Genomic DNA, 72,089 nt, shown 5'->3' with positions numbered 1-72,089 from the left:
ATCTGAATCTGGGGGTTAGAACTATACATTAGCGGCTGACCGTGTTGTTGGTAAATGGGAACCGTGCCCATAGTGCTGCATTGAGTGTTATATGGAGCACTATATGTGGAACTTGTTGAATTTATGCATTATGGCACCATAGGAGTGGAACCTGGGATTTGCTGGGTTCCACTTATAGAGGGTGTTATGTGAGTTGTCGTACCTGGGACAAATGGGATAGCGGGATTCCACATTACCAATGTTGTGATGACCGTCGACTGGGGAAGTGGTAGAGGACCAATAGTGTCACTAAAATTCCGCAACCCGTGAGGCGTCGACTAGATAGATGGGAAAGTTCCACCTACTGAAGAAGGAAGTACAGGTACCACAGGAACCATGATAGGGTCTGACAGATTTGTGAGTGGAGTGTTAAAGTGAGGAAGGAATCCTTCCATGAAGAAATCCTCTAGCAAACTAGAATCATCGGTCATCCACACAGATATTGTGTGAGATTTATGAGATTGATTCCTCGAAGATGAGGAATATGAGTCAGTGGAACTTGGCGGATCTTCCACAATGAGTGGAGGAAGTCCTAACAATCGTTTGGAGTGATGACGAGGGCCAGATGTAGCCATAATGACCGTTAATTTTTATTAAATAAATTTTAATGTGATATTCTTTAAAGTGTCAAAAATGATAGCACTCAGGTACCTAAAAATAAAAAATACACTAAATATATCAATCAACAAACAGAGGGAAATTACCTTGTCTGATAAGCACTAATTACTGGAGATGAAACCCAATCTCTCAATGAATAACAGAGAAGGTTGGCCAAATGTATAGTTACAGTTACTCTATAGCTTCGCCTGAACCTCATATTGAGGGGCTAAGTACTCTCGTGAAGACGAGCACCCTCCCAAAAACTGAAGATAGAGTAGATCCGTCCATGTTAGGTACTAGGACAGCCCGTCCCAGTCACCTTGTGTAAGTACCTAGAAGTTTTGGCCACTAAAGATACCTCAAATCACAGACATTACTAGGGGGGACATAGTCGTAGACAACATGCTGTGTGCGCAGGAAACCTGAGTCCTTGACTTAGTTCTGAAATCCTCAAAGGGACCCCCGATACACAAAATGCCCAAAGGATTTGTAAGAGAAGGCGGGCTACCTTCAAGTACAGTCCTATTTTGTCTCGTATTTCGATCTGTTGTTAGTGGAGTGGTCTTGGTAATGAAGTACAGTCCAAAATGAAGTAGCTTATAACTATTTCGACAGAAGGATGAATACAATTTATCAGTCTTTCTTTCAAAAAAAAATGTATTTTAAGAGAGAAAAACTAAAATTTTTTCCTAAAAATAAATTTTTTAGGACACCAAATTTGTTAACATAATATAGTTGCAGATCTTACTTTAGTCCATGAGAAAATTCCCCCCCACCTTTTGGTCCACATAATCTACTGGAAATCATGGAAATGGGAGACTAACGCTCTGTTTCAGTGTAAACAGAGAGTTAGTTGGGCCACTAATGCTCCCTGTACACAGGCACAGTGCTTTATAAAGCTCTGTTTAGCCTGGAAACCTATGTTAGTGAGCGGAATAACTCAAACAAAGGGCCTTTAGGATTAGTTTCTGAGGAGAATGCAAACTAGTAGGATGTAACAAGATATTTGGTGGATCAGAAAAGGATTTGAAGAATTAGGGAGATCTTAGAAGAAAGAGAAGAACTGAGAGGAGTCCGGGTAAACCGGGAAATAGATGTATAGTCCACGGTGGAGTCACCAATTCTGCTATGGGATAAAATGCACGGTGTATGTAGAATGAAAACTACCCTCAAAGGCCTTCCCGAGACCTTTGACAGATTGTAAGATTATCTACAGAAGCTACCAAGTTATGCACATGTTCATCTATCAAACATAAATTGACAAGGTATGGAAAGAGGATCACCTTTAGTTCCTTCTAGATTTGTTTGGAGATCTCTATGCGGCAAGAAGAACTCCTTCAAGGCCGACTCTAAGACAATTCTTGCACAAAGGACAAGGTAAACCAATCACAGCATACGCTCTTGAAAACTAATGTAAGAATGCACAATAAACATATATTAGTGTATAACTTAACTACTCATCTCGACAAGCATCAGAATGAACAAATCAATGAACAACATTACCAACACTATGGAGTAGGGAACACAACTGCATTTCTGTATTTATAATGGAAGAGTGATTACAACCATCTATTGTATTAGCCTTCCCTTGCCCCTTCTTCCTCTCTCTCTCTCTCTCTTTCAGCTCACTTCTTCAAGTATATGATAATTCACAACAACTTAATGGGATATCCTTTCAAATGCTCTGACCCTTTTCACAATGGCCCTCTCGTTGCTTATGTAGCAATCGAATTAGGGCTGCCAAGATCCTCCTAGAGTTCATTAGGGAAAAAGGCATGAACTTGCCCTGTTTTCAATCTTTTTCCGATTTGCCTTCATTCTCAGATTGGAATTTCCCCAAGTATTTCAATTTTTGGAGTTTCCTTACTTTTATTGAGCAAATTTAGGGATAAATATCTAGATATTTGTGAGTAGATACGTTGGCTTGATCCACTGAACTTCCCTTAGTTTCACTAACGCTCCCCCTAGTCTAACAATTTGAGTTAGCAGGGTGACTAATGCTCCTCTATGCTTGGTAACAAGCTTTATAAAGCAGGTTAGCAGTGTGTAGAGAGCGTTAGTGTGGAATCAGGCCTACAATTGTGGTCTTTGCTTCACTCATCCCGTCTTTCACCTCTGAGTTGATGAGAAGGTCATTTTGTCCTATAACAATGGAACAGGTTGCCACATAATTAACCCATGGCGGGGTTGATACCATTGGTACAAAATGACCATTTAGGGAAGATGGTTGACTAGGAGCTATATTTGGACCGGGAAATGAAAGTTGGTCAACGGTGACAATTTTGCCTTCATGGGGGAAGCACATCACTCGAAAGAGTGTGGAAATAATAGCTCCCATGCCATAAACATAGTCACGCCCAAGAAATAAATTGTAATCTAATGGGCCTGGGACTACCATCACGTTCAGATAAATGGTTTTCCCTCCCAAAGTAATAGGTAACTGAGTAAGGATCCTTGACGGTCGACTGGTTCCTCTGTTAAAACCCAAAAAATTCTATGTAACTGCCACAAGCAATGGTGAACCAAGTGCTTTCCAACTAGTGGAGGAAAGGATGCTCACTGATGCACCTTCATCTATAATAGTGCCAGATACAATCACATTACAAACTTGTAGTATGATCTGGAAAGGCACATAAGAAGGACGGCGAGATCCTGCCAGTCGATTCCAGTCAAAGGAAGTGACTAGACTACTTGGAGGGGGTCTCATAGAAACGGGAGAGTTAACCCCTTGAGTTATGAGAACTAGAGGATTTTCCTCCTGTCTTGATGGAACAGGTGGATTGCCCCTAATCTCATTTGAATATGAAGAAACAAAAAGAACTTGAGTGGTATAATGTTCACTCTCTTCGGGAAAGATACGATTTACTGAAGGTGAAATTGGGTCAATTGTTGCCTCAACTTGTTGATTTGGGTTGGGTATAGACTCATAGGATTCACTTTTAGAGAGAGTGAGCTTGACTGACGATTGATTTTGATCAGTCAATTCATCAACTAGTGAAGGATTAAGGGATAGTTTCTTGTAACCATATGGAAGTCGTTGCAGTGAAGCAAGACAGTTATCTAACACTCTTTTGGCTTCATCCAGATAGGTACAAAGGTGAATGGGGTGATTCCCTTCACACAACCTACATAGAAACTTGACTTTTCCCTTCTTTCCATGAAATTTATTATCACTAGTTGATGGTATGTCACCAACATGATCTCCAGAGGTTGATGCCACGGGATGGTGTGAATGAGAAGACCATTCTTCCAAGATCCGAGGAATAATAGGACAATTTTGAAGAAGATAGTCTCCCGCACAGATTTTGCTTGGATATCAAACTTTGTGTGGCTTAACAGATGATGGTTTCTCATCAGCAGTTTCATTCAGAGAAATGGTTGCTTGGTTGCCCCCCTGTTGAATTTGCTTCTTCTTCTTCTTCTTCCCTTTCTTATTCTTCTTAGACATCTGGTTACTAGTACCAACACTTTCACTAGGGGAAGAGGAAGAAGGGGAGGAAGAAAAAAACAAAGAAGAAGGCAAAGGGTCAAATTTAGGATAAACTAGAGTTTCACTTTGTCCAGTTGGAGGTGTACTGGAGAAATCACGACATTTTGAACCAAGGAGGTTGAAAACAACCATACTGGCAAGCCAATGGTAAATCTCAGAAGGGACAATGTAGCCATATATGGAGCACCAATATTTTCGAAAGAAGGAAAAGGAATAGGATTTACATCAAAAGGAATTCCTTGATCGGTGGACTCCGGATTTGTCGCCATATGTTTCAACCTAATATCAACTAAGGAACAGGGATGTTATTCACGGTCAATTAATTTTAATAGCACTTGGACACAACTTTGATTTTTCAGTTTTAAAGAGTCGATAAAAAGCTAAAGGTGAATCTAGTTGCCTTCGATTTTTAATGAGCCTGAAAGGACAAGTGCTCAGATGGATCTTTTCTTTTAGAGATTCGAAAAGGAATGAAAGTGATTACTCTGGAGAATCTAGACAAAAAGGTTTACTAGACCAATCGCAAAACTGCAATATACACCTTGGTGATAAATTAAAGAGAAATTACCAAGGACTTATGTATGACAGTCAATCTTCCTGAATGTTGTGTTAAGTGCATTGTGATCGATAAGGCATCAAACTCAGTTTCCTATGGATAAAGGATTTAAGCCTATTGTGGTCTCCCAATATATATGCGATGGTACGGGGAGCACAAGTCTATGCTAGCACTTGTCGTATCAAACCAACAAGGGAATCACCCAACCTTCAATGAAAATGATAGCCACTAGGTTTAACGACGCCGGAACACATCTCTAGCCTAGAACTCTAAATGTGTTGCATTATATTCCAAAGTGTTGTTAAGTTCATTGAGGTTCATTTTAAAGTTGATCTCTCTTAAAATTTTACCTTTGAGGGTTCACCGCATGATGTATGTTCACAATTCCTAAAATGCAACTATGATGATAAACAAACTTTTGATTTAGTTTGAACGATGAAAGCCTTAGCTACTAAAGGATAGAGCAATCAGATCTCTGACAAAGAGCAAAGAGCACATATAATGCAATTTCCCTAGCTATTCCTATCAAGCATTCACAAACCTTAATGTGCACAATGCAAAATGCATGTATTTGTTTTTAGCTCCCCTTAATGTGAATGCTTCAAGAAGGAAAACTAAATGCCATAGTGACTCAAAACGTTTCACTCAAAATGACAATTTTCAACAATTTTTCTTCAAAGGGAGAAAGGAAGACTTAAAACGACACTTTAAAACTTGAAGAAATATCTTTTTGACACTTCGAACAAACTAAAATCAAATCAGATGCATAAAAATAGTTTAATCGATAAGCTATGAAGGAGGATTTTGCAACACTTCACTTTTCAACGAAAATGGAAGACTTTACGACACTTTTTCTATCGAAAACGACAAATCGACTATCACTAATTTTGACAAGGGATTGTAAATGAAAAAAAAACACACAAAAAAATTCACCAATCCTACTCTAAATTGAGGCTAATCTAAGTGATGTAAGTTGGCTTCAGTGATGAGGTATTGTTCAAATTTAGCAAGCAACCAAACAAGTCTGAAAACTAGTCAAAAGCCCTCAACTCCTACATGGGAAATTGAGTTTAGTGAATCATCGCACCTAGCCTCTACAAATAGTTAGATGCATCACATTTTTCTCACTTGGGAAGTGAGATGCATATCAAGTCATAGTGGAAGACAGTGCGATGGTCAGGGAGCGCTTCTGAAAATGGTTTTGGCTCAAATTTGCAGTAGTTTTCAATGATTCAAGCTTGGTTTTGATGAACAATGATAAGCAAAGTGTGATGGAATGTCTTATGAGACTATTAAGCTATGAACAAGGGATTTTTGATGCTTTTGCAAATCAAATGCTCAAGATATAAAATAAACCAGAGATTGATTGAAGTAGCATTTATCTACTACGCAATTGTATAACAAGAGTGGTTCAAAAGCTTCCTGGCTAGCTTCAGACTCTATCTATAGTTTATATATTTCAACATAGAACAACAAATAACAACAAACAATCATTTGGTTATTTCTCCAGTGGAGTCACCAATTTGTTTCTGGGAAAATTAGTGTCTTGTCGAACGACTAACACTCTAGTTTTGGTAGCTAACCTAGAAACAACAGTTTAAAGCAATCCAATATCTTTCCTATGAATGACAGATAAGAGAAATATTGTAGAGGACCAACTTGGAACTTTTGTTTGATTCCTCGCTTGATCTCCCTCTCCTTTGGCTGATCCTGTAACTCCTCCCCGTACTTAACAAGCTTGGAGAGTACCTGCACATCTACAACAACAAAGACCTGTTAAAGCATAGTGATCTATCACAACATAAACATTATAGAATCAAAAATGTAATGAACAAATGAAAGCATATACAACTAACACAATCAATTCGGAAAAATCCCGAAGAACTTTATTGATAATAAGGAGAATTACAACCCAGTTGTCTGATCCAGTGTCATCCTCCCAGCTTCAATCCTTCTTCACCTCATGAATTAGCAAGAACACACCAAAAATAATATAATGATCTCTCCTCAATACTGAAACTAGAAGCACTTCCTTACAATTCACAACAATTCAGCCTCCTGATCTCTTGGATGGGAGATCCTTTTACAGATGATTGCAAGAGGGTGAGTCATCAATGGGGATGATGAATGCCATTCCATTTGTTGAAATTAGTTCCATAAGAGAGGGGAATTGGATATGGTTTCCTAGTTCCCTTGGTCATCCTTGGGTGAATTCAGAGAGGCAAGTGGCACAGGAGAAGTTTCTAGAAGATTCCATGAGCAACCAACTAACAAACTATCCCTGAATTTTTTCCATCCTTGCCCATTGCACTTACTAAAGGGCCAAATTGTGATGCATCTCACTTAGACAGTGTACCAGGTGAGATGCATCTCACCCTAACACAAGGCTTTCATATATGGTTCAGTTTAGGCACTTTCTGGATGATTTCTGAGATGGGACTTTTGGGGAATGAGGAATTCAGATGACTAAGTTTCTTTAGGGTATAAAACAACTCTTTTAGGGGTTGATGAACCCTAATATCATCTACATAAGAGTTTGTAGTTGATGTGCCCAAATATGTCTATAACAAAAAGCCAAGGCATTAAAAGAGCAGGTGGACGCGATGTGCCATAAGGAAGCCGTTCTCAAAGCGCACATCCAGCCATGGATTGAGGAAACCTTCACAATCAAAGCATATATCAAAGGAAATCTCGTATAGATTCAGGGGATGAAGGTACAGATGCAGCGCAACACGCCAAAAATAGAGGGTTCAGAAGATAGAATGTAGCAGGTGCAGTAGGCAGCAGCTCAGTGCACTGTTGACATTCAAGCCATTCGGGACCAGTTGGAGGGACTTTGCGCCAAGATCGCCGTGCTGATAGAGTGACTCAAGGGTGAGTCACGATGTTTGTGTTGGGGGCCTTTTCAGCATGGAATCCCCCCACAACATGTTTTGGGGCTCAAAGCCTAGGCTTTGGTCAAATATGTTGTAAGGCTCCGCGAATTGTGGGCGTGAAGCGTGAAATGTATATTGAGTCATAGGGTTGTTCGCTCTAAGTGTTGTAATGTAATGTCATGTCGGCCTACCCATGGTCAGCGGACCATGGGATTGTATAAATAGAGCGAGGCTTTAAGTTGTAAAAATAACAATTGATGGATTGATGTAATGACTTAGTAGCGAATAGAGAAGAAGTCTAGGTGACTTGGGTCATTATAGTAAGAAGAGGCTCTACAGGTGAGTGCACAGAGGCTTAGTAGAGTCCACATCGGAGTGCGTGGACCCCTGCAGCTGAGTGCGTAGGGCAAAGTTGAGTCTGTAACCCAATATGAAGAATAACAAAGAGAATTTTGATTCTAAATATTGTGTATCTATTTCTGTATGATTTTCTATGCATTTATATTGTTTTGTTTATCACGCACACTTATATGCATACTGAACACTGTTAAATATAATTGGGCTCACACAGATAAGTTAAGTAATCATATAATCTCTGTTTAATAGTAAGGAACTTGGGTAATAACACAGAATGCGCCTTGAACAGGACTACGCGAAGGAAATATTGTAGGCTGCGAGGTACTAATAGGTGCACGTAGCAATGTGCACGCAGGGTCAAAACACGGACCACCCAAAAACCATCAAACATCTCTAGGGTGTGGAAACCTAGTTCTAGCACCCTCCCATACTACTTCGGTGAGACGTCAATTTTCACTCTGTGGATTGTTGCCGAAAGGGCCAATAGTACCGAGATTTGTTTAGCTAAATCATCTTTGAACCTAGGTCAGGCCCCTACAAGCCAAAATCTATCATTCCTTGGCACTACCTAACATACCTTGAAACTCCCTCCTTAGTGGACCTGAAACTTGTTGACACTTCATTTCCATGCATTTGAAATTGGTGCTCCCTTATGTTTCCTTAGTACTTCACCCTCACACTCCTTAGCATGCATTTATGACAGACCTTGGCACTTGACACATCTTGGCATGTCTATCATGTCTTGTAACTGTCTATCATGTGTTATTACTTCCTAAAATTCCTCGACACACCTTGGTACTACCTAGCTATCATGCCCTCGTAGATAGCCTTACTTTTTTTGTGACTTGGGAACCTAACCAAGTCATTGGAAAAATAATGCTGTGCCCAACCCAAAGTCTCCCTTTGTCTGAAACTACTTTGTCTAGTCCCTTATTATAACCATAGGATTTCCTCCTACAAGTCCTATTCTGACCTTCTCCTAACACACTTTATCCTTGAGACACCTGGAATTCATTAACACTCCTTGGTACATGCTCTTATTCTTTCATTTCCATGCATTTTGACCTAGTTCTTACTTGTGATGTTTTGTCACTCCCTAACACTCCTCAACATGCATTGACACTATTTGGAATGTGTTAGCATTCCTTTTAATTCCTTGGCATGTCCTGACACTGTTTAATTATCACGCCGTCACAACTTCCCTTACTTTTTTTGGGACTTGGGAACCCAACCAATTCTTGCCTCAACTACAACCACCTAACCAAGTTACGGTTACTACAACTAGACTATGCCTTGTTCACCTAAGAAGTGAATATAACTCATCTTAGGCTGCTCATTTCCAATTTCAACTTATCCCACTTAACAAGTTACAAGTTACCAAGTCAAGGCTCACATGCAACCATGTCCATAAAACAACTAAGCAACATAGTTTACATCTTGACATGCCATAACACCTGGCACGTCTAACAATCCCTTGGAAACATAGTTTACATCTTCTTGATTTTGGAATTATTATTTTGTAAATGTGACCCTTGACTATGCCATGAAAACCCTCCAAAACATTCTTAAATGATGGGAACTCCTCTTCATGTGTGAAGCTCGTGAAATGTGACAAGTCATCCAAGATAACTCCAAATATTTGATTTATGTCTTAGGGAATGTGAAAGATACCCTTAATAGAAAACATGCATAAAAATTTGTAGGAAAGTGCCCCAAATGTGAGATGTTTCCACTTGTGCAATTGTGCTTCCAAATATGTGAACTCAACAACAAAACACACCTTAAAATACATGAATGTGTCTCAACATGTGAAAGAAAAAGTAACCCTTACCATAGTCTTCCTCCGTTGGAAATTTGGGCATTTTGTCACAATGTATCTTCTCTTATTCAGAAAGAGGACATAAACAAGCTTTTAGATGTTTCTAAATGGAGAACTCTTCACTTATGTCCTTCTTCTTTACACCATGTGATACAAACGCCAATTTTCATAATCTTGACTATGATGTTATTATTTTATACATGTGACCCTTGACTATGCTATGAAATCCTCCAAAACATTCTTAAAGGATGGGAGCACCTCTTCATGCATGAAGCTAGTGGAATGTGACGAGTTATCCAAAATTCCTCCAAATATGTGATTCATGCCTTGGAAAATGTTAAAGGTATCCTCAATGGAAAAGCGAATAAAGATTTGTGGCCAAGTTCCCTAAATGTGAGATGTTGCCACTTGTGCAATTGTGCCTCCTTTTGGTGCTCAAACTAGCACCCTAGTTGTGCAAGACTCACAAGGTGTCACTTTGGGTCAACTCAGGGTTGTTGGCACTATCACCTTATCAATGAATCCTCTCATTTTGGATTACTTATTGAATCTTGGGGGTATCCCAAAGCACAAATTTATGAGGTCTTTTATGTGACTAGATCACTAGCACTGAAAACCATATTTACATTGGATGGTTCAACATGTCGATGATCCCTATCCTATTGAACACAAATTTTGTATTCATTATTGCTTTAATTGCAACACCTCCAATAGATATTGATGGTGTTCATGAGCCTCTCTTTGGTTCTCTTTTTTATGGAAACAATATTATCTCCAACATCATTATTCAATGAATGACTACACAACAAGTACCCTATGAGACAATCATTCATGTTGTCGATGTAGTGCCCACACAACACAAAAATTCGATGGTCTATCATAGAAAAACACTCTATCATGGGTTTCATAGATACCCAACCTATGACAACGAGCTGCATTCTATTGCCGAAACCTGTAAGCAATGGAAGAATTATATTCTACCACAGGAAATGGCCATCCACGCCAATTGAAGGCCTTTTCCTACTTTACATATTCCTTGGGAGTTAGTGCCTCTAGATTTTATGTCATGTTTTCCCTCAACCAAGCATGGTAACATATGTGTTTTTGTTATTTTTGATTGCTTCCTTAGGATGGGAATTTTGGCATCTTGTAAGAATATTGTCGCAACAAAATCCACTCATAAGTTCTTCTTCGAGCATATTTTGGTTAATTTTGGGTTTCCAAAGACCATATTTCTTGATAGGTATAGTAGGTTCCTTAGTATTTTTTGGTTTAACCTTTGGTCCATGATGGACATAAATCTTAACCAAACCCATTAATTTCCATCACTAAATTGATAAATAAAAAGCAGTAGTCAATAGATTTATATATTATAGATGTCTTTAGAGTATACAATTGTGAGCATCCACATACACGTGTTGAAATCCTTCCATATTTTCAACATAAATTCGACATAGCTCTTCACATTTCTATTGGCCACAAGCCTTTTCAGATGTAGCTATATTCATGGTATAACACATGAAGGTACCTCCTATACTTGGAACGAGGTAAGTAAAGTATCCAATTTTGATGAACGTATATGAAAAATTAAACTATGAGTTCACGATATTTTGTAGAAAGTTGCCAGATCCAAGCACAAGTAGATATGCAATCCATTGGGTTCCACATAACTCCAAGTACAAGTAGATACACAATCCATTGGGTTCCACATAAGTTTCAGGTTGGTGATGAGGTATGGTTGGACTTGCATAAAGGGAAATTGACAAACTCCTATAAGAAGCTCATACCACTTGGACATGAGCCTTACGTGATAACTAAGGCTATGAGTGATAATTCTTTTGAAGCTAGCTATAGGATGATTCATATTACTTCAAAGGTATATGTTAAGATGATTTATGCTTGATGAGGTACATGTCTAGAAAGAATTCCTTTAAAAAAATAAAAGAGATGATCACACCATTATTGACCTAAGTTATTGTGATATTCTACTTGAATGACATTAGATAACTACACGACAGATTTTAAAAATTGTGATTTTAAAGTTTATTATATTAAAGTATGTCATTGTGACTAAATTTTTTTAATATTACACCGTTCTAATAATATTTCTCTTATTACTTAATTTTTTAAATATGATCACTCTAATATTATTTTTCTTACATGCTCTAGGTTTGAGAGCTTATATGTATGAGAATACCATTGTAGGCCAACCATATCTCTACCTTGCTTGTTTCATAGTCCTCTCTACCTTAGATTTCCATAACCCAAAACTTTCTTTTGTCCATTTGGGGGATGAAATTGCCTTTGCCAATGCGGGGGGAGAGGGAGGGGGACGTGGTTGGCAGCGGGTGGTAAGGGGTGGGCAAGGGGAGGGGGATGTGGGTTGAACCCATGACTCTTGCAATCGGTCTCGATCTTAGACCATACCCATATGAAAGCACAAACGAATATGAAGATGCCTATCTTGACAACAATAGAGGATTTGATTTGAAGCCAACCATCGTGGTAGTTTTAACGATGTTGTTGCAAGAGTTAGGGTGAAAATGTGAAATGAGATGGATTGAAGAAAACTCCACTGTGTCTTTCCAAGGCATTTGGGGATGTAACAAGAGGTATGCATTCAATATGCCTATTTCTTTGTACTTTTCTGCATACTTTTTGGGTGGTTATCTCTCTCTCTCTCTCTCTCTCTCTCTCTCTCTCTCTCTCTCTCTCTCTATATATATATATATATATATATATATATATATATATATATATATATATCGAGAGAGAGAAAGAGAGAGAGAGAGAGATATGGATTTGATGACCTCCTATTATCCATTACAAGTGTTGTTGTATCTATTGAGGACAAAGATCATAAATCTTTTCACTTATTTGCCAGATCCTGTACTTCTTGGAGAAATGCTCCTTAATCATGGTCTTTCCTCCCAAAAATCACATTCAAATGAAAACTATATTTCCTCACATCCCCTATGTTCCTATGTTTTGCACAATTGTTCAATTAGGTTCAAACCAACAAGGGAAACCACAAAAAAAATTGGAATCGATGGGAAACACTGCAACCATTAAAGCCACTAATTGATTCCCACCCTATTGGATCATGTGACTTAAACTGCATGTACATATTAAGTGCTAACATAGGCTCCTAGTTGGGAATGTGGGCCTTTCTCAGGAGCACATGATGACCACATAATCTTATTCCATACATACATCCAAACATAATTCTCCATATTTTATAAATGTAATACCTTCTTCCTTTGTGCATGAAGACCATGCAAAACTTGGATATATTAATATCGGGGTATTCATAGGCTACTACCTCTGTCATTTCTAGTCTAAAAAAGAGTAAAGGCACCTCTTCTTCTTCTAAAGAAGGATGTCTAATACCATTTATATCCCTGTTACTATCCCTATTGTTCAATATTTGATGTAGGTATAGAAGGGGTGTGTTTTATCATTGTAAACATTGTGCCCTTTGAATTTGGTATGATGTTGTAAAATTTTCAGAGTGACAAGTCCTTTTCCCTTTTGGGGACAAAATGACTCATTCATCATGATAGTTTATCATATACTAAGTGTAAAAATTTCTATTCAATTCATATTTTTTTATCAGAATGTTCATATGATTCAAAGTGAGACCAACTCCATGTTTCTCAAATGCTAAAACAAAAGTTGGAGTAAGCTTAGCCAACATAATCCCAAAATCAACCAAGCTTGTGTTCTGAGGATTATCTCTGCCATGCATTTCCATTATTTCCTCTGGAAGTTCATCTTGTTTGACAGGGCCTAGATTTTCATCATCCTTTTTAAAGGCTTCTTCAATTACATGTTTCTAAGTATCTTCATCAATTTGTAAACTCCAAATCAATTCCAAATTTATTTTTAAAATCAAAGTTGGTTTGATTTTTGTTAGCTGAATTTTCATTGAACTAATCTATCAAAATAGGACATGAGGTATAATTGCACATATGTTCCTCATGCTAGACAATGAAAACATCATTTATGAAATCTAGAGTGTAATTTTGTAATTGAGCAGAGAGTTTCTCTTTTGTATAGTTAGTTTGCTCATCAATGTTCTTAATGTATTTGTCATTTTCAAATGCCAAATTTGTATTATCATACAATGAGTTTTGCAGGGAGGCTTCCTTGTCAGAGCACATTTCCTTGTCATAATGACCATGATTTTCATACAGGGGAGAACCTTCAAATGAACCATATATGACTTGAATCCGTTGTTTTCCAATTTCAATTAATGGCTTCAATGCCTTCATCATCAAGGGAGTGAGAGAATGTTACTTGAAAGTTATTACACTACTCATATATCATATTTTCCATTGTATCATAAATTAGGCAGTCATTAACATACATAAAATGGGACTTGTGACTGCTAAATTCAATTTCGAAGATCATTTTCTAAACACCTTGGCCAGAAATACTAGCCATATTAGAGTTTGAGGCACCTTCTTCAAGACTGGGTTCATCAATGCTTATTGCCTTCCATGTTCGTTTAATGAGAATGAGGGGCTTTTTCCATCAAATTAGAATAGACAGAAAGTGTCTCTTTAATTTTAGAAGGTAGATCAAGATAAACTTCATCCAAGAATCCCATAGAATGCTCATCAATAGCAAGAAGAAAGGTCTCTATTTTTATTTCATCACATGCATCCATCATAATCACTAATTTGGTGGTGAGAAAGCCACCCTAAATAGATTGGAGTGAGATCAAACATGTTTCACCATTGGGTTTGTTACCACTCAAACCAACTGGGGACCTAAAGGGGTTCCTAAGAGGGCAACTTCTAGGTCAAGGGTAATGGTGGATGCCTAGTCCACTGTCACAACAACTAAGTCTCCTTGCTCTTTACAGAGTTTCACCGATGGGAGGAGTCCGGGTAGTGCAGGGATCACTTTGTAAAGTAGACATTGATGAATAGGTGAGGAGTGACCCTTAAAACCCTTTCCCAAGGATGGAGTGATGAATCAAACTTTATTTCTGCTTAAGAAAGGGACTTTGTCCATCAAGGGTAAGGGGTGAGGATTGGAGGGTTGGAGGAGAAATGATAGACTTATAAAGGGGTTTTTATATCCCTATAATCCTTGGAAACTTGGATTCCCTAATGGTCTTTGACAAATAGTCTTTATTGAGAAGTTGGACAACACAGGGCCAAGTGGACCCAACCCAGGTTCAGAGATGGAATGTAGCAGCCAATGATGTTCCTATCCTGGAAAAGGTGAGGGGAAGGAACCAAACAAGAATATTTACTTTGAAAGGTTGAATTGATCTTATTGAGGTATAGCCTTGCGGATGCCTAGGAACTTTTTTTCATAGAGCTAGGGCTTGGGATTCCCAAAGATTCCATTGTTAGAATTGCCTCAAATTTGGAGGAGAGAGAGGGGACCCACCATCACAGTAGCCTAGAGGAGATCAAAATTTTTCCTTGGGTCAATTCCCTGGAAATTGATGCCTTAGGTGACCTAATGGGGCTAGACTTGGAGAAAGAGGGAAAAATGGTAAAAGAAAGGTTAAAATGATCACCCTTTTTAGGAACAGTGCCTAATTTACTTGGGGATATGGAGTCAAGGATAATGATGTGTAAGAACTTGGTTTCTTGATCAAGGAGTCCCAAAAAGTCAACTTCATCCAATGTTGAGAGAAAGAAAATAAATTGACCTTCAAGCATTTATACTTCAAAGAAAATGATGCAATATTATAGAGATAAATAAATATTTAGAACATTTCATTCATATAACATAGGTCCATACATTAAATTAGTTAGAACATGCCCAATTCCACATTTCAATAATGCAACAACTAGCCCTAATTTTAACAGTATGCATCAACAAGAATAATAAAAATAAAATATACTTATGATGTTATAGAGAGATCCCAAGTCAAGTGATGATATAAATGAATGTATCTAACATCAATATATAGCCTCCTAGGGAGTTCAAATTAGCCCATGGGCCCATAAGGATAAAATAATGTGAAAATAGTAAACCTTATTAGTGACAAGCCCACCAAACTAGCTCACAAGTGTAAAAATAAGCCTCACGAGGGGCCAAATAATAATATGTGAATGTCACAGGGTCCTCCAAAGGCTCAATAATATCCTGAAGTTCCATAATGAGGAATAAATTCCTTGGAATATGATGGACAAGGGGGTGGCCCCTTTTTCTCCAAGTAGTAGATCTCTAGTGCTTGCAGCGGGTCTGAGGGCACATCAATGGCCCCATGGGTATCCATATGAACCAGAGATGCATGTAGATCCTCCACAATAGTCCAAATGGTGGAATGAATGCTTCCATAACATCGTACAAGTGATGGGACACCTGCCAAGAGTGTGGGGCTCTTGTGGGAGCTTGTTAGGCATAGTGTACAAAACATATCACCATAATCCCAAAAGTGGATCGCTAGTAGTCTTTGAACATCCATGAAGATCTATGGAGTGCTATCTACTAGTGTGGAGGCCCATGGCCCTCTATGCACATCCTACATGTGCCAATGTAGACCTCTAGGGGTCAAGATCCCATATAGGGAAACCAAACACAAAAGGAAACCACCTGTAATCCTTCATAAGGTCCAATGCATCCCTTAGGATTCTAGTACAACCAATGATTAAAATAATCGGGTAAAAAAGCTTACACATCATGGATAGAAAAGTGGGTAATTCATAATGGCATGCCCTTTCGTAGTGGGATTTGGCATGTGCTAGTGTCTCCAAGCTCCAAAGGGGGTTAGCCAAGTACCTTATTAAGTGGTTTCAATCTTTAGAGGGGATAGTATGTCCAAGGTACATCCCTCTAATGGAGGTGGCAAGTGACAAATAAGTGAGATGGAATAGGGAATGAGAGGGGTAGCCCTGGGTGACATAGCGGGGTATAGGGGTAACTAGATAAGGGGAAGCCACACTTGGGTATGTAATGTATTGGAGGGAGAATTCGTGTTACATGAGGTGCCTCAACCTTGATTTTTCCACCCTTCTTTATATGCCCTTTCCCTTTTATGAATTTTCTTTAATAACTGCTCGAGGCTCAAAGGACAAGAGTATGATGTGTAAGATATAGTAGTGATTACGCCTTTTAAGGTAGGGTGGTTCATTTCCCTCAAAGGGTTGGGACAATCATGGGTTCCTGAATGATAAATGGGGCTCATCCAATTCCTATGGAACCAAGTTGATGGCCATGGATGGGGTAGGGCTCATGTATTGGCTTTTTCCCACGTGCTAATTATTTTTGTCTTGCCCATATTTTACATTTTGTGGTACAATTTCTTGTGAAATGTGGCCAATTATGATTTTTACTTTTCTTTTATTTGCTTCAACCTCTAGGGCATCATTCTAGGCCTAACCCAAGGTGGGGGAAATGGGATAGGGAGGCTAGCCCTATGTGGACCCAAAATGGGAATGTGGACCCAGGTGGGAGAAATGATGAATGGGGGTATCGTGAGTGGAAAGGGAGTAATATGTGTGGATTGCCTACCCAAAGTCAAGGTTTCCCAAGTAGTACCACCCTATAACCAAATTATCAACAAAGGAGATGCCATGGGACTAAGATTCAAGGGTAGAAACCAAAAGATATCAAGGAGACAAGAGTACAAACTAAGCCTACTCTTTCTACCAAATCCCCCCATCAATCCATACCCAGAAGTATCCATGTTACGTAAACCCAACACTCAATTATCAAATGGAAAGACATACCTTTAGATTTAGGAGGTCCACCTTCAAACATATGAAAAAATACTGGTGTTGGGCACGAGATCCCCCAAGGGACGTTTTGGGGCTTAAAAACCAGATTTTGACTAAATCCGATGTAAAGAATCCATGTTTTGTGGGCGTGGAGCGCGAGCTTGTAAATGAGTCATAGGGTTGTTCACCCTCATCTTTTTAATGTAACGTCGGCTTTAGAGATCTACCCATAGTCCGCAGACCATGGGGTTGTATAAATAGAGCGAGGCTCTAAGTTGTAAATAAGTTAGAGAAGAAAAAGTAATAGATGGAGAATTGAGTCTTATCTAAGTGTAGAGTCGAGTCTTTGGGTCGTAGAGTAGGATAAGGCTTTGAAGCTGTGTGCATAGAGGCGTAGTAGTTTACAGCTAAGTGCACGGACCCCTGCAGCTGAGTGCGTAGGGCGAGTTGAGTCTATAACCATTGGAGAAGTAATAAAAAAAAGTTTCATATCATTTCTGTGTATCTTTTTCCTATTTTGTGCATTGAATGTATTGGGTATAAATTGCATTTCTGCTATTTATAAGATGCGCGAACTTATATGATTATGTTGATTAAGTGAATATAAGATAAGGTATCAGTTTACATGAAGGTAACTAACAATTATAAGAAGATAAGTAAGATCTGTAGTGTTACTTGGGGAAATAGCACAGATTGATGCTTTAGCAGTGCGAAAGTATCTCAGCCCTTAGTTAGGGTTGTCCGGAGGTGATTATAATAGATCACGAAGGCCTCATAGGTCAGGATAGTGTGTGAAGTGACCTGCGCAAAGGCATTCATAGTTGGACTAAACCGACCCCTCAGACTGTAGAAATTCTGACTGTAGATTAACCTGATAATGAAATATAACTAAGGAAAAATAATTTAATCTACTTCTACAATCAATTAGTGGAAGCTTAAAATATTTGAGCAAGATCAAGCGAAACACATATAACCAAAGAAGAATCAATGCACATGAAAACACAGAAAATACTCAGGGGAAAGCCTTAGCTAAAAACCCCACTATCTATATTATCATTACAAGTTGGAAATATCTCGGAATTACACAAAGGCCTTCTCCTCTACCCTCCTGATCTCCTATTTCCTTGCATAGTTTCTCCTAGGTGATCCTCCTATTACCAAGTGTAACACTAATCACTCACACTAATCTCACACCCTGTAAAACTGCGCAATCCTCAAGGAATGAATTCCTTCTGCATGCATGATTTTTTTTTTATAGGAAAACACATGATAGTACATTGTCCCTATCTTTAATCTCAACTGGGTCTTTCTCAAAATAAACATGCATGAGTTAATGATAAGAGAATCTTCAGTTATCTGGAGTACACTAGTTGAGTGCATGCATGCATCAACTGACTAATAACTCACAATTAGTTCCTCAAACAGTTTGGAACTAATTTAATTGGACTTAACAGTTATAGACATTTTTGTGCCTTACATCTCTAAGCATGAAATGTCCATAAACCAAGGGATCCTAAGTCCCTAAAAGTGTTGTTCCTACCCCTAAAGGAACAAGGTCAACCAATTACAGCTTCTCCCAGAAGTTCTCCACCAGAAACTACTCAGAATCAGTCAAATCAGGATCATTTCAGCTGATCCACTAGCTACTTGCGTTGCATATCACCCCAGTACACTAGCTAGGTGCGTTGCAACGCACCTAAATGCACTACCAGGGTGCGCTGAGCGGGAAATGACAAATGGCAGTGTCATTCCGCGAGGTGGACAGACAATGGAAGCTTCCAGAATCTTCCCCAATGACACTTGCCTCACTGAGTTCGACCAAGGATGAGTAAGAGGCTCTCAGTCTCCAAGTGGAAGCAAGAACTGACAGAGAGAAGCCACAATTCAAATCATAAGATGACTCATCCTCTTTGCATACATCTATATATGGATCCCTCATCCCAGAGATCCAGAGGCTGGAATTTTGTACTTTGCAGAGAATTGTTGTTGGTTTTGAGATAGAGATCAGTGCATTGGGTGATTTATGCTTTGTTGGAGGTGAAGAAGGGATTCCTTTGCTGGGAGGTTGATGCTGGATCGGGACTCACTTGGTTGTATCTCCTCCTGGATCTTCTTGTTATATCAATAAAACTATTTGAGTTTCTCCTACATGCTTGTGTATCAATGATGTTTTGTTATATTTGCATGTTTAGCTTAAATCTGATCCTAAGCTAGTTATGAATGTAAATCTATGTCTTTGTGTAGTTTTCCTCTTCTATGATCTTGCAGGAACTTAGTGAAGTTGGGCAAGTAAGGGAGCAGGTAGCTGGAAGCTGTCAAAGAGGAGATCGATTGGATCAACGGACTAGCGCAAGATACATGTTAGTTCATCCTATTCCTCTTCGTTTACATTTCATAAAGAAGAATACGAAAGTAGTTTTCCTTGTTTGTTGCTAAGGCACTGTCACACCTTAGTGGGATAGGGGCGTTCTGAGTAGACACTTTTCCCAACAACAAAATGGCGACTCCACTGGGGATCATGTCTAGTTAGTTTATTTGTGTTTCTCTTGTTGTTTGTTTCATAAACACAGAAGTGGCAATCGAACTGCATTTGTCATTATCAAATGCAAAGTAGACACCTGCTACTTCGATCCACTCACTGGATTTGTTTATGATTTGAATAGCTGATCCACAAATGATCTGATTACCCTTTGTGATAGCTCTTAGTCCTCCTTTAAATCATCCCTCTGATTGTACCTTACTGATTGATTTTACTCGGCCAAAAACCATAGATTAAACTGCAAACCGTGACCCAGAACCCGGATAGAAGTCTCGCATCTGCCCCAGCGCAGGCTCTGTGAAGAGGTTCTGCATTTCAACACAGATCCCGAGAGGGCTACCTATGCTGCAATTCAGTTTCTCTGTGCAACAGGTGCGCTGATCAGCCTTTTCCCTGTGCAGCTGAGGTTCTTTGCTTCATTTTGCCCAGTTTTATCTCTGATTTTTGCAGCCTGTTATCAGTGTGTGTACCTGTCTGAAAACCCCTTTTCTTTGCCTTAATTCCACCTCCTTTGTACAAAAAGACCGTAGATTTTCTTTGTGTGTTTGTTACATCATTTACAGTTTTTCCATTGAAAAGTAGAATAGTCATATTGTCGTCCTTGGATTTAGATCTGTCGTAAGTGTCGATTTTGATCTTAGGATAAAGGAACCAGTCGACCTTTAGGGATCCTCCCCAATGTGCCCATAACATTGAAAGGGAAGACAATTCAAATGAACGTAATGGTCGTTCAAGGACCCTTGGATTATAACCTACTCCTTGGACGAGACTATATTTATTGCATGGGAGCCATCGTCTCCTCACTCTTTAGAGTAATGTGTTTTCCGCACGAAGGAAGAGTGGTCAAGCTCGTGGACCAGCTTTCATTTCCCGGATCACGCATCACAAATAGTCATATACCATCCCTAAATGGTCTCTTCACGCAAGAAATGTCTCAACTCACGGTCCGTCCTCCGATGAGCGCCAGTAATTCGGAGGGATATGACTGGAACCCAGGGGGCATGCGTCCTAGTCTGCTTCAGCAGGAAAACTTTGGGTATAGGGTAGGTTTCCGCGGGAGAATATGACTAGTCTGCACCCCGTCCGTCAGTGGAAGAGGGGTTATTCTAGAATAATATTCTCTTGTCAAAGTTATGTGTGTGGCGCTCGTTTTCACTCACCTTTTTTTATCTCGGTAGACATCGCCGAGGAAGTTTTTCATTTGTAATGCGAATGAGACAATCTTTGGTAACCTGAAAGAGGTAGGCCTTTCCTGATAGAACAAATGTTTTGTCTGCAAATTGAGGGGTAACCTTGAAATCATATTTTATACCTGGGGGCATGCAAACCTTTTGGAGTGCAAGCAAGGGGCAGCTATTTATTTTTTTAAATTTTTAGGTCCTCCCTTTAAACCCGTAGGCTAACCCTTTAAACTCGTAGGATTAGTCGTTTCCTAACTTACATAAAGAAAGGATGTGGGGAAAAAATCTAAATGTTGCCGTTTTATATGAGACATTCTTATCATATGACTGGATTATCGAGCAGTTTTAGCACATAGTTCATGCTCGTTAAAAAATAAACATAAGACCGAGCAAGTGTTTCAATCCGCATTTAAGCTCGTTAAAAAATGAACTATCCTCTGGTAAATAACCACCGTGAATGTAACATTATCAGCCATTAAAGCCTTGGTCGTGTTTGCACACTCACCTCCACTTTTCCATTGGCCGATCATTCACCTCCATTTGATTGTTTACCCATTTTGAGGAACAACTGCGAAGAGTGATTTCACTAGCCATCCTTGTGACACTATCGTGCTTGGAAAATTCCAACCCTTACCTGGAATCAGCTGCTACCCATTTTATCACTCGTTCCTCAAAAGACGAGTCTTCTTTAAGCTCTTTTCATCTGACTCGTAAAATATGAAAAGATTGCCGAGTTTTGGCCTTCCAGCTCGTTAAAGCGACCGGAAGTGTTATCCCTCCTCTAGATTTTAATCTTTTTGGACCTGAGGGATTATTGCACAAAAAGATCGAGCGCTTGTTTTGTTCGGCTCGTTAAAACTATCGAAAATTCATCCCTTCTGTATTGTTTTATACTTTTTCGGACTTAAGGGATTAGATGACGAAAAAGGAATTCCGGAGTTAACTTTACGTACCTTTTCAGACTCTCTAAAAATGAAAAGGACCGAGTTATCTTTGTTGTTAAACTCGTTAAAAACATTAATAGCGACAAACTTGTCTTTAGATGAGAACGAGTTTCACTATCGCTAGGCTCGTTAAAACATAGCGATGGGTTTGCCCGAAGGGAAAATTATAGAACAAGCATATGTTATCCTCCTCAAGCTTGACAAAAATAAAGAGGTACTGGTCAGCAATGACTGGGGAAAAATTGGGAAGAAACTCAAAGAATCTTTATTGGTAGCAAGTCGCTCTTGAACATGACACTTCCACTCCATGCCTGAGTCGGGTTGGGTTGTTTCATTCACCGGTCACATCACCATGGTCACACCATACCATCCACATTTGGGGTAAATGCTACCGATCCATCACATAAGTGTCGCCGATATGTTCAAGAGAAGTCATCCAGAGAAGTCACCCGTGTTCCATCCACTACCATACATTATACTTCATTCCTTCATGACCACCATCCTGAACCATATATCATCAGATCATTTCCACCTCCATCAAAATCATTTGCTCCGTTCCATGTCATTGATGTGGGATTCATCGAGGCCCTCCTTTGATGGATCGCTTCTTGTCGACATCAGCTCATTATCCGAGAAGTTGATCTAGGAACACCCCATTCAGTACTTTGAAGCTTGCATGCCTCAATGGCAAGTTTCTCACTTCCGGCGGCAAGTATACATCAATGACCTTCGACCGAAAGATTTTGTGTGGTGTTCGACGCCAAGTCCTTTATTCACACCACGTGAATTGTACCGCAGTACCTTGAGGGTCATCATCCTTATCGGTGATTCCTCTCGTGCTTGTTAACAGTTTACATCATTGACTGGTAATCAAGCAATGTCTTTCCATGTTCGACTTCAAAACATTTTTCACATGGATCGACTTGTACTCTGAGTGAAGATCAGACGGGATTGAAGACCCCGGATCTAGTTTCATCCATCCGGACTGCGATATATATTCAGGAAAAATAAAAACATTGACATGTACAGCATTGCAGCACAGATAATCATCCTACCAAAAGGATGATGACTTCATCAGAGTCATCAGTCTAGCATCAGATGATTGTCTATCCTATGTACATAAAAATGAATTTATAAAGCTGAGCATGGGAATGCCTACCTCAACTAGATCATGAAAACAGTATGAAGATAATGTATTGTATTGTATCTTATTACAGGTCTCCTCCCAGCATTGAAAGAACTTCGGATCCTCCTAATAAAGCATTTCACCCGATAAATGGCATCATACTTTAGGGGGCAACTGTTATAGACATTTTTGTGCCTTACAGCTCTAAGCATGAAATGTCCATAAACCAAGGGATCCTAAGTCCCTAAAAGTGTTGTTCCTGCTCCTAAAGGAACAAGGTCAACCAATTACAGCTTCTCCCAGAAGTTCTCCACCAGAAACTACTCAGAATCAGTCAAATCAGGATCATTTCAGTTGCTCCACTAGCTACCTGCGTTGCATAGCACCCCAGTACACTAGCTAGGTGCATTGCAACGCACCTAAATGCACTACCAAGGTGCGCTGAGTGGGAAATGACAAATGGCAGTGTCATTCCGCGAGGTGGACAGACAATGGAAGCTTCCAGAATCTTCCCCAATGACACTTGCCTCACTGAGTTCGACCAAGGATGAGTAAGAGGCTCTCAGTCTCCAAGAAGCAAGAACTGACAGAGAGAAGCCACAAGTCAAATCATAAGCTGACTCATCCTCTTTGTATACATCTATATATGGATCCCTCATCCCAGAGATCCAGAGGCTGGAATTTTGTACTTTGCAGAGAATTGTTGTTGGTTTTGAGATAGAGATCAGTGCATTGGGTGATTTATGCTTTGTTGGAGGTGAAGAAGGGATTCCTTTGCTGGGAGGTTGATGCTGGATCGGGACTCACTTGGTTGTATCTCCTCCTGGATCTTCTTGTTATATCAATAAAACTATTTGAGTTTCTCCTACATGCTTGTGTATCAATGATGTTTTGTTATATTTGCATGTTTAGCTTAAATCTGATCCTAAGCTAGTTATGAATGTAAATCTATGTATTTGTGTAGTTTTCCTCTTCTGTGCTCTTGCAGGAACTTGGTGAAGCTGGGCAAGTAAGGGAGCAGGTAGCTGGAAGCTGTCAAAGAGGAGAGCGATTGGATCAACGGACTAGCGCAAGATACAGGTTAGTTCATCCTATTCCTCTTCGTTTACGTTTCATAAAGAAGAATACGAAAGTAGTTTTCCTTGTTTGTTGCTAAGGCACTGTCACACCTTAGTGGGATAGGGGCATTCTGAGTACACTAGTTGAGTGCATGCATGCATCAACTAACTAATAACTCACAATTAGTTCCTCAAACAGTTTGGAACTAATTTAATTGGACTTAACTCAATAAACTGAGTTAACTAATTACAACTCAAATATAACTCAATCTTATCTCCTTAATTACGGGATAATCTCCTTAATTTGAGGGATAACTATTGCATGACTTCAGAAAGACTTATAAATTGAACTTCTCCAACTAATTAAGTCAAGATGAATTAATTAATTATTTTTCAAGCAACTGGTGAGACTAAATTTGGATTTTAATTCAAGGACAAATTAAAATTGGAATAAATTTGTTGCCACATTTCAACACTTCCTCTCAACAAGAAAGGGATTATCTACCACCCCGATCCTGTCTCTATGGAGCTCGAATTTACACTTTGACAATTCCTTTGTCCAAATGTTAGCATCTCACTCCTTTGTCGAAAATACTTTAGCAACATGATCCTCCTCACTACACAGTCTCTGAGATGATGGTACCAGATATCGATGTGCTTGGACCTATCACGAAATACTAGATTCTCAGAGAGTTTGATACAACTCTGATTATCACAATAGATCACAGTTGGATCTATCCTCTGATCAAACAAACCAACTAGGATTTTTTGCATCCAGATGGCCTCACATGCTGCCTGACTTGCAGCCATGTATTCAGCCTCTGCTGAGCTGAGTGCAACTGACCTCTATTTCCTGTTGTACCAAGAAGTTGCAACTGACCCAAGGTTGAAAATCCCTCCTGATGTGCTCTTCCAATCTGATGGAATCCCTGCCCAATCTGCATCAGTGAAGCCCTGTAGCTCCACTCTCTCTGTCCGCCTGTACCATAATCCATATTAAGATGTGCCTCTGAGGTATCTCAATACATGCTTTACCTCCTTCTAAAAAATCTTGGTAGGCTTAACCATCTCTTGACTCAGCTGGTTCACTGGATAGCACAAGTGTTCACTAAGTACATTACTGAACCCACAAGCTGCCTGTAAATAGTAGCCTCTACTACTTCTCCTGAAGTAGCATCCTCCTTCCTCCAGTTGCCTGCTAGAGGAGTCTACATGGGCTTGCACTTCTCCTTGTGGAATCTCCTGATTATCTCATTGGCATACTTTCCCTGAGACACAAACAACTCCCCATCCTTCTACCACACTTCCATGCCAAGGAAGTAATGCTTGAGACCCATGTCTTTATTCTCGAATTCTCTTGCAAGGTACTCCTTACAAGACATGATCAACTGATCATCACCTATCAATATGAGATCATCAACATAAAGTATAATAATCAAGTGCTTACCTTTCACCATGATGTGGTATAGGTTCACCGCTTCACTCTTTGTGAAGCCCAACCCAGTGAAGTAGTTGTCTATCCTAGTGTATCGAGCACAAGGTGCTTGCTTCAGCCCATACAAAGCTCTCTTGAGTCGGCACACATGTGACTCACGATCGAAGGTCTCAAAACCTTCCAGCTGCTCTATGTATACCTCTTCCTCAATCTTGTAATTGAGGAATGCAGCCTTCACATCCATTTGATGGATCTTCCAACCCATCTGTGTTGATAGTGCCAACATCGATATGATAGATGAGTACCTTGTGATAGGAGCAAAATTCTCATCATAGTCAATCCCCTCGACCTGTGAAAAACCATGGGCAACAAATCTTGCCTTATGCTTCTCCACACTACCATCAACAACTTTCTTTATCATGTAAAGCCAATGGGAACTCACAACTGACTTGTTCTCCAGTCTCGGAACCACGTCCCAAACACTATTACGAACTATGGAGTCATACTCCTCCACCATAGCATCAAACCAAATCGACTGCTGCACTGCTTTCTCAAAGCAAGATGGCTCGGTCTCAACACATTCCCCAACAAGGGCCATGTATTTAGTGTACCTCTCAAGTGACCTCCTTTGTCTGCATTGAGAAGATGGTTCTCCCACATTCTCTCTTGCATCCGTCAACAATCTGTCAGCTTCTCTTGTGCGCTTTCGTCCATCTCTAGAAGACTCTAATTGAGTGGATGTCTCCACTCCTAAAACCTCTTCATGTGGCTGCTCCGCATCAATCTGAGGCTCCTCCTCCTTAGGAACCAACAGTTCCTCCATAGCTTGTAGTTGGAGCTCCCTCTCAAGGGAAAATCGCATGGCTTTCTGCTCATCAAACTTGAGATCTCTACGAACCATTTTCCTCCGACTAGAAGGAAGATACACTTGATAATTGTGGGGTGTATTAGTGTACCCCATAAGTATCCCCAACTCTGCTATCAGCTCAAGCTTCTTCTATGCATCCTTTTTCACATGGAAATATACCGATGAGCCAAAGATCCTGAAGTGACCCACATTTGGTCTCTTATCGGAGAAAACGTCCTCTGGTATCTTCATCCCAAGTATGAAATGTGAGCTTATATTATGCAAATAGACCGCTGTGTTGCATGCTGCAGCCCACAAGTGAAGTGGTAGGCCTTGGTCATGCATCATCGCCAGTGCTGCCCCTATAATAGTTCTGTTCTTCCTCTTAGCCACCCCATTGTGCTGTGGGTTATGAGGTTCCGTCAACTCTCGTTTAATTCTTTCTGTTGCATAGAAGTCCTTAAACTCTTGAGAGACATATTCACCACCATCGTCGCTTCTCAAGGCATTGATCTTCTTCCCAAACTCTTTCTTGACCAAAGCTTTGAACTCACAAAACTTTGAGAAGGTTTGGTCCTTCTTCTGCATGAAATATATCCAGCATTTACGAGAATAATCATCAATGAAAATCACATAATACCTTTGCTTCGCTGTGGATGTCATCGAGAATGGTCCACACGCATAAGTATGAACTCGCTCTAAGACAACATCTTCTTTACTATCTCGATCATGAAAAGAAGACTTGGCATACTTTCCCAAGGTACAACCTTTGCATGTGTCAACTTGCTCAATTTTACCTTTGGGAAGTCCTGTAGATATATGTTGCATTATCTTCAAGGCCCCATGATGCAAATGGCCCAACCATCTGTGCCACAAATTGCCAATGCCTTGGCTTTGCATCAATTATGCTTTCGTACTCAATGCTACACAATCATCTACTTCTAGTTTATAGAGATTCTTCACCCGAATCCCTATCCTCTTGGTCCGACCTGTGGCTATGTGTCTTAAGAATACCTTTCCTTTACTACTGACAACATTATAGCCATTTTCCTCCAACATAGGGACCTATACCAAGTTTTTCTTTAGCCAGGCACATATATCACATCTATCAAGGTGAGAGGAGCTCCATGCTTCCTCTGAAAAGCAACCGTGCCCACTCTTGAAACACTATACCTTCCATCATAACCCATCTCTATGTGCATCTTGAGGTCTTTCTCCTCCAAGGTATTGAATAAAATTTTAACACCAGTCATGTGGAATGAGGCCTTACCTTCTGATCCTTCTGAGGATCCATTATTGGACTTATTTGATGGGAATTAGTCACATAATGTCCCATCTCGTTACAATTAAATCATCTCACTTTAGACTTGTCAACATTCTTCCCTCCATGAGAAGATTTTGATTTGGAATGGGAAGCCTTCCCCTTCCCCTTCCCTTTCCTTGCCTTACTTTCTAAGGCCAGATTTTCTTCATCATCATTCTTTGATGAAGAACCATCTCACATGCTCCTTCTGATCTGCTCTTGCATCAGATCTGACCATAGTCGTTCCCAATATGACAGTTTCGCCCTTCCATTCACAGAGTTCTAGTAGCTATTCCAGCTCTTTGGAAGGCCAAGGAGAGTGAGGCTCACCATATCATCATTAGAAGTAGTTATTCCCACACTGCTAAGCTCATCTCTACATGTGGTGAGCTTGTTCAAATATTTGGAAATAGTATCACCCTTCTCCATCTTGATTCTTCAAAGTTTATCCTTGAGCGCCAATTTCCTCTGGTCGCTACTGTTCTAGTAGAGGTCCTTCAATGTCTTCCACATTGAAAATGGAGTATCCTTCCCATGGAGACTCAAGAAAATATGGTCTTGAACTCCCTCAAGGATGATTTGTCTTGCCTTCTTGAACTTCTTCCACTTAGCCAACTCTTGTGCATTAGTTGAAGCTGGCTTTTGGATTTCTTGATTAATGAATTCCTTCAAGCCATTGTCTTCTAATACAGTCTCCATGCGATCTTTCCATGATATGTAATTCGAGCTACCATCCAAGGCATACTCGAGTCTTAAGCCATTGAATGCCATTGGCAAACCTTGAAGTATGATAAGAATTTGATTTTGCACCTGCAACCCCGAACTTCAAACTTCGAATTCTCTTCTTAGTATACTGTTCACAGCTTCGATAAATTTGGCTCTGATACCACGTAGAAATTCTGACTGTAGATTAACTTGATAATGAAATATAACTAAGGCAACATACTTTAATATACTTCTACAATCAATTAGTAGAAGCTTAAAATATTTGAGCAAGATCAAGCAGAACACATATAACAAGAGAAGAATCAATACACATGAAAACTCAAAATACTTAGGGGAAAGCCTCAGCTGAAAACCCCACTATCTGTATTATCATTACAAGTTGGAAATATCTCAGAATTACACAAAGGCCTTCTCCTCTGCCCTCCTGATCTCCTATTTCCTTGTGCAATTTCTCCTAGGTGATCCTCCTGTTACCAAGTGTAACACTGATCACTCACACTAATCTCACACCTTGTAAAACTGTGCAATCCTCAAGGAATGAATTCCTTCTACATGCATGAGTTTTTTTATATGAAAACACATGCAACTGATAGTACAATGTCCCTGACTTTAATCTCAACTGGGTCTTTATGATAATAGACATGCATGAATTAATGATGAGAGAATCTTCAGTTATCTGGAGTACACTAGTTGAGTGCATGCATGCATCAACTGACTGATAACTCACAATTAGTTCCTCAAATAGTTTGGAACTAATTTAACTGGACTTAACTCAGTAAAATGAGTTAACTAACTACAACTCAAATATAACTCAATCTTATCTCCTTAATTAAGGGATAATCTCCTTAATTTTAGGGATAAATATTGCATGACTTTAGAAAGACTTCTATCTTGAGTTTATTCAACTAATTAACTCAAGATGAATTAATTAATTATTTTTCAAGCAGCTGGTGAGACTAAATTCGAATTTTAATTGAAGGACAAATTTAAATTGGAATATTCTTGTTTCCACATTTCAACACAGACATATCAAGGGTGCGGAAACTTTGTTCCAGCATCCCCCCATACTGCTTCAGGTGAGACCTCAGTCTACGCTTCGTGGGCTGTTGTCGAAAGGGCTAGTAGTGTATGATTTGTTTGGCTGATTAACTCTGAACCTAGGTCAGGCCCCTTGTGGGAAGTTTTGGGGCTTAAAAACCATATTTTGACTAAATCCGATGTAAAGACTTCGCGTTTTGTGGGTGCAGAGTGTGAGCTTGTAAATGAGTCATAGGGTTGTCTTCCCTCATATTTGTAATGTAATGTTGGATTTAGAGATCTACCCATGGTCCATGGTCCATGGGATTGTATAAATAGAGTGAGGCTCTAAGTTGTAAATAAGTTAGAGAAGAAAAAGAAATATATGGAGAATTGATTCTTATCTAAGTGTAGAGTTGAGTCTTTGGGTCCTAGAGTAGGAGAAGGCTTTGTAGCTAAGTGCGCAGAGGCCTAGTAGTCCACAGCTAAGTGCGTGAACCCCTGTAGCAGAGTGCGCAGGGCGAGTTGAGTTTGTAACCATTGGAGAAGTAATACAAATAAGTTTCATATCATTTCTATGTATCTTTTTCCTGTTTTGTGCAGTGAATGTATTGGGTATAAATTGAATTTTTGCTGTTTATAAGATGCACAAACTTATATGATTATGTTGATTAAGTGAATATAAGATACGGTATTAGTTTACGTGAAGGTAACTAAGAATTATAAGAAGATAAGTAAGATCTATGGTGTAACTTGGGGAAATGGCATAGATCGCTACTTTAGCAGCACGAAAGTACCTCAACCCCTTATTAGGGCTGTACAAAGGTGATTATAACAGATTGCGAAGGCCTTGTAGGTTGGGATAATGCGCGAAGTGACCTGTGCAAAGGTATTCACAATTGGACTAAACCAACCCCTCAGACATCTCAAGGGTGCAGAAACTTGGTTCCAATATGCCCCCATACTACTTGAGGTGAGACCTCAGTCCACGCTCTGTGGGATGTTACCGAAAGGGCCAATAGTGTAGGGATTTGTTTGGCTAATTAACTCCCAACTTGGGTCAGGCCCCCTCAAGCCAATAAATGGTTCCGTTGCCGGGACCAGAATCTTCATAGAGATGTTTGATGTCGTATCATTGGAATCCAACTAAGAAGGAAATTAAAGGTTGGATGGATAGAAAAATTCATGAATTCATGGCACAAGAGAACAGGAATCCGCGACTGAAAAAAGAAGAGTGGTTAGACTGCTACCTGTACACAGAGATTCATGAATTTTTTTTTGAATCTTTCCCTATAGAGATGTATGAGTGGATAGTGAAGCTAGTAGATAGCCATGGAAGGTGGAAAATCAACAATCCTATTGTGTGGACCCCAGAGTTGGTGTAGATTGGAAGCATCAGAGGATAAAATTACGTATGTTTTTGATCACTGGCTCGATCAGATTATAAGAGGATTCATTACTGAGTTTGCGGTAGATACTTCAGTTAGCTATAGCGAAGCAGAGCGATGCTTTCTCAAAGGATCATGAGGTAAGTATGTAAAGTCTTTGAATACTTGGATTCAAATGATATTGTGTGAAAAGAAATTTATGCAATTACCTTGATGTTGGGAGCTATGCAAAGTGGAAAAACCTATAGAAACGAAGGAAGTAAGGGACCAGAGAATAGCCCTTTGATTTCACCTCTGTGAGGGGACAAGGAAGAGCTCGCGAAGGTCTCGCCATGAAGTGCGATCCATTTGATAAGGCAAAGGATTCTGTGCACACCACCCCCACCCACATCACCACCAGTTTCACCACCTTCACCTCCATCTTTGTCCATACCACCTCCACCACCATTGCGAGTCAATATGGCAAGCAGATAAAGTTTCCTGTGTTCAGGGGAGTAGGAAATGAAGATCTAGACCAGTTTCAGTTTATGATAAGGGCTATATGGGAAGCAGGGAGTTACAAATGATAACATAAAGAAAGTAATGATGGTCAGTGCTCTGTAGGACCACACACTGACCTGATATATTAAGAATTCTAATGACAATCCGAATGTGAGAATCACGGATATCCAAATAGCAATAAACAGAGAATTTATCAAGCCAAAGTGTTATAGGCATATTTGGGCACATCAACCATAGGGGTAAAGTGTTTCTATAAATACTAATTTAATTTAGGAAAATCCTCCAGTTCTCGTAACTCAAGGGGTTAATTCTCCCATTTCTACAGTACCCCCTCCAAGTAGTCTAGTCACTTCCTTTGATTGGAATCGACTGGCAGGATTTCGCCTACCTTCTTATGTGCCTTTCCAGATCATAGTACAAGTTTGTAAAATGATTGTATCTGGCACTATTATAGATGAAGGTGCATCAATGAGTATCCTTCATCTATGATTATTGTGTTAGGGTGCTATGCATAGCAGGTACCGCACTGTCAAGGTGTTATGCATCGCAAGGTGCAATGGGCGAGGTAAGACAAAATTCTAGGAGAGTTTGAGAATCAGTTGCTCATGGAAACTTCTAGAAACTTCTCCTGTGCCGCTTTCCCATCTAAATTCGCCCAAGGATGACTAAAGGAATTAGGAAACCACCTCCAATTCCCCTCTTTCATGGAACCATTTCCTAAAAATAGAATGGCATTCATCATTCGCATTGATGACTCAACCTCCTGCATTCATCTATAAATGGATCCCTCATCCAAGAGATATAGAGGCTGAATTATTCTGAGTTGTAAGGAAGTGTTGCTAGTTTCAGTATTGAGGTGAGAGTATTGTGTTATTGTTGGCATGTTCTTGCTGATTCATGAGGTGAAGAAGGCTTGAAGCTGGGAGGATGGTGCTGGATCAGACTTATGGGTTGTAATTCTCCTTATTATCCATAAAGTTCTTTAAGATTTTTCCCATTTGTTTGTGTTAACTGTAAATTCATTCATTTATTTCTCATATTTCCGATTCTATGATGTTTATGCTGTGATAGATCATTATGCTTTGACGGGTCTTTGTTTCTGTAACTATGTAGGTACTCTCCAAGAATGTTAAGTATGGGGAGGAGATACGAGATCAGCCAAAGGAGAGGGAGATCAAGCAAGGAATCAAGTAGAAGTTACAGGTTGGTCTTCCATTATCTTTCTCTTATCTGTTACTCATAGAAAAAAATAGTGAATTTCTTTGATTGTTGTTTCTATATTAGCTACCAAACCTAGAGGGTTAGCATTTCTTAGAAATACTAATTTTCCCAGAAACAAATTGGTGACTCTACTGGGGAATTGGTTCCATGAAAGAGGGGAATTGGAGGTGATTTACTAATTCCTTTAGTCAGCCTTAGGTGAATTCAAAGGGGCAAGTGGCATAGGAGAAGTTTCTAGAAGTTTCCATGAGCAATTGATTCTCAAACTCTCCTGAAATTTTGTCTTACCTTGCCCATCGCACCTTATAGAGGGCCAAACTGCGATGCATAGCACTTTGACAGTGTGGTACCTACTATGCATAGCACCCTAACACAGAGCTTTATGCAATGATCCCTTTTAGGCACTTTTTGGATGAATTTTGTGATGGAACTTTTGGAGAATGAGGCATCCAGATGACAAAGTTTCTTTATGGCATAAAACAACTATATTAGGGGTTGATGAACCCTAATATCATCGACATGTGAGTTGGGGTTGATTTACCCAAATATGTCTATAACAGTTTCCCCCTAAAGCATGGGGTCGTAAATATATATGTCGGGTGAAATGTTGTATCATGCGGATCAAAAGTTTCGAATTGGAAGGTGACCTGCATCAATTACAATACAATACATCATGATAATATGATTTTCTCATGAACTAGCTGAGGGAGGCATTCCCATGCTCAACTTATAAACTTTCATTACATGTACATAGATCAGATAGTCATCTATAGATATATACTTGTTATTCTACAAATATAGATTTGTGATCCATGATTAGGATGACCATCTGTGTAAAGCCTTTGTATATTTGACGCTTTTGTACTCCTAAATATATTGCAGTTCGTATGGATGAAACTAGATCCGGGGTCTTCAAACTCCTTCAATAGTCACTCAATGTACAAGTCTAACCATGTGAAAAGATGTTCTGAGGTTGAACATGGAGAGACATCGCTTGATTACTAGCCAATGATGTAAGTTGTTAATAGGCACAAGAGGGATCATCGATAATGATGATGATCCTCAAGGTACTACAGTACATTTTTCGTGGTGTGAGTAGATGATTCGATGTCGAACACCATGCAAAATCTTTCAATCAAAGGCCATTGATGTCAACCTGTCTCCGGAAGAGAGAAACTTGCCATTGATGTATGCAAGTTTCAAAGCACTGAAAGGACGTTTCTAGGTCAACTTCTTGGATGATGAGCTGATGTCGACAAGAAACGACTTGTCATAGGAGGGCCTTGATATATCCCACATCTACGACATGAAATGAAGTAAATGATCTTTAGAGATGAAAACGAAATAACGACACAAGGTTCATGAATGGTGGTCATGAAAATGAAGGTTTGTGGTATTGCAACGGGTGAGACTTTAACTGGATGAATTCTCTTCAACATATCGGTGACATTGAGATGAATTGGTAGCGATGATCCAAAATAAGAGTGATGGATGGTGTGATAGAACAACAGTATGATAACCATCAAACAAAATGTCCCAACCCATCTTAATCACGGAGATGAAGTGAAAGTGTCATGTTCAAGAGCGACTCGCTACCATAAGTTTCCAAGATTTTTTCCATTTTCCCCAGTCATTGCTGACCAGTACCTCTTTATTTTTTATCAAGCTTAAGGAGGATAACATATGCTTGTTCTATAATTTTCCCTTCAGGCAAACCCATCACTATTTGATGTTTTAACGATTCTAGCGATGGTGAAACTCGGTCTTGTCTAGATGGACAAGTTTGTCATTATTATGATATTTTAACAAGTTTAACGACAAAGATAACTCAATCCTTTTCATGTTTAGAGAGTTTGAAAAGGGAAAAAAAGAAAAATATGTAAGCTCTTTTTCATAAAATGATCCCTCAAGTCTGAAAAAGGATAAAGTAATTCCAGAGAGATGTCGTTTTCAATACTTTAACGAGCTAGGAAAGGCAAGCGCTCGACTATCTTTTCTTAATTAAAGAGTCTAAAAAGAGTTTAAAGAGGACTCCATTTTGAGGAACAAGTGGTGTCTAGGGTAGCAACTGATTCCGGTGATGTTGGAACTTCTCAAAACATGTTGATTTATGTGAAGAGGCTGGCTAATAAAACCACTCATTACAACTGTTCCTCAAAAAAGGGTAAAACAATCGAGTAAAAGCGTATGGTCGGCCAAAGAGATGGTGGTGATGGAATGATACAAAGGCCCATATGATAAAACAAGTTTATAAAATGGAAATCACGAGGGTTAAAATGGAAATGGGTTCATTTTTAGACAAGCTTGAACCATAGGGAACTACGCTTGGATTCAGTTTCATGTTTACACAAGCTTGAAACGAAAAAACTATGCTTGGATTTAGTTTGCATGCCCCCAACATGATGAAAGGGAGAGTCTCCTGTAACTAGATGGAAGTCATTGTGGTGAAGTAGGATGGTTATCCAACACCTTTTTCGCTTTTTCCAAATAGATAAAGGTAAATGGGGTGATCCCCTTCACATAACCTACAGGGAAACTTAACTTTACCACTAGGTGCATGCCCCCCAAGCTTCATTGCATTCACCTAAGTAGACTACTCATGGCTATTAGGTGGATAGAATGAAGGTTCTTTTATGAGATCAAGTGAAAGGCTTGATTGGGATTTTATGAGATATAATTAGAGACTCGACTTGGAACTTGGGACCTTGTTTCATTTTTAAATGAGCTTGACACAAGACAAGAAACTCTGCTCAGATTCCTTGTTTCTTTTTTTAACGAGCTTGACACAAGATAAGGAACTCTACTCATTGGCCTATTTCATTTTTAAACTAGGTTGACACAGTAAAATAACTATCCTTGGACCCTTTTTTCATTTTTTAACGAGGTTGACACAAGACAAAGAACTATCCTCGGGTATGTTTCATTTTTTAACGAGGTTGACACAGTAAAAGAACTATCCTCATGGGAGCTGTTTCATTTTTTAACGAGGTTGACACAACACTAGGACCTATCCTCGTTTCTTGTCACAACTCATAAGAGGTTTATGAAGGAGAGATTTGGTTCCATTGCCCCCAGTACATGATGTACAACATCACTGAATTGATCGTCAGTTGATGTAGGTATGGAATAGGTTGCCACATAATTAACATGTGGTGGGGATGATACCATTGGTATGAAAGGACCACTTAGGGAAGATGGTTGAATGGGAGCTATATTTGGGCTGGGAAATGAAAGCTGGTCAACAGTGACAATTCTGCCTTCATGCGGGAAACAAATCACTTGAAAGAGTGTTGAAATAATAGCTCCCATGCCATAAACATAGTCATGCCCAAGAAGTAAATTGTAATATAAGAGTTTTGGGACTACCATCACATTCAGAAAAACAATTTGCCTTCCCAAAGTAATAGGTAACTAAGGAAGGATCCCTAACGGTTGACTAGTTCCTCTATTAAAGTCCAACAGATTCTGTGTAACAGGCACACACGGTGGCAAACCAAGTGCTTACCAAGCAGTTGAGGAAAGGATACTCACTAATGCACCTTCATCTATAGTAGTGCTAGATACAATCATTTTACAAACTTGTACTATGATCTAGAAAGGCACATAAGAAGGTAGGCGGAATCTTGACAGTCGATTCCAATCAAAGGAAGTGACTAGACTACTTGGAGGGGGTACCGTAGAAATGGGAGAATAACCCCTTGAGTTACGAGAACTGGAGGATTTTCATCCTATCTTGATAGAACAGGTGGATTGCCCCCAAGCTCATTTGAATTTGAAGAAAAAAAAAACCTGAGTGGTATGGTGTTCACTCTCTTCGGAAAATGTACGATTTAACGAAAGTGAAATCGGGTCAACTGTTACCTCGATCTGTTGATTTTGGTCAGGTATAGACTCATAGGATTCACTTTTAGAGAGAGTGGGTCTAACCGACGTTTGATTTGAGTCAGTCAATTCAACAACTAGTGAAGGATTTAGGGATAGTTTCCTGTAACCAGATGGAAGTCACTGCGGTGAAGCCACACGGTTATCCAACATTTTTTGGGCTTCATCCAGATAGGGACAAAGGTGAATGGGGTGATTCCCTTCACATAACCTACATGGAAACTTAACTGTTCCATTCTTTCCATGATTTTTACTACCATTAGTTGATGGTGTGCCACCAACATGATCTCTAGAAGCTGATGACACAGGATGATGTGAATGGGAAGACCATTCTTCTAAGATCTGAGGAATATCAGGACAATTTTGAAGAAGATGGTCTCCTGCACAAAGTTTGCATGGATATCAAACTTTTTGAGGCTTAATGGATGGTTTCTCATCATATTTTTCATTCAAAGCAATGATTGCTTGGTTGCCCCTCTGCTAAATTTTCTTCTTCTTCTTCTTCTTCCCTTTCTTCTTCTTCTTAGCCACCTGGTTACTAGTACCAATACTTTCACCAAGAGAAGAGGAAGAAGGGGAGGAAGAAACAACCGAGGAAGAAGATAAAGGGTCAACTTTAGGATCAACTGGAGGTTGATTTTTTCCAGTTGGAGGTGTACTCAACTGCGGAGAAATCGCGACATTTTTAACCAAAGAGGTTGAAGACAACCATACTGGCAAGAGAATGGTAAATCATGGAAGGGACAATGTAGCCATATAAGGAGCACCAATATTTCCGAAAGGAGGAAAAGGACTAGGATTCCCATCAAAAGGAATTCCTTGATTGGTGGATTCTGGATTTGTCGCCATATGTTTCATCCTAAGATCAACTAAAAAACAAGCATGGAGGATTTTATCCGTGGTCAATTAATTTTTACGACACTATAACTTAACTTTTCTTTTTCATTTTTTAAGAGTCGAGAAAAGGCAAAAGATGACTCTAGTCGCTTTCGTTGTTTAATGAGCTTGAAAGGAAAAGCGCTCAGATGATATTTTTACTTTTAGGGAGTCGAAAAGGAACAAAAGTGACTACTCTCGAGACTCTAGACAAGAGGGTTTACCAAACAAATCACAAAACTGCAATATACACCTTGGTGGTAAATTATAGAGAAATTACCAAGGACTCTACGTACGACAATCAATCTTCCCGAATGCTGTGCTTAGTGCATTGTGATCGGTAAGGTGGTAGACTCAGCTTCCTAGGGATAAAGGATTTCAACCTATTGGGGTCTACCACTATATACGTGATGGTACAAGGAGCACAAGTCTGCACTAGCACTTATCGAATCAAAGAGGAGGAATCACCCAACCTTCAGTGAAAACGACAACCACTAGGTTTAAAGACGCCGGAACACGTCTCTATCCTAGACCTCTAGAGGTGTTGCGTTAAATTCCAAAGCGTTGTTAGATTAATTGAGGTTCATTTTAAGTTGATCTTTCGTAAAGATTTGCCTTTGAAGGTTCACCATGTGATGTATGTTCGCAACTCCTAAAATGAAACTATCATGATAAACAAACTTTTGATTTAGTTTGAACGATGAAAACCTTAGCTACTAAAGGATAGAGAAAAGAGCACATCTAATGCAATTTCCCTAGTTATTCCTATCAAGCATTCACAAACTTTAATATGCACAATGCAAAATCCATGTATTTGTTTTCATCTTCCCTTATTGTGAATGAGACAACAAGGAAAACTAAACGCCGAAATGATTCAGAATACTTCAAACAAAATGGCGATTTTCGATAATTTTTCTTCAAAGAGAGGAAGGAAGACTCAAACAACACTTTCAAGTTTGAAGAAATATATTTTTGACACTTTGAACAAAATCAAATCAAATGCAAAAATAGATTAATCGATTAGCTATGAAGGAAGATTTTATGACACTTCACTTTTTCGACGAAAATTGAAGACTTTACGACACTTTTTCTATCGAAATGACAAATCAATTAACACTACTTTTTGACAATGGATTGTAAATGACAAAAAAATACATAAAAACATTCACTAATCCTAGTCTAAATAGAGCTGAATTAAGCGCTGAAAGTTGGTTTCAATGATGAGACATCTTTCATGTTCAACAGGAAATCAAACAAAGATGAAAACTGGTCAAAAACCTCAATTCTTAGATGGGAAAATTGAGCTTCAGTCAATCATCGCACTTGCTCTTTGAAGACAGTGCTATGTATAGCACTTTGTCCATTCGGGAACTGCTATGCATAGCAGGTCATAGTTCAAGACAGTGCGATGGTCATAGGGAGGGATTCTGAAGTTGTTTTTGGCTCAAATTTGATGAAATTTCATTGGATTAAGCTTGATTTCAATGAACAATAGAAAGTAAAGTGTAGTGGAATGTTCTAAGAGGCTACTAAGCTACCAAAAGGGCATTCATATTCCCTAGTAGAGTCACCAATTTGTTTATAGGAAAACTAGTATTTCTAAGAAATGCTAACCCTCTAGGTTTGGTAGCTAACCTAGAAACAATAGTCAAAGAAATTTACTATTTTTCCTATGAGTAACAGATAAGAGAAAGATAATGGAAGACCAACCTGTAACTTCTACTTGATTCCTCACTTGATCTCCCTCTCCTTTGGCCAATCTCATAACTCCCCATACTTAACATGCTTGGAGAGTACCTGCACAGTTACAGAAACAAAGACCCGTCAAAGAATAATGATCTATCACAACATAAACATCATAGAATTATAAATATGATAAACAAATGAATGCATTTACAGTTAACACAAAAAAATGGGAAAAATCTTGAAGAAATTTATTGATAATAAGGAGAATTACAACCCATAATTCTGATCCAGCGCCATCCTCTGTGCTTCAAACCTTCTTCACCTCATGAATCAGCAAGAACATGAAAACAATAATACAATACTCTCACCTCAATACTGAAACTAGAAGCACTTCCTTACAACTCAGAATAATTTAGCCTCTAGATCTCTTGGATGAAGGATCCATTTATAGATGAATGCAGGAGGTTGAGTAATCAATGAGAATGATGAATGCCATTCTATTCTTAGGAATTGGTTCCATGAAAGAGGGGAATTGGAGGTGGTTTCCTAATTCCTTTAGTCATCCTTGGGTGAATTCATAGGGGCAAGTGGCACAGGAGAAGTTTCTAGAAGTTTCCATGAGCAATTGATACTCAAACTCTCCCATAATTTTGTCTTACCTCACCCATCACACCTTACAAAGGGCCAAACTGCGATGCATAGAACTTTGACAGTGTGGTACCTGCTATGCATAGCACCCTAACACATGGCTTTCTACAATGATCCCTTTCAGTCACTTTTTGGATAAATTTTGTGATGGAACTTTTGGAGAATGAGGCATCCATATGACTAAGTTTCTTTAGGGCATAAAACAACTATATTAGGGGTTGATGAACCCTAATATCATTGACATGTGAGTTGGGGTTGATGTGCCCAAATATGTCTATAACTCAAAGTCAGAAGCATAGTCGATCATTGGATTCAAAGAGATAATAATGGGAGCAAGTGAGACACCTTGGGAGCTGGATCAGAGACTAAAGTGTATGATTTGCGAAGCTAATATGACTTTGATGGATGGACAGCATCGTGAATGGTTTGTAGCATCGCTAATACCATATTTGAGGAACGCGCTGTCGCAATAGAGGTTAATGACTCAAGCAGAGGCCTTAGAGATTGCGATGAAGCTACCTGAAACCCCGGTGCAGGAAATTAACTTGGGAGTTCAACAGATCCACACACAGTTAAAAAACTTATCCCTTGAGATGCAAAGTCTAAAACAGGACAGGACAACCTGACTAGAAGTGTGTTGGGTAGCGGAGGTCCCGCGTAACGGTTTTGGGACAGAAAGTATAGAAATTAGGAGTAAATTATTGTAAAAACACCGAAGTATGCAGAGCGTGAAAAGTAAAAGGTTGAGTCAAAGGGTTGTCCAACCAAGAAATAATGTAAAATAATAGGAAGTAAGTCGGTCCACAGACCATAGATAGGTATAAATAGAGCGCGACTTTATGGGGGAAATGTACTTCTTGGTTGAGTATGATTTTGGAGATTGGATATGTAATGGGTGTCTGAGATGGGCAGTTTAAGAGCATCTGTAAGTCTGAGTTAGGGGTTTGGGTAGATAATAGAGGCTCTGTAGTTGTGTGCGTAGAGGCCTGGAAGAGTCTGCAGCTATGTGCGCAGTCCCCTGCAGCTGAGTGCACAGGGTAGATTTGGATGTAAGGGTGCAAAGTGGAAATAAAGATAAGTTTCTTCTGAATTTTGTGTTAATATTGAACTATCGCAACTTTGTATTTTATGGTTAATGAAACTGTTTTGATCCGCATGCGTATTCTTATTGAGTACTTGTAAATCGGGTTTAATCTTAATTTGTGAACTAAATGAAAGTAATAAATGTTTGCTTAGATACCTCTCTAAGTAGATCTGGGTTATAATACTTAATCAAATAAATTAGATATGTAATCAACGTCGTAAGAAAAAGCTAAGACTATCTGGATCGAAGTGGATCTAGCACAGCGCGAGGCTGCAAGACGGCATGTGAACCTCTCAGACCACATCTAGACATCCCAAGGGTGTGGAAACCTATTTCCAGCACCCTCCCCTGCTACCTCGGGTGAGACCTTAGTCCACGCTTTGCTGGCTGTTGCTGAAAGGGCCGGTAGCTGCGGGATTTTCTTGGCTAAATAATTCTTTTGAACCTGGGTGAGGCCCATATAAGCCAACAAATGGTTCCGTTGCCAAGACCGGGATCTGCCTAAGGGGTGTCTAGTGTGGAATGCGGAGAGAAAAACATTGAAGGATCGAAGGAATCAGGGATGGTAATAGATCAAAGGTAACGATGGCAAGCAAGATTCAGTTGTCGGTATTCAAGGGAGCAGGAGGCGAAGACTCGGAGCAATTTTGATTTGTGCTAACATCAGTATGGAATGTGCAGAAAATCATGGATGATAATATTAGGAAAGCTACCTTGGTCAGCACACTACAGGACCGAGCGCTGACATGCTAAATGAAGTATTCAACCAGTAACCCAACAGTGGGGGTAGTGGAAATCCAGACCAAATTAAAAAAGGAATTTAGCCAGCCAAATTTAGGAAAACAGTTGGTTGTAGGATTCAAAGAGATTGTAATGATGTCGGGTGAAACTATGTAGGATTTGGATCAAAGATTGAAAAACGTTATTCGCGAGGCCAACATGACACTAACAGATGAGCAGCACTGTGCTTGGTTCGTTGCATCATGAACGCCATATCTAAAGTCAGCTTTGTTACAACAAAAGATCTCAACCCAAGTTGAAGCGTTGGAGGTAGCAATGCGGTTGCACGAAACCCCGATACCAGACCCAGGGTTGGGAATTCAACAAATTCAAGCACAGGTCCAAAATTTATGCCTGGAAGTGTAGAAATTAAAATAAGAATAGACACCACGCTCAAAGGTCTGGGAGGAAGTATGGTGTGTAAGGTGTAAGAGCCAGGGACACGATAAATATCATTGTCCGGTCTCAGTGAATTTTGTGGTAACAGGGGAACCAACACCATTGTGGCCAGAGGCACAGGCAAGGCCAAGCACAACCACCCCGCTCTAGTGCACAATTTGTCAAGTGGGAGGAAAGAACAACACTGATAACTGTCATCTATTACCAAAATACAACTAGACCCCCAACAGCTCTTTTGCAACTTTTGTAGATCAGTGGGCCATGAAGAAAGGGATTTTCATATCTATCAAATGTTGATGGATTAGTCATCTGCCTATAGAATGTAGATGGAGACGCGAAGTCAGGATCTAGCCATGGCGATTGCATGCGGTGGGTTCCAAGGGCGCAGTCGAGGATGGGGCAGAATGGGACCAGGAAGGGGTCGTGGGCAGTTAATCTGTTACGACTGTGGAGGACCAAGGAATTATGCATGAGATTGTACCAACCCAACCAAAATTTCGTGTTGCTATTGTGAGAAATTTGATCATGAGCTGCTAGGCTATCCTTCGTTGATAGCACAGATTCAAGAAAAGAGGTCAGCACAACCAATAATGACCCAGAATGTGCAGATGATGAGGCTCGAACCCCGTGAGGAAGATCCCAAGGTCAACATGATGCTGAGGAGTGGCACAGTTATAGGAGCAGATGGACAGAATCCAGGAGGCGATAAGGGGACATGTCGAGAAGCTCGGGGAAGCTTCGCGGACATCTCTACCCCAGGTAATATGTGTTACATAGTAATTTGTCACTGCCTTCACTCCAGTCCTTCTATTGTGTCATGTGTCCAAGTAAAACATGCTTATATTGAACAAATGCTCTCTTGTCCTACCAAATGACCCACTTTTCCTAAGTTATCTACCTCATCGCGACTGTGGACTTAATAAACGTGCTGAAGGGCGCTCATGAATAGTCCAAATGCGCTACTAGCATGGAAGTACATCTGATTCCCGTGATGGTCTGATTTCATACTCCAACGTGAGGTTACTTAATATATTTAGTGATGATCTGACTAGCTACATTTCTCACTAGCAATGTCAGCGCTAAAGCTCAGTTATCCACCCACGATGATCTAGATTTGGTGAATTTGTTCCAACAGTCGGCCTTCTGGATGACTCCAGACCTGGTTGTTGGCATAGTTTGTATCACCCTCCTTTCCCTAGTGTGGCTATTCCGTCATTTGTGCTACCTTCCTTGGAGATAAGCTCACTCTTCCACCTCTCATGGAAACTCCTTCTCCTATTTAAACTCTCACCATTGCTATGCATTGTTAGTTTTGGATAGTTGGCTAGTTGATCAGTGCTGTTAGTGTTTGTGAGTTTTCTAGATAGTTGGTGTGAGTGTGACAAGTGTTGCATTATTGATAGCTTGTGGAAGGTTGTGAAGTTCCCTTAACCTTGTTTAAAACTTATGAGTGAGAGAAATATTGTATGTTGGTTGATCCATCTTCAAAGAGTGAATGCTTGAGGAACATGCTGGCTGGATCCTTCTGAGAAGGCTTGCGACGTCAAGACTTTGGTAGTAAGCTTACTCTTATTTCATTATTAATACAACCAATGATGTTTTCCTATGTCTTGTATGTAATTTACTTGATAGCTATGGACTTGTTGACTTTGTGAGTAAATAGATAATTGTTGTTTTCCAGTTACGTACTTTGTTGTATTTCCTTTGCATTGTTTTAGGTTGATCACTCGTTTAGGAGAAGGAAGCAGAAGCTAAAGTAGCGCAACGGAACTCCATCGACCACCAGTTGAGGTAGGCCTCCAACTATGACTGTTTAAGGAAAGCTATTGTTGATCTTTCCTCGTTTGTGACTAGACCCACTCTAGGGCTAGAGGGGATGCCTTTGTTCGCAGAGGGAACACTTTCCTGCATCACAAATTGGCGACTCCACTAGGGAGTTTGGCCCTCATTCTTCCCTTGTTTTCTCTTGTTTTAATTTTTGATTTGGTCTCTCTTGAGGTTTAAGGATTAGTTATCAACCTTTTGAGTTTCCTAGGTTGATCTGGGAAATACCCCTATTTGATTGAATGATTGACTGCTTTTGATTTGGGAGTTTTGGTTCACCTGTCATTGTTTTGAACACCATCGCAGTTTTAAATTTAACAGTCATGCTGTCATCATGCTCACCCTTTTGTAATATCATGTGCATTGCGTAATTATGTCTCACAGTCGCGACGGTTCTGAAAATCCGACCATCGCGGAAAAGTCGTGTACTTCTGCATTGACATCGCTCTGTTGTTGCAGTTAGTTCTTTATCAGCGCTAGTTGCTTGTGTATTACCCGCGCTGATTGCCATAGAATTGATTTGCTCAATTCTGCTGGTCCCTTGCTTTTCTCGCTTGCTTAGTAGATTTTTTTTCATTGTTTATGGTTAAGGCACTTTCTTGTTGGCTTCGTTGAATGGATCTCGCTTTTTTGCCTGTGTGACCTAGTTCATTATTTCAAGTTTCTTGAATCAGTTGGCTTGGTTGCTGGTTTCCTAAAGATTCGTTTGCAGCTTTTTGTTAGTTTGATTGAGCCTTCCCCATTGCTCATTTTTGGTTGATTGTTTAGTGACTGTTATTGGACCAATCTTTGGTATTGATTTGATTTCTTATCACTACCGAACATAGATCACAATTTTTTGGATCAACTGGTTTTTTTCACACTTGCTTGTTGCATATTTGTTTCTTCTAGATTTAAAGACATCAAGATAAAAAAGGATTGCATTCATTTAGTGTACAAAAGTGAAAGTGAATTTTCATTTTGAGTTTTCATATTGGAAAGAGAGTGATAAAATCTCTCATTAGTAGTATCCATGCACTTTAGGAATTGATGTTTCTATGTGTTGAGTGACTGCCTTTGTTGTCTTGGTTTTCTTGGTTTGGGAATAATCTCTCTACCCTCCCGTAGGTAGATGTTCATTGAAGAAAAAGGATATTTCATTCATTCTAGCTGTATCCTAGGATTTGTTGTATACATATGGTAAGGCCTGAAAATTGAAACATAATTCAAGATCAACTCTAAAATGAACTGAATAAACCTAACAACGCATTGATACATAACACACACTATTTAGAGGTCTAGGCTAGAGACGTGCTCTGGCATCATTAAACATAGTCACTTTTGTTTTCACTCAAGGCTGGGTGATTCCTCCTTCTGTGACTCAATAGTGGTATAGTACAGAATTGTGCTCCCATGTACCATCAAGTATATGTTTGGAACCCCACTAGGTTATCATCCTTTATCCTTAGGAAGCTGTGTCTATTGCCTTGCAAACCGTAATGCACTGAACACAACATTCGAGAAGATTGACTGCCGTACAGAAAGTCCTTGGTTTTCATATGATTGCCGAGGTGTATATGCAATTTTACGGGTTGTCTGGTAAACCTTTTACCTAGTTCTCTAGAGTAGTCACTTTCGTTCCTTTTCGAACTCCCTAAAAGAAAAGGTCCATCTGAGCACTTGTCACTTTAGGCTCATTAAATATTCGAAGGCGACTAGAGTCATCTTTTTGTCCTTTTCTCGACTCTTTAAAGATGAAAAGGTCAAGTTCTATTCTTGTGTCTTAAAATTTATTCGGCCATGTTCACATTTACCCTATTAGATTTTGTTTGCATTAGCTTGAGTAGGGTTCTTTCTCATTAGTTTCCCTAGGATTTTTGAATCGAATCATCCTGGCGGAATCACCGATCCCATCTCCTGTTCCAAGTGACCAAGGGTATCCCTCTTTTGTTGCTCTTGAGGTACCGGTTGTCAGTGATACTCTCCCTATTATTCCGAGTATCCAACCGATTAACTCTCGCGCTCCAGAAGATGAGTCTTACGATATTCATTGGAGCCCCGTTTGGGAGCCTTCCGAAGAAGATATTCCCGGTACTCCTCCTAGTGTTTCGGTCCCAATGTCTTCTTCTAACATGGATGACACATCCCCCATTACGAGTGAAGAATCTGTTGTGACGAGCGGTGAAATTCCTATCCCAATGGAAACTACACCCTTCCGTGTCACCCCTCTCAGTGTCACGCTTCCTTTACGCTATAAGGCTTTGAGGGATGTTATGGGTTCTAGGACCTCCCTTACAAGTTCCATGTGGTCTCATACTGTCACTCCGACCTCAGAGTATTTTATTCCTCAAATTCACAATGTGTCTGTCACCTCAGTCCCGACTATTCCAACTGTCTTTGTGACTTCTTCAACCCCTGTTGTTGGTGCCATCACTGCATCCTCAGTTGTGACCACTGTTGCTGAACCTTCGTCCGGATTTGCAAATAGTGGCCCCTCGGAATATACACCTGGAGTTGTTGACCCTACACTAAATGCCCCACCTTCTTTTGGTTCCATTCCAGCAGGGGGCATACGATCAATATTTTCACTCTCTTCAGAATCTGGACCCCCAATATCCATTTCATTATTACGATTCTCGAGGAGCTCATATTTATTACCTCGGACCTTTGCCCTCTCAGCCTGAGGTTGAGGTTATAGTCCCATTATCTGTTGCTTGGGGTACCACCAGTTATCATGGTGGCCAAGTACCCCCTGCCAATTTTCAAGGACCACCTTATCAAGGTCAGCCGTCTTACACGCAAACCTCCTATGGGCAGCAATATTATGGACAGCGTTATCTAGGGCAACTTGGAGGCCCATAAGGTCAACCCTTCCAGGGACAACCTTCAGACTCTGGTGGTTCATCTTTTACCTATTTCAGGCAACCTTCTGGTAATCTGAGACAACCTTACATGCAACAAGGCCAACCCGGTGTCCAGCAAGGCTACCGTTCTGGAAAAATTGGTTAGCCTCAAATCCAATCAGGTCAACCAACTGTCCAGTTTGCTCAGCCATCCGGTCCATCAGGATAGCCCTCAGTTGTGCAAGGACAACCCAATACCCAGCAAGCTCAACCTTTTGGGAAAATGGGTCAATCTCAATCTCAACTAGGTCAACCTTCTGGCCAGGTGGCTCAGCCTCAGTTCTCTCAAGGACATCCATCTAGGCCTGCTCAATTGAGCACTTAAATGATTGTTGCTTCTCAAGCTCCACCTGGTTTTCAGCCCCAGTCTGGGCTCTAGACCCAATCCAGTCTTCAAATGTAGGTTGGATCCCAATCCCAACCTGCTTATCAAACGCAACCTGGTCCCCAGGCTCAGTTTGGAGCCCAACTGCCTTATGGTTTCCAACAATCCCAAGGGTAAACCAAATTTTCCCCGTACCAAAATTATCAACAACTGCAGGTGAGTCTTTATCAGAATTACCAGCAACCGTATGTTGCTCCTATAGGCCAAGTTGGTAATCAATGGAATGTTGGGGGGTAGATCTAGGTTCAACCATCCAATTATAGCTATAACCCCTATGGGCATAATCCCTATGGACAGAACCCTCCTGGGCCAAATCCGTCCAGACAAACTCAATGGGGGCAACAAGCAGCTGGCTGGGACATTGGTGCTACCTCCTACTCGCGGCCTTAGATGTCCTTTAACCCTCAGTTACCTTTTTTAGCAACGTTGGAGTTACCGGATGTGTCCAAACTGACCAATGATCCTATTCTTCATAATCCATATTGGCCACCAGTTCCAACTAAGATTCCTGATGATTGTCCCAAATTTGATGGTAAAGCTAGAGAAGATCCCCAAGCCCACGTTATGACTTATCATCTATGGTGTTCGTCGAATTCGTGGCTTGATGATTCAATCTGGCTCTGACTTTTTCAACGAACCCTCGTTGGCTCTGCTGCTAAATGGTATATTGAGTTAGCTCGCGGATCTTTTCAGGACTTTAACTCGTTGGCTATGTTGTTTTTAACTCATTTTCAGTTGCCGATTCGATATGAAACGGGCACACATCTCTTGACATCCTTAAAAAAAACAACAACTACACACATCTCTGATCATATTCATGAATGGAGACAGCATTGCCATTTGATTAAGTTTTGGATTCCCGATCAACTTCTGACCGACTGGTTAACGATCTCATTTGTTGGTCCGATAGCACGGGACATTACTATGGGGGCATGTGTAATTGAAGAGCAAGCTATTACACGTGCTCAGTACCTTGAATTGGTTTATTCCTAGTTCGGTACACTATATGATTATTTGCCTGATGCCCCGAGGCCCAGAACTTCCAAAGCCCCGCCAACACCATCTGTTGACGGCGTCATTAGTTCTGTTAATCCACCCTCTAAGAGATCTTCTGCGAACCCTGGGAAGAAAAAGTCGAATGCTTCGAATGAAAATACTTCTCAGGCTGTGTCCAATTCCGATAATACTTCCGAGGTTAATGTCGTCGAGTCCACCATGGCAGACAAAGCCTCGAAAGGAAAGAATAAGGGAAAAGGAAAGAATAAACCTGATCAACCCAAGCAGGATTCCCCTAAATCTCCACTCGAGGAAGGTGCAAAACGCAAGCCCAAGTATCCTTTCCTTATCTGTGACGAGGATCACTATACCAAAGATTTCCCGAGGCAGTCTGAAGTTAGTCGTTTGTTGAAAGGTGCTCCCGGGACTCCTGCCATGCTCAAAGAGTCTTTTCCCTTGTAGCAAATGCAAATGGTGGCTGATTCATCCCAATCCTCTTCTCCCTTTGGTTCTCAAGTGTTTATGGCTGGGACGATTCCCATCCACATTAGTACTCGAATAAAAGAGTATCCGTCGCCTACCGAGAAAGAGCCTGAGATCCCCTCTAGCGCTCCTCCGTCCAGTTCTGGTCCCCTCCATATTGAGAGACCTAGCACTGAGACACCTATCCGACCCCCTCCTAAAGGTGTACTCTGGAAATCTTCTTACAACCCTAATTCTCGTGTTGCTCAACACTATAGCATCGTTGAGGACTTAGCCCAGGCTCCATCAGCTATGTCCACTTTAGAAGTTCTTCAGAGTTGCCCCTCTCAGAGGAAGTCCTTGCTATTAGCTATCGGTGGCATCAACCCAGCTAACTCGGATCTAATCACTTTTGACCTCGACAGTCATATACCGAGACCGCCTCACCAAATTTCCTTCTTTATCCAGGTCATCATCAATTCTGAAACGATTCATTGTACAGTCATTGATGAAGGCACTTCTACTTGCATCATGTCTGTTTCTTGTTGGAAGGCTATTGGTTCTCCAACTTTGAGACAGTCTCCTACGACCTTGGAAGCCTTTGATGGGAGAGAGCCTTGCCCATATGGTATACTCCAACACTTTCCTATTACTTTGGAAGGGAAGACGGTCGAACTGGAAGTTGAAGTCATTGATGCCAATCTAACTTACAACCTCCTTTTGGGAAAAAGTTGGACACATGCCATGCGAGCCGTGGCGTCATCTCTATTTCGTGTCATTCGTTTCCCTCATCAAGGGAAGATTGTCACAGTAGACCAGCTATCTTTCTTCGCCTCCTCCTCTTCCGATGGCAATGTGCCTTTTGTGGAGCATACCTCCATTCCATGTGAGAGTGTGGGAGCTGGACTCTTTAAAGATCCTGCCCTTATGGGTGTTTTTTCACTCCCACCTCCCAACATCACTCCTATTAATATGATTTCTGTTCGCTCTGATCCTTGGGTTCTTCCCCCCGCTGATCAGATAGAGTTCTAGGGTGATGAGATTCCATTGAGTCCTACTGAGCTCAACTACGTCGAAATTGTTGTTGCATCAGCTCCACCCTCTGAATCTACTCCTTTGAGCAGAGCTCTCGACTCGTACGCACGTTCCCCTTGGCTTGGAGATGGTGCTTCTAAGACCCTTTAAAGGAAATTTTTCCTTCTGATGAAGCCATTATCAAGACAATGTCTCTCGAGGAACCCCCTTGGTCTGATCATCACCATCATTCCTTATTTCTCCCTACCCACCGGGAAATGCTTACTTGTCTCGAGTGGTTTGCTCCTTGTCTCCCATCTCAACCCCTTTAGACACCCATTCAAGTTTATCAAGTTTCTTCTGAAGGGAACATGGGAAACATCATGCAAACTCAACCAATCGACATCTTTGTTAAACCAGGGATTGTTGAGCACATCCATGTTGGAGTGACTTGTACTCCAACGAAGATTCAACTCTATACCAATATTTTTCATGAATTCTGTGATGTGTTTGCTTGGTCTTATGAAGAAATGCCTAGCATCGATCCTAGCATCGTGGTGCATGAGATACCTACATAGAAGTGTCTACACCCTGTGCACCCCCGAAAGGCTGCAGCTATTAAAGCGGGAGTTGAAAAGCTTCTTAAGGCTACTTTTATTTACCCCATTCCACTCATAGATTAGGTCTCCAATATCGTCCCTGTGACTAAAAAACAGAGCACTATCAGGGTCTGTGTTGATTACCATGATATTAATCAGGCATGTCCCAAAGATAACTACCCCACACCCTTCATTGACTAGCTCATTGATGAGTATGCTGGGAGTGAAATGTATTCATTCATATACACTTTTTCTGGTTATAACTAGATTAATATTGTGCCCGCAGATCAATACAAGACCGCCTTTATCTATCCGTGGGGCACTTTCGCCTACAAAAAGCTCCCTTTAGATTTGCAAAAATGCCGGTGCTACCTTCCAACGTGCAATGTCTTATGCATTCCATGATATTCGACACATTGTGCAACCTTACCTAGATGATCTGCCAGCTCATTTAGCAAAACTCCAGGACCATCCCGCTCACCTTCGCAAAATCTTTCTCCGCTGTCGACACTACCACATCCGGCTTAATCTCCATAAGTGTGTCTTTTGCGTTGAGTCAGGCAGACTTCTTGGGTTCATCATCTCCCAAGAGGGTATTCATTTGGATCCCCTTAAAGTCGAGGCCATCCTGAATCTCCCTCCCCCTGCTTCTTTGTAGTAATTGCAGAGTTTGCAGGGCAAAGAAAATTTTTTACGACGATTCATTCCGAACCATGCCGAAGTCACTAAAGGCTATACATGGTTATTGAAGCGGGATACCCCTTTTCTTTGGGATGCCGCTACTCAAGAGTCCTTCGAGCGCCTCAAGGTTCTCCTTGTTTCTACTTTGTTGTTGCATCCTCCTAATTATCATCATGACTACACTCTGTATTTAGCCACTGACGATATCACTATTGGCATGGTTCTCATTCAAGATGATGACGATGACACTGAGCATGTCATTTATTATCTCAGCCGCAATCTACTAGATACAAAAACTTGATATGTTTATGTTAAGAAGTTAGCATTGGCCGTCGTTTGTGCCGTCCAACATTTCCGCCATTATATCTTATTGCGCACCACGATGGTGGTTTCTGATTGCAACCCAATGACGTACATCCTGTCGCATCAGTTGCTGGGTGGAAAGTACTTGGAGTGGATTGTTATTCTCCAAGAGTTCGACTTGGAATTCACCACTTCCAAGTCTAAGAAATCCCTCGTCTTTGTTGAGTTGCTTTGCTCTTTTCCTTCTCTTACTGTGCCCTCTCGATTAGAGGACCATATTCCGGACGAAACTCTGTTCTTAATTAGCACCCTCAATCCCTGGTACGGGAATATCATTGTCTATCTATAGACATCCTCTTTTCATCCCAATGTGTCTAAGGATGCTCGGCGATGGATTCGCCATCAATCTCAACCCTACCGTATTATTAGGGACATCCTGTACCGTCTCGGCACTAACTCTGTTCTTCACCGATGCTTAACATTCGAGGAAGCTGAGCGAGTTCTAAATGACTGCCATTCTGGTGCCCGTGGTGGTCACATGTCTGGATATGCTACTTCTCAAAGATCCTCCGTGCTAGTTACTTTTGGCCCTCCATCTTTAAGGATTGCATTCTTGCCGTCCGCTCTTGTCACAAGTGCCAAATCTACCAGCAGAAGATGCGTGCGCCTCTCGCTCCATTGAACCCTATTGTTACCATCAACCCTTTTGCCAAATGGGGCATTGATTGTATGACCTGTAACCCTCGCTTAGCCAGGTGGCATGGGTATATCATCGTTTCTATTGATTATTTCACAAAATGGGCCGAGGCGATGCCTACACTATCTGAAGATGGTCACACAACGATGCAATTTTTGTTTAATCGTGTTATATCATGGTTCAGAGTCCCTCAGGCTATCGTCACTGATCAGGGTAAGCATTTTTGTAAACATATGATGACTGAGTTAACAACCCAGTTAGGCTTGTGGCATGATAGCTCGACACCATACTATCCTCAAGCAAATGGTTAGGTAGAAGCCATCAACAAGGTCCTAGTTACGATGCTTCAACACACCATTGGCATGCACAAGTCCAACTAGCACTTGATGTTTTTCTCCACCTTGTGGGCCTACCGAACTTCTGTAAAGGATGCCACTGGCTTCACCCCATTCCAATTAGTTTACGGATTGGAGGCTACCCTTCCCATCGAGTGCGAGATCCCTTCTTTGAAATTAGCCGTCGAATTACTCCCCAACACTACTCCAATAGAAGAATTCCTTCTCTACCTAGATCGGTTGGATGAGACTCGTCGACTAGCCTCTCTATCTATTGAAGCACAGAAGAAGAGAGTGAAAACTCACTTCGATGATACTGTCCATCCTCGTTCTTTTGTTGAGGGAGATTTAGTCCTGCTCTACGATCAAGCAAATGATAAGCTGGGGGCAGGCAAATTCGAGCCTATGTGGCATGGGCCTTATATTGTAAAATGAGTTTTTTAAAAAGGGGCCTATGAGCTGATTGATTATGAAGGGAACCATCTAGATAAGCCTCGAAATGGGCTTTATTTGAAAAAATATTATGCATGAAATTCATGCACTTTGATTTGTACATACGTGTGTTTTTAACAGGTTTTTGTGTGTGTGTTTTCATGTTTTGGCTTGGTGTGTAGGCGTATTGCTGCTTATTGTGTCTTTTGCTTCTTGTGTAGATGTTTGGTGCACCTTACGTTGGTTTCGTTGATGGTGCCTACCGCAGTACCCGCAACCTGTCTTCTGTGGCATGGGTGATCTACGATCCTCATGGTGAGTTAGTAGACCTTCAAGGCATTTGTCTAGGTTGTACCACGAACAATGTCACTAAATATAGTGTTGTTATTGAGTTACTGACCGAGGCTATCAACCTCAGTATTCGTACATTGGTTGTGAACCTGGATTCTCAGCTTGTCGTCCACCAGCTCAATGGGCGATATTCCGTCAGAGACCATTGGATTTTAAGGTTGTATTTATGTGTTAAATTATTAGAAAGGAATTTTGATTTTATCACATATCAGCACATTCCACGAAGATTAAACACATTAACTGATGCATTAGCTAACCATGTATTAGATAGACATTTGCGTAACATGTAATCAAACAGCATATAAGAAGCATGTAAAACACAATAATAAACCATAGGAATATATATATATCTCGTGTGGTGCACCAAGGCGCTCAAAAAATAAGTGTATATGTCCAACAGAGTCTATGTTCTCCATACATCTGAGACACATGTCTCTCAAAAAATCAGCAGGAAATAAAACTTGGGCATCTACTGTGGTGGGTTATGCTCCCTATAGCACACCACCGCTCGTGCCACTCACCTCAACAGGTGGTGCACCCTGGGTACCACTCCTACTGTGTGAATCTGGAATGCTATGGGGACCTCCTCGACCCCCATGTAATCAGGAATCCTTGTCGTCAGGCCCTCAAGATTTCGGGCCATTTTCTCCACTGGATCATCAGCTGGAGGAGCCAAGGTCAGTGTTGCAATGCCCTATGCATCCCTCCATGCCTCAGAAGCCAGCCCGACAAGTCTCACTTGTCCCACATCTGCAATACCATGGAGTTCATCATTAGGACATGTACATGAAAAAAATTCTAAAAAACATCATAAAAAATAAAATGAAAAAATAATGTGATCAAGTGTCTTACCACCATCATCCCACTGCTCACCAGCAGGCAGCTTCATGTCAGGATCTTTACGGAAGTCCATGTCAGCATATGGCCAATAATCAACGAAGATCATCTGGCACTCCAGCCACTCTCGAAATAGTGTCCCCCATGACACTGGTCGTTTGCCACCTCCTCGTGGTATAACGTGTGCCCACCATGTGATCATGGTCTCACGTGGTTTGGGCAAATCCAAATCCATGTCCTGTAACTGCAATGCCGACACCTGCTCCAGCATAAGCGCGACTAAGATGGACCCATAGCCAAACTTCTTCGTCTCTCCTCGACGACAGTTGGTAAGTTTTATCTTCATATTAACCGTCAGTGTTTCCGCCCAGTCAAACATGGTCAGATTGAGACACTCGAGAGCCAACCAGAGATGGGTCTTCGATGCCTCGTGTTGGGCTTAGGAGCCCGCTGCTAATGTCACAATAAATAGCATAGCACGAAGAACCACGTCTTCCACTGTCGGGATTGCCACCTTCCCGCTTCTTGATTTGCGTGCCCATGGGCACACTTGTGCCATCAGCATCTCCAGAGAATCGCCCCCTGGTCATTGTCCCTCTAGGATGGGCCTTTCACCACGACGGGACAGCCCGGTCAGGAAATATATGTATGTGGCATCAAACTCGATGTCTTGGCCTCATATTATGAATTTCCCATCTGTTGGATTCCAGGCATGGATCAACAGCTATAGTAAATCGGGTTGGGATTGATGGTGTAGAGTAAGGAAGAATTTTAGCAATTTGCATGCATGTAAAGCATTTCAGCATTCAACATCAGCAAAAGCTTCCACATCGTTATCATCATGAATTCGTTCTTGCTAGAAAAACTCCATTATGGCCTGCATGATGAGAAAAAATGAATTAGAACTTCGCTTGCAAGTTTCAATATGTAATCTACACAAAAAAATAATTTTGCGTCACCATCGTGACTATTTTTAAAACAATCGCAATGGTGCAAGGTTGCCAGTTCAATTTTCTCGTGGTCATCGCAGAAGTACATCACTTTCTCGCGATGATCGGAAACTGATCTATGTAAATATTTTTGCTCATCGTGGACCCAAGTGGTATACCTGCGATGACGGAATAGCGGATTCTGATTCAAAAAATCCACCTAAACTCACATATCTAATGCCAAAATGCATAAAAAAGACACTGAAATGAAGCGCAGGATGAAGTCTATTTACCTGGAAGAAGTTTCAGGATGAATAGTGGACAAATGGGACCGAAATTAGCTCACCAACTTTGGTGCTCCAAGTCATTCCAAGGTGAAATTAACAGTACCAATGGTAAAAATGAATGAATTACCCCCCCCCCCCCCCTTTTATAGTAATTTTTGAAAATTAAAAAATTATATTTTAAAAATGTGGGTTTTTTCTCATTTTCTATCACATGGTTAATTAAAATTTTGTTTTTAAACTATGTTTCTGCATATATTGTTCATTTTATGTCGAATGGTTTATGTTTGACATGTTTTGTGCAGAGCTACAGGTAGTGGAGTTACCTTATGCTTCGTGTACACTTGATCCATAAAGTCGTCTTTAACGCTCTTTTCCGACTTGAAAAATGAAAAGATAGCCAAGTTGTTCCTCTTGACTCGTTAAAGAAAATAAGGGGTGATCACCTTTAAGCTCTTTTCCGACCGTGTAAACACGAAAATATTGCTGGGCCTTTTTTGTTTCAAGCATGTTATTGGTTACGAAACGATGCGATTTTGATCGCTTTTCTACTTTTTCGGGTTGGAGTCACTAATCACAAAAAGTACTCCTTGGTCATAATGGTTGGGCGGTTCTTTCGAGTATCATTTTATACTTTTTCGAACTCGAGAAGCACAAATCTATGAAAAAGGACCCCCCTGGAGTTTTCTTTTCCATGTCCTTTTCAAACTCTCTAAACAAACTCCGAGTTTTACCTATGTCGGACTCGTTAAACCTTGACGACATTGGACTTGTCACCATGATGAGGCTCGAGCTTCTCCTCCCTAGGGCTCGTTAAACTATTATTAGGTTGGATTTGACCAATGGTCGAACTTATATTACAAGCATATGCTACCCCCTTCAAGCTTGTTTTCAAAAATAATAGGGGTACTCGCCAGCAATGGTGGGGAAAATTTGGAAATCATCATTGGCAGCTAGTTACTCTTGAACATCGACACTTTTGCTTCTTGTTGGGTTGGGGCATCCATACATCGTCATTTGGCCTTCCATGGGTTTGGGTTTCCATTTAGCCTCATTCCATCCGATTCACGCCTCTGATCCCTTGGTACCTGAATGCTGCCACCCTCCGGAGTCGTGTCGCTGACATGTTCAAGAGTATAATCCTTCTGCATTTTACACCCTTGCCTCCTCCTCTAATACTCTGTTTTTTCATCTACCACTTGTTCCTTATCTCGTGTCGTTGATGGGGGGGAAATGATGGCTGTCCTGTGACGGATCGTCTCCTGTCGACATCAGCTCATTATCCACGATATTGATCTAGAGATCCCCTTTGGTACCTTAGAACTTGCATGCCTCAATGGCAAGTTTTTTGCACCTGATAATCGAATTTCATCATTGGTCGTCGATTGGGTGATTCCACGTGTGTTCGACTTCAACTCCTTTTTCACACTTCATGGATTGTGCTAGCTAGTACCTTGAGAACCATTGGAATTATTGGTGGTTTCTCTTGCGCTTGTTAACGGTTTTCATCATTGACCAGTAATCAAGCGACTTTCTATCATGCTCGACCTCAACACATTTATTCGCATGCTAGAATTTGTACTATGATCGGTTGGGTTCAAGACCCAAACTCAGATTACACCTGTTCGGGCTGCGTGGATTGGTTTGTGATTACATGACTCATTGATGGATGGCTGCGACCATACTTGAGTCTTCATGGATGGCTGCGACCATACCTTTATCATTATCATGGTATTATTAGCTGGATGGCTGCGCCCATACCACAGACCTAGTTCATATGTCTTTTGGATGGTTGCGCCCATGCCTAGACTGCATGTACTTCATTATCAGAGATATCAGTTGTACTTGCGTGCAGGTTCTTCTAGATGGTGTTCCAGCTCAGTCAGTTTCGTAAAGCATTTCACCCCTCCCACTCTCTCGGGCTTCATATTTTAGGGGGAATCTGTTACACAGTAATTTGTCACTGCCTTCACTCGAGTCCTTCTACTGTGTCATGTGTCCAAGTCAAACATGCTTATATTAAACAAATGCTCTCTTGTGCTGCCAAATGACCCACTTTTCCTAAGTTATTTTCCTCATTGCGACTGTGGACTTAATAAATGCGCTAAAGGGTGCTCATGAACAGTGCAGATGCGCTGCCAGCGCGGAAGTACATCTGATTCCTATGATGGTCTGATTTCATGCTCCAGCGTGAGGTTACTTATTATATTTAGTGATGATCTGACTAGTTACATTGCTCACTAGCAATGTCAGTGTCCACCCGCGATGATCTAGATTGGGTGAATTTGTTCCAATAGTCGACCTTTTGGATGATTCCAGACCTGGTTGTTGGCATAGTTTGTATCGCCCTCCTTTCTCTGGTGTGGTTGTTCTGTCATTTGTGATACCTTCTTTGGAGATAAGCTCACTCTTCCACCTTTCATGGAAACTCCTCCTATTTAAACTCTCACCATTGCTATGCATTGTTAGTTTTGGATAGTTGGCTAGTTGAGTAGTGCTGTTAGTGTTTGTGACTTTGCTAGATAGCTGGTGTGAGTGTGACAACTGTGGCATTATTGATAGCTCGTGGAAGGTTGTGAAGTGCCCTTAAGTTTGTGTAAAACTTATGAGTGAGAGAAATATTGTATGTTGGGAGATCCATCTTCAAAGAGTGAATGCTTGAGGAACATGATGGCTGGATCCCTTTGAGAAATCTTGCGACGTCAAGACTTTGGTTGTAAGCTTACTATTATTTCATTATTAATACAATCAATGATGTTTTCCTATGTCTTGTATGTAATTTACTTGATAACTCATGACTTCTTGACTTTGTGAGTAAATAGATCATTGTTGTTTTTCGGTTACGTACTTTGTTGTATTTCCTTTGCATTGTTTCAGGTTGATCACTCGTTTAGGAGAAGGAAGCGGAAGCTGAAGTAGCGCAACAGAACTCCATCGACCACTGGTTGAGGTAGGCCTCCAACTATGACTGTTTAAGGAAAGCTATTGTTGATCTGTACTTGTTTGTGACTAGACCCACTCTAGGGCTAGGGGGGTTTCCTCTGTCCGCAGAGGGAACACTTTCCTGCATCACAATAGGGATCAGCCCGAGACGGACAAGGATCCCTCGATGATAACTACCTGTTTAGAGACATGTATAAAATTTCCTTGCGACAACAGGGCAGTTAAAGGCTTACTGGAGTTGATAAATAGGGTGCGCAGGGTGGAGTGAGCCTCATGTCATTCGAAAGTTGGGAAGACATGCATCACGGACTGGAAGGGAAATGCGATTAACAACACAGATAGATGATTATGAGATAGAGTAGGTCATTTTGGATCTGGGCTCAGATGCCAACGTATTGCCGAAACAGACATTGGAGCGCATGGGTAAGCCTACACTACAATGGTCCCCTATCCAATTGCAGATGAAAAATCAACAGAAAGTGTTACCCATGGGAAGGCTACAAGGGGTGACGGTAGACCTTGATGGTGCCAGTACTCGAATAGATTTTGAAGTTATTGAACTCATGGATGAAAATATACCCTATCCTGGACTGTTAGGAATAGATGGGGCCACCGACATGAACGGAGTTATTAATATAAAGAAGAGGACAATGATATTTGAAACAAAGGCGCTCCACGTTGTTATTCCACTATATTTGGCTGAAGGACTGTGCTACATCGAATCGGTGCACAACGATGACGACAAAGATTGTAGTTACAGAGTGACTACTTCGGGGCGAGGATGGGTGAAGACATTGGAGGATAGAAGAATATCACGAGGGGATGGAGAATCCTGCACTGATGATTCAGATGAGGAAGGCAAGCAGTGGTGCAACTAGTTGAACAGAGTAACCATGCTTCACTACAACATGGTGACGAAATTGTTGTACTGCATAAAGGCCCAGGATCGCGAATTGCAAAAGTATGATGGGTTGATGATGGTAGATGAATTTCTGACCAAATTTGAAATCGTAGTACCGAAGCACCAACGGTTTGATGCGATGAAATGGGCATTGTGCGTGTGCGTGATGGTGGGGTACACATGAAGGAATGTTCGAAGATTGGCACGCTTGCATGCGTATGATGAAGATCAGATTTGGGAAGCTGGAAGTACATATAATAGAGAAATACAAATGACGTGATGACCCGAGCATGCACCTTACCAGATGGACCAAAGCCTACGACGAGGAACCTCAGCCATAATGGGTGCACTTATTCTTTCACGCCCTGGATGTCATTCCCAGAAATTGGTATACTGAAGCAGAGCTCTGGCATGACACAAGCGAGAGAGATATCTTGTGCGAAGGGTTCTTAGTGACATTCCTCTTTGAAGATCAATGGATGGACCCTGTTGATGAAGCACTCCAGCTGGCAAAGTCTGTCATTTTCAAGATGCCAATAGAACTAGAAGAACCTACACAGCCCAACTGATCACAACAGTTGAGCCAGACCCTTGCATGCTATAATGCCAAGGCAGAAGATGATGAAGATGATCGACGAAACGTCAATATTATAGAATCAGAGGGAAGCCGCATGGTGCGTGGACCCAAAATTGAAGATCCTGATATGACGGCACCGTTGAAAACAAAACAAGTCAATATAGGAACTGAAGAAGAGCTGAAGTACGCAACGCTTAGGGACTATTGGGATGGATCTATAGTAGAAAAGGTCATCGAATTGCTCCGCGAATATCGAGACTTGTTTCCAACAAATATCATGGAGCTAAAATGGATCCTAGGGGACTTGGGAGTGATGAAGATAACATTAAAGCCAAACGCGAAACCAATTAAGCAGCGGCCCTACTGATTGAATCCAAAATATAAAGCAAAGGTTTGCGAAGAACTGGACAAGATATTGGCAGCAGGAATCATTGAGCCTGTCGAGGAGTCTAATTGGGTAAGTCCAATGGTTTTGTAGGAAAAGAAACAAAAGGGCGAGATTTGGATCTGCATGGATCTCAGGAAGCTCAATGATGCCTGTGTGAATGACCCATTTCCAACATCGTTTACAGATGAGGTACTGGAAAATGTGGGGGGAGGGGACAGGAAGCCTACTCGTTCATGGATGGGTTCTCAGGATACCACTAGACTAAGATCGCACCACAAGATAGGAGTAAAATGATGTTCGCCACCGAATGGGGTTTCTTTCAGTACAAGGTGATGCCCTTTGCTTTGAAGAATGCGCTGGTGATATTTTCATGAATAGTGGTAGCAACATTCAAAGAATTTATACATAAGTTTTTAGAGGTCTATCTGGACGATTGGACCGTGTTTGGACTAGTCAAGAAGCATGTAGCGAGCTTACAGTTAATGTTGGATAGTTGTCGATGACACCAGATTGCACTGAATCTCAAGAAGTGTACTTTCCTTGTCCCATTCGGGAACTTGCTGGGCCATTTGGTTTGTAAGCAAGGCTTGATGGTGGATTCAACAAAGATCGTTGTCATACTCAATCTGCAAGTGCTGCAAAGTGTCAAACAATTACGTGCCACTCTGGGTCACACAGGCTACCATCGGAAGTTCATCAAAAGTTACACCCAGATCATGGATCCGATGGAATAATTGCTGAAGAAGGATGCTACTTATTGCTGGAATGAGGAATGCAAAAAAAGCTTGGAGACGCTTAAGGAAAAAATGGCTTCATCCCCCATATTAGTCTTTTTGAAATGGGAAGTTGAGTTTCATGTGCATGTTGACGCATCATGTATCGCACTGGGGGTGGTACTTACTCAACCAGGAGCAGAGGGACTGGACCATCTGATTGCATTCACAAGTCGTTGGTTGTCAAAAGATGAAAAGAATTACTCCACCACTAAGCGCGAGGGATTAGCGATGGTATATGCGCTTCAAAATTCCACCATTATTTGCTGGGAGGTCACTTTAAGATGTATACCGATCACTTGGTGTTAAAATACCTAGTGAATAAGCTTGTGTTGGGGGGGGGTGTATCTGTCGATGGCTACTATTATTCTAGGAGTATGACTTTGAGGTCGTCGTCAAGTCGTGATGTCTAAATGCAGGTCCAGACCACTTGTCCTGAATTGAGACTGATGAAGAACCCACAAATCTAGAGATGGACTTCTGGATGCTCAGCTCTATGCGATGTGCATAGAAGATGGTCATTTTGAAGATATAATCCATTTATTAACTATAGGGACCGCGCCGCAGGGATTCTCCATTCAAAAGAAGAAGGAATTGGTGATACATGCAGCAGATGTCACCGTGATTGTAGGACACCTCTACAAAATGGGCAACGATGAGATTCTGCATTGATATGTCCCAGCGTTTGAGCGAGGACGGATCCAGGCCGAAGCCCATGGGGGGGTTGCTGGTGGACATTATGCAGGTCGCACCACAGCCTAGAAGATGCTTTGTGCAGGATTATGGTGGACCAATCTGCATCAGGATTCTAAATCTGACTACCGAGCCTGTGACGTCTGTCAACGGACAAGGAAACCGTCACGGGGAGATGAAATGCTGCTCCAACCGCAGATGACACTACATCCCTTTGAGAAGTGGGGAATAAAATTTGTAGGACCTATTGAGCCACAAGGAAAAATGGGTGCGTGCTAAATCATCATCGCAATAGATTATTTAACCCAATGGGTTGAGGCACAACTAGTTAAAGATTGCACGACTGCAATAGCTATGAAGTTTTTGTTCGAGAATGTACTAACAAGGTTTGGCTATCCCAAAATTCTCATGAGCGATCAGGGAACACATTTTCTGGATGAAACCATCAGCGCACTCATTCAATAATTCCAAACATATCATCCATAGAGTACGCCATACCACCTATAAGCAAATGGGATCGTGGAGGCATTCAAAAAAATCTTAGAGACTCCATTGACCAAGGTCTGTAATGCGCGATGAAATGACTGGGACTTGCACATCCCTGCTATGCTATGGGCATATCGAACCACGTGAAATAAATTGATGGGCCAGACACCTTTTCAGTTAGTCTATGGAAAGGAGGGCATCATACCTATGGAATATATTGTACCTAGTCTATGGATCGTGGTAATCACAGGTATGACAGACCACGGGGCTTTGGAGGAAAGGATCGTGCAGCTCGAAGAAATGGAGGAGGAATGATTTTTGGTTGCATTCCATCAGCAAGTGTAGAAATAGTGGGAGAATGATCTAGTATTGCTATATGACAGTAAATTCGAGAAGTTCCCTGGCAAACTCCGAATGCATTGGTTGGGAACTTACGTCGTCAAAGAAGTTACCAATGTGGGCATGGTTCAGCTGGCTAAACTTAATGGAGACCCCTTCTCGGGCTGAGAATGGCAGTCGCCTGAACCTCTACATAGGTGGGTTGGCCGCCTAACTAACCGTTCGAGGAACAGTCTCACCACTCCAACTAGTTGAAAGAGAGTGCGGGACAGTAAAGAAGTCTAGAGGAAGGCATGAGTACCAGGCTACGTGTCAAGCTAGGTTAGTGATAAGTTCGTGGTCACACGATCAAAAGTGCGCCACTGTGTGACCATGAAGAAAGGTGACCGTTTCTGTCACTATTCATGACATGATGTATTCATTATGGCCAAAGGGAGTGGGTGGCAAGCAATTAAGAATGGAAGTACGAGTCAGATATGGCATGAGCCACCATAGATTTTACACAAAGATGCTAGGATAGGTGGGAATTAATGAATTTGAAATTTGCATGGCTTATAAATCACCGAGGGGCATCCACTAGGTGACATACACTCCTGAAAAACATACATTAGGTATCGATATGGGGTTGTTCATTCTCTCTACACAAGGAGTATGCTTGAGGGTGGAGATATGGCCATTGAAGAAGTAGGACTCTCTAAGGGGTATGGTGGTGACAGCTGCAGGCATCCCACAAATGGAAGCACCACCGGTGGGGGATGTACAGGAAAAAGGGAGACACGAAGCAGAATTGGTCCGGATGCCATCCCTCCACCCGGGGATCGGCTAACAAAATACAACAGAAAAGCAAAAGGATCGACAGATGAAGACCACAAGTAGATATGCAAATACTAAGGCAGATCTGTTGTCTCTTCAAAATTTGGATCTTGCGGACAACAGTAAGGGTCTTGCAAAATTACAACACAGGCTGCAACAGATAGTGCTAAGAGAAGATATACTGGTCAGAAGTGACTGTGGTGGTACCAAGGGGTCCTGTAGGTGGCTTCCTCGCTCACGCTAAAATCTTATCAGGGTGTGTTCTATGTTAACCAACCAAAGCAGAATGAGCATTATCGGTTGCAAGAAGTGGGAGAAACAACAAAGTTGGAGATAGACAAAGCGTTGCAGGAGACAACAAAGGAGCATCAGGACGACGAGCGTCACTCAAAGGGAGGCAAACTGTGAAGTTAAGGTAGAGCATCTTGCTGTGCCGGCAAGTGACTCAGGATGAGTCATGATGATTGTGATGGGGAACTATTGAGTAGCGGAGGTCTTGCATAACGGTTTTGGGATAGAAAGCCTAGAAATTAGGAGTAAATTATTGTAAAAACTCTGAATTATGCAGAGCGTGAAATGTAAAAGGTCAAGTAAAAGGGTTGTTCACCCAAGAAATAATGTAAAATAATAGGAAGTAAGTTGGTATGCGGACCATAGATAAGTATAAATAGAGCGAGACTCTATGGGGGGAAAGGAAGTTCTTGGTTGAGTATGATTTTGGAGATCGGATATGTAATGGGTGTCTGAGAAGGGCAGTTTAAAAACGTCTGTAAGTCCGAGTCAGGGGTTTGGGTAGAGAATATAGGCTCTATAGCTATGTGCATAGAGGCTTAGAAGAGTCCGCACCTGTGTGCGCGAACCCCTGCAGCTAAGTGCGCAGGGAAGATCTAGATGTAAGGGTGCCAAGTGGAAATAAAGATAAGTTTCTTCTGAATTTTGTGTTAATCCTAAACTATCACAACTCTATTTTTCATGGTTAATGAAATTGTTTTGATCTACGCGCGAATGATTATTGAGTACTTGTGAATCGGGTTTAATCTTAATATGCGAACTAAATGAAAGTAATAAATGTTTGCTTAGAGACTTCTCTAAGTAGATCTGGGTTATAATACGTAATACAATAAATTAGATCTGTAATCAGTGTGGTAAGAGAAAGCTAAGATTTTTTGGATCTGCGTAGATCTAGCATAGTGCAAGGCTACAAGATGACGTGCAAACCTCTTAGACCACATCTAGACATCCCAAGGGTGTGGAAACCTGGTTCTAGCACCCTCCTTTCCTACCTCGGGTGAGACCTCAGTCCGCACTTTGCGGGCTGTTGTTGAAAGGGCCAGTAGTTGCGGGATTTTCTTGGCTAAATAATTCTTTCGAACTTGGGTCAGGCCCATATAAGCCAAAAAAGTGCACGAAGAGGTGTGGTGTGTAAAATCCAAGGGTCAAGGTCATGATAAGGACCACTGCCCTGTGTTCGGAATTACCTCGTGGGAGGAGGACTAATGCCATTAAGGCCAGAAGGGCAAGTAAGACCTAGCGTGGCACCTACTTTGTGGTGCACGATTTGTTAAATAGGAGGAAAGCATGCTACAGACAACTACCATTTGTTATAGAAGTACACGCAGAATCCGTAACAATTGTTCTGTAATTTTTATATATTGGTTGGACACGATGAGTGCACCAATAGAAGCTACGAGTTGATGATGGATAAAACTCCCACCTATAGAGTTCAGGCTGAAACACGGCCCCTAGACCCGAATGCAAGAATGGCGTGAACCAGATTTCAGGGGTATGGATGAGGCCGAGGTGGAGGAGGACTTGGACGAGGTCGTGTTTGTATTGTACCTTTTTTGATCATGAGACGGAAGATTTTCCTACACTGATAGCTAGGATACACAATAAGGGAGTGCTACTGCCTCCCCCAACTTAGAACCTACAGATGATGAGGTCTGAGGCGCGAGAGGAAGATCCAAATGTGAACATTGTGCTATGAAGTGGAATCGTGACGAGGGATGATAAAGGAAAACAACCTGAAGATAGTACTTGGGTTCACAAGGCTTCGACGAAAGAAGTAGAGTTTGATTTGGAGCGTGCTAAAGAAACCTTCATGGAAGCTAAGAAAAGCTTCGTTGATGCCTCCACTTTAGAAAGAAAATATTGAATAGAGCTAGAAATTGACCCATCTATGCTTACGACATTCCTCGAAACATGTATGAAGCTATTGTGTGACAGTAAGGCTATAAAAGGATTGCAGGAAGTCATTAACAAATGTGCTGGGACTGCGCTAGGAGAATCGCGCGTAGTCCGGAAGATTGGAAAACACAAGACTAGGATAGGGAGAGAAATGAGGCTAACTGCATGGATTGGAGAATATGAGATGGACCAAGAATTCTAGACCTAGGATCAGATGCGAATGTTCTACCGAAGCAAACATGGAATGCATGGGGAGGCCTACATTGTAATGGTCTCCTATCCAGCTACGAATGACAAACCAGTAAAAGATAATACCTATGGGGATATTGTAGGGAATCACCGTGGATATTGAGGGAGCGAGCGTTGTAGTAGATTTTGAAGTGATAGAGAGTGTTGATGGAAAAAATCCCTAACCTGCGCTCTTAGGAATTCATTAGGCAACTATCATGAATGGGGTGATTAATCTAAAGAATCAGAAGATGATTTTTGAGAAGAAGTCTCTGCGCGTAGTTATACCCTTAGACCTTGTTGAGGGATCTTGCTACATAGAGTCGGTGCATGATTATGAAAGAGACGACAATTTGGACTGCATCTACAAGATAACTACATGAGAGCAAGACTAGGTAAATCCCACTGCATACGGACGCATCTCATGGGAGTGAGAAAGATCCTGTACCTCGAATTCTGATGAGGAGATATAGCGATGGAAGAATCAGTTACATGAGGTAACCACGTTGAACTGTAATATGATGACAAGATCATTGCGCTGCGTATCGACAAAAGTGAGGGATCTTCCTAATTATGATGGGTTAAGTGAGGTAGATACTTTCCTAAATAAGTTTGAAAGGGAGGTGTCAGAAAAGAAATTTTTCCAGGCCTGGAATTAGGTATTGCGTGCTATGCATGCGAGGTGGTGGGGTATGCTCAAAGGGAGATTTGAGGACTGGCGTGAATGAAGAAGAATGATGCACACGTGGTTTGGGAAGCCTAGAGTGCGATTGACATATAAATGTAATGGGCAGGATAAACCATGCACACATCTAGCCAGGTGGATACTGACATATAAGAAACAACCTATGTAGATACAAATGAAAATCACATTGGGAAATACAGTCAATAAGCATGTGTTGGGGGGGGGGGGGGGGAATTGCGCAAACGACTCCTCAAGTTGGAAAGATATAATGTGGAGAGAACGATCGAGTAGAAGGTTATCCACACGGAAGAATTTAACAAGGTGTGTGAAGCACTGAAAAAGGTATGTAGTGCACAACGAGTGATTGGGACCTACGCGTACTAGTGGTTTTATGGGCTTATAGGAAAATGTGCAAGAAATTGATGGGACAGGTGCCTTTTAGGCTGGCCTATGGAATGAATGCTATAATATTGATGGAGTATATCATGCCTAGTTTACGCATAGTAGCGCTCGTAGGTATGACGGACCACGAAGCCCTAGAGGAAATACTCATGTAGCTGGAAGAACTCCAGGAAGAACAATTTTTGGCTGGCTTTCACCAATAGATACAAAAGCAACATGAAAAGGCCTGGCGTGTTTGAAATATTAAGTTATGCACCTTCAAGGTGAATGATTTGGTGTTACTGTATGATAGCAAATTTGATAAATTCCTAGGAAAATTCAGAATGCATTGGCTAGGACCATGTGTTATTAAGGAGGTCACAGATGGAGTCGCGGTGTAGTTGGTAAATTTAAATGGAGAACCTTTCATAGGAAGAGTCAATGGCAATCGGTTGAAGCCATACATGGGTGGCCCAACTATCTAACTAGCCCACCAAAGCACAGTCTTAGCGCTTTAGGTAGCTAAAAGGAGGTGCGAAACTATAAATAGATGCAGGGAATGCAGGAGTAGATACAAGGAAGTAGTTTAGATACATTAGTCTTTGAATAATGCGTATAGGAGATAAAGCAGGCAACTTCTCAATGCGTTTCTGATCTTGTAGCAGTTCGGACAGAGTTGGGAGGTCTTCACACGAAGATCTCCACACCAACAGAGTGACTCAAGGGAGAGTCACGATGTTTGTGTTAGGGGCTTGTTGGGCACTGGATCCCCCAAGGGAAGTTTTAGGGCTTAAAACCCAAATTTTGACTAAATCTGATGTAAAGACTCCGCGTTTTGTGGGCACGGAGCGCGAGCTTGTAAATGAGTCATAGGGTTGTGTTGGGCACTAGAGAAGGTATGTTATTTTCATTTACTTTTTTATCTTTTCTTCAAAATTCACATCCTTTTCACATCATGAGCTAGACATATGACACAAGAATATGATAGAATCTAGAAGATTTATATTTAATATGGAATAACTAATAATTACCCTTTTCTATGTAGAAAAAGGAGAAAATGGAAGATGGTCATCCCAAAATAAAGAACAAGACCAAGTTAACTACTATCCCTTCGGCAGGGAACCGCGTTCAAACAAGGTGATCCAAATTGGAGCGTAACAACTAGAAAAAGGAAAAGGAAATCTCCAATCGGCGCAACAGAACAAAAGGATAACTGCAAATTAACAGCTTAGAGAATCCCTTAGGATCCTTCGATCCTGAGGGATCGCTATCTTAACAATTATCTGTATTGTTGGTATCACCGCTCGGCTATTATAAGAAGAGGCAGCACCAAAGGGGGACTGGTTGTTATTTTATGTAACTTTTATTTGTATTTGAAACTTTGATCATCGATTCTCGTTGAAGATCAATCCACTGTAACTTTGTTTTGATTTTAATATAAATCTAGTTGTCGTTCCAGCTTTGATTCTGGAGTAATTTCAAGCAGTGTGTCCCTGGAGGCTGAGGACCTGGCCCTAGTGGATCACTCGCTCTTGTAACATATTTTTGATTCATGTGTGGTTTGATTTCTTTCATTTACTCTATTCAGTAATCTGATGTGCTTTACTATTTTACATATCAGCTCTGTTATATATACTTGGTTAAATACTATTGTTATCTGTAACAGGAATGCTATGTTATCGTTCTAACATTGTATCGCATTGTTGTTCCTTTTGAAAATTGATATAACATTGTTGTTCCTTACATATTTCCATTCGACTATAGTTCAATTGCACTGTATGTTCCTACATCGGTACTACCGTATGAATTATTCTTAAATTGTGGCTGTTGTTCATTCGAAATTGTTGTTTCGTTACAACTGCTATTCCGTTATAATTGTTGTTACTTTATAGCTGTGATTCATGCGTATTGAAGCTCAGGTTACTGTTCCTTTTGATGTTAAGTGTGTTGCGTGTTTAACTTGAGTTGTTGTACATTCAGATCCAAGTTATTGTTCTATACTTTATTTCTAATAGTCTGTTGTTCCATTTCTGTTTGCTGTTCAATTCGAAAGTTTTTACTTAATTTCTGTAGATTATAATTATTGCTGCATTCATTTCCATGGATTAAGGGTTTTCTGTTCAATCATGTTAAATAGAGATAGTTGCTATTCTATTTCCTGTCATATGAAGATTATCATTGCTTTGGTGTGTAGAAGGTCTAAGACTATAGTGAACATCGACATATGCTGTCTAGTTCCCAGTTTGATGATCCTTCCTTTGAGTGCCTTTTTGATTGTATCAGTTTACAACAGGAAGAGGTACTGTTACTGTACCCTTGAATGATGAATTTTCTGAATGCATGATTTGAGTCCTAGGTTTCTTTTTGCAAATAAATTTCATTCCAAGCATCCATTTACTCTTGTATTGAGAGTGCTATACTACTAGCATTACTCTGAAAAATGACTGCCTCAAACTGAGTACACTCTTTGAAATAGCAAACCGTTCCTGAATTGACAATTAATGTAGGGTAAATAGAGGTAAAAAAAACCCTTTTTACAGCTCGACATTTTGGTGTCGTTGCCAAGGAAGAGTGTAGCCATTTGTTTCTTTTCTAGAGTGATGTAAGAACCTGTTAGGAGAGAACTGGGTTTTAAAAACAGAAGGTAAGAACTTGCGTATGGAGCATGTAATAGCCCTGCTCCCCTGCCCACTTTCCTGCAGATTTGTTGTTGTTTTCTTTGGGTAGAAATTAGCATTTTATTTGTGTGCATGACTAGGCAGAAAAAGCTTTAAAAGAATCCTAAACCTCTACCCAAGCCTGATAAAGCTAAGGGGCCGGTGACCCTTGGCTGATTGACCTTTATAGACGAAATCCTTAAGAAAGCAAAATCTCAGCCTTCGGTAGGACCTAGAAAAGTTGCTTCTAGACAACCTACTAGTTCGCTTCAGGTCACAAGATCACCATCTGTAGGCTTTGTTGAGGTGCATAGTCACACCGAAGAGCAATATTTTCAAGAAATTGAGAATTCTAGCCCAAAATCATTGCAAGAAGGGAACCTCAGCAACCTTTGTGAAGGAAGAGGAGAAATAGGAGAAACTGAAGAACCAAGATCTCCTTTTGGGATAATTTAGCCATTAAGTAGCCCAGATAAGAGAAGTGCTGCAAACATCATTTATAACGAAGTTGAAGAACCTTAAGAACCAGAATCTCCCCAGACATTAGGCACTCTCATCGTCCTAGATAAAGGAAGTGTTGTTAAGGCCATTCCTATTAAAGTCATTCCTTCTCAGCCTAGGAATACCCTCTTAGATATCCTAGAAGGTTATTGGAATATATTTGACCAAATGGCCTAGAACCAGCCAAACACCCAAACCTCTACACTGCAATACCCCATTGTGGATACTACAGCTAATGCACCTATGAAAGCAATCCCTCTCCAGCATATCCCTACATTCCATGGCCTTACATCAGAAGATCCAGATGCATTCCTATTTGAATTTGATGTACTGTATAGAGGATATTACTATACCACTGATCCCCAGAAACTGAAACTCTTCCCCTCTACATTAAAAGGGGCTGCTTTAAGATAGTTTATGGGATTGGGTGTTGGTGCTATAAATAACTGGGATCAAATGAAAGAATCCTTTCTAAAAAAATATCAGGATTATTGCAGGTCTAGAGAGTTAAAAGATGAAATATTTCAAATGGTAGCTATACCAAATGAAACATTAGAAGATTATGTTGAGCATTTTCAGTATAATATTCAAAGATCTCCTTATGCATCATTACCCTTACCTGATAATGTATTAAAAACAACATTAATTAGAGGAATAAAGGAATAATGGATTGAAACATTGAATATTATGGGAAAAGGAGATATTTATGAGGAAATTTTTTTTTGACATTATTGATTTATGTATCAGGAGCTCGAGAGGCAACACAAGACTAAAACCAACAGAACATGATAGGTTTACAAGAGACAACAAGATCTCTGCAAAGGGAGAAACTCGCGCAGAAATTGGAAATTTATTAGAAAATTTTAAAACTGACATATTTGGGACACTGATGACACGAATTGATGTTATGCAGGCCAAACAAAAGCAAGCAAAGGCAGAACAAAATTTCGCAATCTTCTGCCCCAGATGCAGAAAGAAATACAGCCACAAGGAGTGTCCATTAGATGCAGTCCAAGTTTGCACCATTTGTACAAAAGACCATTCTATAGAGAGTTGTCCCTCACTTCCTGGATTGAAAGCAGTATATAAGGAAGCAGAATAAGAGCCAGAACTGGTGTACCTATTCAATCAGTGTCGTCAATGGTAGCCGCGACAATCAGGTATATTCCCAGACCAAGCTTCTTCTTTTCAGCGTCCACAATATCATGCTCAACAATATAATACAATATGGCAAAATCAACCTCCATTCTGAAATTGGCCACAACAACCGTTTCCTTCATCATCACCAAGGCCGAATCAAGTAAGCCAACCCAATTGGCCAAATTTTCCCTATACCCCACCATATTGGAAAAACAATGTATATACCGCACAATGGTCCCCTCCTACTTCACAGAGTCAAGCCTGGCAGACAAACTGGAAAAGGTCGATGAATCAACCAGTAGGAACCATTCCACTCCCTCAACCTACACTGCCAGCATTGCAACAAAACCCCCAGCCTAATTTAAGACTGCAACTCCCAGCCCAACCCAACCCTAATCCAAATAACAGACCGGTCCAATCTATTCAAATAATTGAAACACCAGAGATAGGAACTGACCTAAGGGAGTGTAATGATATTCGATTAAGATCTGGGTGCATCATTGAAACAGAGGGAGATAAAACCATTCAAGTTGAAAATCAATTACCTATAGAACAACCACTACAAGAAGACGATGTTATCAGACAACAAACTCATAATAAAGTAATCACATCTTCCCCTCCATTCCCAGAGCGATTAACTATACCTCGACCTCTACAACATCCTGATTTCAACATCCTGGGAGAACTTAAAAATCTATACATAAAAATTCCACTCCTCCAAGACATCCAAGACATCTCGATATATGCGAAGACCATTAAAGAGCTATGTATAAAAAAACCAAGGAGGAGAATAGCAAATAACCCAACAATCCAAGTAGTTGGTACCCTATCTGATCTATTATCAGGAAAAGAAACACCCGTTAAATATGAAGACCCAGGAAATCCAATAGTAATAGTACAAATCAATGGACAAACCTTCTCAAATTCCTTAATTGATTTAGGAGGTGCAATCAATATATTAACAACCACCACTTGTCAAAAACTGGGCATTACATCAATAGAACCAACTTCCACTTTATTAGAACTGGCTGACCGATCGTGGTTAGGTCAGAGGGCACATTACATGATGTCATGGTATCTGTTGATTCTTGGGAGTATCTTGCCGACTTTCTGATAATAAACCCCAAAAACTGACTTGATGGACATCCATTGATTTTAGGCAGACCTTGGCATGAAACCACTCACGCTTATATTAGCTACCGACAAGGCAAAATGACCATAGCTAGAGGATCTAATATCAAGAATCTAGCTTTATATCCTCCAGCCTAGCCAAGTGTCACAATAATAAAAACTAATAAACATCCTGTATCATACCTCACC

The sequence above is a fragment of the Pinus tabuliformis genome, chromosome 8, assembly GCF_031772625.1.
Source record: "Pinus tabuliformis cultivar Carrire ecotype Pingquan chromosome 8, CPIR1, whole genome shotgun sequence".
Taxonomy (NCBI): domain Eukaryota; kingdom Viridiplantae; phylum Streptophyta; class Pinopsida; order Pinales; family Pinaceae; genus Pinus; species Pinus tabuliformis.
This window is presented reverse-complemented; position numbering follows the sequence as displayed.